Here is a 71,637-nt window from a genome sequence, read left to right on the forward strand (position 1 = left end):
TTAGATATTTGACTCCTCATGTAAAAAACAGTTCTCTCATTCCTTGATTGTATTTAAATTTAGGATAAATTACAATATTTCCCCCTCAACTCTATGGTGTGTGACGATTTACCCTCTAATATCTAAAATCATGCATCAGAGGACCTGAAATTCTACAATGTAACGATTAGCTCCTTTTGTTAACTTGTGTCGACTGTATTCATCACTTGGAAAATAAGTCATGGGTAATACTGTAATTTTACTTAATAATAAACATTAAATATGAAATAATAAGGATATAATAATGAAAGGTTATTAAAATATTAATACCCCTAAAAACTTGTTGTTCATTTTCTCAGAACAAAAAATCAACTCGAAACAAACGTGGAGATGAAATCTTCGCCGAAGAAGAAAACCAAAGGCCAGAAATCGAAGGCGAAGACGAAGCTTAAAACAGCGGTGAAGAAAAAAGATCCGAGCGCACGGTCTGAAGAGAATGAAAGGAGGAAAATCGATTATGATAAGTACTTATATGTAATAGTGGTCCCATGCTTATTGCTTTCCCGACTTTGTATTTTATAATAGTTTGTGATGGTCCCAAACTTTATGTTTCGTCTGGGTTTTGTCTGGTTTATATCGGGTCGTGGTTGTGGTCCCGAGTTAGGGTTTTTTTGGTGGTGGTGGTCCCCATTCATATTTATTGTCTTACTGTAACATTATATTTCTTATTCAATGGTTCTTAAATGATTCTTGGATACTATTAACTTTTAAAGTTCATCACTGTGACACTATGGCTACGAGGGAGTCAGAGATGGTATACGTTGATGGGGAAGTCTCGTACTTTGACTATTGTGACTTGGATATGATGTCAATAGTGATAATAAGTGGTATGTTGAAGAAGGACTTAGGATATGATGCTGGAGCATTCTATTTCTTACCTGCAGTAGGGGAAAAAAGATGGAGTACGTACGTTGACACAGATGAGGATCTTCTTGCAAGTCTTGGGGAGTTAATGGAAACAACAAGAGTAATTGACCTCTACTGCGAGCACCCGGTACATATACTTGTAGAAAAGGAACATGCTTAAGCAATACAAGGTGAAGAGCAGGTCAATGCTCAAGAAGACCGTGAAGAGCAAGTCAATGCTCAAGAAGATGATGATGAGCAAGTCAATGCTCAAGAAGACCGTGAAGAGCAAGTGAATGCTCAAGAAGATGGTGAAGAGCAAGTGAATTCTCAAGAAGATGATGAAGAACAGGTTGATGATGATGAAGAACGTGAGCAAGAAAGTGGATACGAACAGAGTGGTGATGATGATGTTGTAGATGAGCAAGCTGTTGACCTTGGCCTTGATGTATTGAAGTAGAAGAAAGGGAAGGCTATAGAAGTTGAGGGAGTTGAAGACAATGAGTATGAAGATGAGTTTGGGGAGCGTGATGTTTCATTAAGCGACGACGACATACATAATATGCCACGTGATTTTATCAAGAAGAAGTTGCCAAAATTTCCTAAATTTAGACCCGAAACTGGCATGCATAAACCAGAATTCAAGCTTGGTTTAGTGTTCCCTAACGGTAAAGTATTTAAGGAAACCATTAAAGAGTGTACTCAATTAGGGCTGGGAAAGAAGTGTTCTTAAAAAAGAATGACCTTAATATAGTACGTGCAGAGTGTAGGGACCCTAAATGTAAATGGATTTGTTTTGCATCAGTGGTTGGGAAGTCATCAACATGGATGATCAAGACGTACCAAGGTAAGCATACATGTGCCCGGACAAATAAGAACAAGTTCGCAAAAGCGCCTTGGTTGTCGAAGACATACTGTCAAGAATTTCAAGACAATGAATCCTGGTCAGCCACAAATTTCATGAGTCGCGTACAAAAAGATTTTGTATTGGAGTGTTCAAGAATGAAGGTGTATAGAACAAAAAAACCTATTGAGCTAGTTATTCAAGGTACTTACGAGCATCAATACGCTGTTCTGTGGGATTATGGCGCAGATATTAAAAGGTCAAACTCTGGGTCCACATTAGAGTTTGAGACTAAAGTTGACTCTGAAGTTAAATTTATGTTCAAGAGATTGTATACATGCAATGAGGCGTGCAAAGCTGGTTTTAGATCATGTAGACCTATCATTGGTCTGGATGGGTGCCACATCAAAGGGCATCATAGAGGATAACTATTGAGTGCAGTAAGGGGTTGATGCTAATAATGGCATGTTCCCAATTGCATTCGCAGTTGTGGAATCCGAAGGGAAGGCAACATGGAGTTGGTTTTTAAAGTGGCTAATGATTGACATGAGCATACAAAATGAGTAATACTGGGCTTTTATTACCGACAAGCAAAAAGGTCTAAAAGAGCCTTTGAATGGGATGTCGAAAGATGGTTCAATAATGGCAGAACATCGACATTGTGCCAGACATCTCCAAAGTAACTTCACCAAGGTATACTTTCATCTGATTTAATACAATTTAATACATTTTATTTTGTATTGTGTTTAAGTGATATATTATGTTTATCATGGCCAATATCTGAAGACAAAGATGATGGCAGCGGGTATGGCTTACTCAACAGACAGATTTAATGTCGAGATTGTTGGCATTGGTGCCCACAAGAAGAGTAATAGTCATGGCTTATATACATTTGATGTAATAAAGTCTTACGAAGACTCTTGCTTGTAACTGCTGAATAATTAATAAAAGTTGAAATGTTCATTCATTCTTCCTTGTCTGTTTGAAGCTTTATGTTAAACTATAGTCTTTAGCCCTTAAACAAACCGAACAACAAATGAAGAGTCAAATATAGATTTGCATAAACAAACTCTTCATTGTTTGCTTAAAACAGCATATTCACAATCTAAGGATCAAATGGCTATTGATCTCAGTATGATTGTTAGGAGAATCTATGATGTCTGGTTATGAGGCATAGAGAGTTGGAGACTCTACAGTTCATCCTAGGTATCTTCTGAAGGTACTTAATTGACCAGTGCACTTCTAGAGACATTGTAAGAACAAACCATTTAACCTCTTCTGTCTCAGAGTCACTATGTATGAATTGCATCATGTTTACCTCAATCCTGAAATGAGACATGTCATTTCATAGCTTACATATTCTCATTGAGAAAGTCAGAGTTCTAGATTCACTATGTGATATAGACAAGACCTATTGGTGAAATACTAAGTTATGAAGATGTCATGAACAACTTTGTGAAGATCTCATAGATATGGAATTCATGTACAAGATTGTTGAAATGCAATGTATATCACATCATGCTTTGTTCCTTGGAATGTGAATAAATGAACTGGCCAGTGTCCAAATTGAGTCATGAATCTTTTAGATGAATCAATGTGACTTATTAGCTCCTCGTCAATACATTATTTCTAACTTATTCACAAGCGACAAAGGAGTTGAGGAAATAACAACTAGAAGGGTAAAATGGTAATTTTGTAAATCCCATTTGAACCGAGAGATATCAGTGTCAACTATTTAGTGGAGTCAGTTGACATTAAGCTAGAACTTGGAAAAGTTTGTGAACTTTTGAGTCCAAGTATGCTAGCTCAAGCTTTGTTCATTTGGATCCATGAGGCCACTACCACAAGTCATTAGAGTAGGATTAGTTAAACATGAAAGCTAAGTCAAAAGAAGTTAAAATGTTGAACTAGACAAGTTTTACGAAAATTGTCTAAAAGGTAATTTTGTCTTTTTGGACATAGGATAGTATGAATGTCAATAAGTTTTTTTTACATTGTCATATGATGACAATGAATTTAAACCACACAGCCATACTTAAGAATTTGGGCCTTGAGGATTGAATTTCATTTCATGGAATTTTATGTGAAAATTCTAAATGGGCTTTTCTTATGTTGTCATGAACAAATAAAGGAACATATAGAAACTTGTTCTAGAAGCACCAAACCGTCCAACCAAGAGAGAAAAGAGAGTTTATTTTGTGCATTGATGTATGAAGATACTTGCCAAAAGAAAAAGAGGAAACAAATTTCTTCTAAGAGGAAAGCACATGGGCGGCCAAGGAGAGAGACAAAGCAAATGAGGAAACAAATCCAAGTGCCATGTAGGCATGTTGGACATGCAAGGGTAAGAAAAGAGGAAACAATGATTTGCTCATGAATATGTGATATTCAATGGAAAAGAGGAAACTACATTTTCAAGGCAAAACCTCTTCCTATAAATACCTCACCTCATTCACAATTCACAACACACATTTTTTAGAGACTGAGAGCTTCTCTCTCTAGACTTGTTAGTCGCTCACCTTCTCTCTCTCTCTCTCTCTCTCTCTCTCTCTCTCTATCTCTCTCTCTTCTTGTCCTTTTTGTTTTGGCACCTAGGTTCTCATTAGACCTAGCGTTTGTTTTAGCTCTTTGGCACAAAGACTTATTCTTGAGTCATAGTGTTTAAAAGGGCCCACACACTAAATCCAACCTAAACTCTAAAGACTCTAGTGGTAGACACTTTCGTGGTTGCTCACAGGTTCAAGAAGACTAGTGGGAGAGGCGAGCTGAGTGGGGAGACGAGCATTTCAACCTTCCTAAGGCTTCTCAACGTTCAAGCTCCAGTCAAGGTTGGTACTGAGTAAAAACTATAAGTAGTTTTAAAATTTTAAATTATACGCTCATGCACTTTGTCTAGGTTGTAAAAACGTTTTACGAGTTTTTAAATAAATTTTTTATATCCCGCCGCTTAATAGAAGCGATAAATCTTTTTTAATCCTAGATCTATTCCAACAAAGATGGAGTTCATAAAAGCCGAGTATGTCAAGGTGACTGGCTTGTTGATAAAAGTACAAGTCACTGGGTCAGAAGTGGTTTCAGAACAACACTTAAGTGCGACATGTTACTGAATAACATGTGTGAATGCTGCAATGGCACAAGGTCAGATTCAATTTATTGTCTTGAGTTACAGTTTATTTTTCTGAGTTTCTTTTATGAGTTACACTTTATTTTATGTGATTTAGGGTTATTTTGATTGCAAGACAAAAACCAATATTGTCAATGCTTGAAATCATTAGAATGTATCTACTCCAACGATTCACAAAGCAAAGACTAGCTGTGGCGAATTGGCATGTTGGTATAGGTCCCAGGATTTCTAAAATTTTGGAAAAAAAAAGATATTTCATCTTTAAACATTGCACAATGGTCCGGTGGACCTGACTATCAAGTTGAAAACATGTATAGTGGGATATACGCGGTTAACTTGAGAAATAAGACTTGTTCTTGTAAAAGGTGGGATCTATCAGGTATTTATTCATGTAGTTGACATAATCACGTATATGTTCATGTACTTGACATAATCACGTATTTGAATACATGTGTGTAATGTGTCATACAGGTATACCATGCGACCATGCAATTGCTTGCATATGGCGGAAGCATGAGGAACCTATTGACTACGTCACAAAATGGTACAAGAAGGAGACGTATGTGGCCACGTACAAGTACAAAATATTTTCAATGAATCCAATAGAGCAACGACCAAAGACAGGTAAAGCACCCTTTCAAGACCACCTGACAAAGCCGAGCCAGGAAGGCCCAAAAAGTTGAGACGTGTGGAACATGATGAGGTTATCCCATCCGGTGCAACTAGGATTTCCAAAAAATACGTGACAGCGACATGCTCTTAGTGCGGCAAGGGGGGGCATAATGTCAAGACTTGTTTCAGAAGAAAACAGGAAGAACTAGTGAGATTTATACTTTAAATGTTTAAAAAATGGATATAAGCTTGGTTTAATAATCCCTAATCCAAATACTTATTACAAGTTTTCACAAAGACGTCAAATGAGTCAACCAAACCACCCAAGCCAAAGTCAGAGTAAGGGGGTGCATAATGTCAAGACTTGTTTCAGAAGAAAATAGGAAGAACTAGTGAGATTTATACTTTAAATGTTTCAAAAATGGATATAAGCTTGGTTTAATAATCCCTAATCCAAATGCTTATTACCAGTTTTCACAAAGACGTCAAAGGAGTCAACCAAACCACCCAAGCCAAAGTCAGAGTCAACTAAACCACTGTTGATGTCGATTTCAACAATCTCAAATTATAATATAGTATCTATATTTGATTGATTATAATGGGGGTTTCAGAAGACGTCGTATAAGAAGCAAAAGAAATCTTGAAGAAAATGGACAGAAATGAATATGAATGCTCGAAGCTTTTATTGACAATTGAATGAATTACAAACCGGAGGGAGGCGAAGTGTCGAACTTGATAAGGACGAACTCAAAGAAATAAAGTAATGAATAATCGAAAGTAATCAATGGCTTGCGTGTGTGAAATTTAACATATCAGCTTCTATTTATAATCGAGGTTGGCCTGTAGAAGCGAACACGTGTTCGTCAGTTCGGCTCTGTCGCGTCGCTAGTCAAAGCTATCCCAGATCCGGTCTTTGCGGCGAGGTCTTCTATCTGATTGAGATCGCTTCTTCGTGCTAAGTCAACGCGGGCGGCTCTTGCTGTGGCGAACTGGGTTCTTTATTGGGCCTGGGCCGAGATCCATGAGTCGAGCTGGGTCCAGACACATGCCTGAGAGCCGAATTGGTCTGATGTTGGGCTTTGGTCGGCCCTAAGCCCAACTTAAATGTTTTGTTACTTTTATTTTTAGAAAATTGATTTTTGACCCCCACAATTAGCCCTCTAATATTTTGAAAAATATTTCGAATATTTTTTAGAATACTTGAGCGTATTTTTTGAAATCCCGAAATAAACTGGGGGAAAAGATTCAAACTTTTGGTTTTGGGCGCGCGCGGTACATATTTCCGGGGTTATTTTGACACGTGGCGCGATCTTAACCGCGCTTCATCAGCCGAACCCGAAAAGTTGCTTCGATCACTCTTTCTTTTGGCGCGTGGTGCGCACACCTAAGATTTCTGTGACGCGTTGCGCGATCTCAGTTGCACTACGTCAGTCGAAATCGAAGAGTCGGGTATTATCTCAGAATATTTGATTTGATTCGCAATCATTAGATATTCTCGGAATTCGGTTTTAAAATAAATGGTTATAAATAAGAGTGATTCGAAGGGACGTTTCACTTCATTTATATTCCGAGCGGCTTCAGCGAAAAGGTAACTTCTCATTTCTTTTACTTTTTTGAATTACTCTCCTCTCTTTTCTCTCAAACGCTTTTCGTTTTCTGCGACTTCGCCTTTAAAGTTCTTCATTTCGTCTTGCGAACTCAGGCTAAAGTTTATTTTCTGAGTGCTTCGTCCTTATTTTTGTTAGTGATCTTAGACGAAAAGTTCTCATCTTTGAACACTTCGCCCTTTTCTTCTTAGCTTAAACTTTCATTTGTTACGATGTCTGGGACTGAGATTCCGCAGTCGGGACCCAATCCTTTGGGTAATGAGGACATCCCCATGCCATCGGCTGTCAGAAGCTCTGACCTCATGAGCATTCGTAACAAATATCAAATAGCCCCCGGAGATCGGGCTTCTTTTACCTCTCCCTCTTGCTACAGCGGATACCGTAGTTGAAGGGTACTATTGTATGTATGAAGTCTGGTTGGAATCGTGTGGACTTTGGTTCCCGATCCATCATCTTCTTTTCGACTTCGTTGTGGCGCTGGGGTTAACCCTACCCCAAATGTGCCCTAACTTCGTCAGAATGGTCATGGGTCTCTTGGTCGTGGCCCACGAATAGAAAGTTGACCTCGTTTTGATGGACCTGATCCGTCTTTGCGTGGTCAAGGCGAACTCGAAGCACGACCCCAAGTGCTTTTATCTTTCGAAGGCCGCGGGCCGGGGAGTGATTTCCGGCCTCCCTTCAAAAGACAAGAACTGGGGACGGCGCTATTTTTACTTCGCCGTCAATGAACAATCCCTCGGGAACCGTTCTCGTAACTTCTCGGCGAAGTGGGCGAGCTCTCCTAGTATGCGGTCTTAAAAATTCGTATTGTTTATTTATGTATGTTTTTTATACAGGCGTCTGAACCGTGTATCATTATTTTTGCTATTCGCAGAAAAGATCAAGGCTCCTTCGATTGCGGAGTTCGCAATCAAGCTCGACCTACTTCGCGAAGGCATTAACGATTGGCCGAGCTTCACTCCGGAAAGGTTTATCTCAGCCGGACTTTGGCCTCCTTCTCCCAGAGTCGGTAAGCTCGGCGCCTTTATATGATTTTGCTAGACGAGTTTCTTATCGTTATTTACTTCATTTTTATTTCGTCCATATATATATATATATATATATATATTTTATAGTCACCGAGGAAACGATGAACGTGCCACTCAGCGCCCGGGACGCGAGACGTAGTAAGAAGACCGCGGCTGCATCCTCTTCGGCTGCTGCGCCCTCGGATCCTCCTCGAGATCCCGAGGTCGAGATCGTTGGAGAGCGCTCTCATGCCGATATCCCTGTCGTGGATGTCGAGGCTGAGGTCGCCCCTGTGGGGGCCGTAGAGGTTCAGGGCGATCAAGCCCCCGGGTCTGCTTCTGTCGCGCCTGCGGGGCGAGCGGATGGCCCGAATGGAGCCGCTGCGGAGCCCAGGAAGAGGAAAAATTCTGCCGGCCGGAGCGAGGGCCGAGATGTAGAAGAAGAAGAAGAGGTTCCTCTTCGGAGGAAAAGTAAGAAGAAGAACAAGGGTGACAGGAACAGGGACCCGGAGCCCGTAGTTGCCCCGGTTGAACCGGGGACAGCTCTTGAAGGCGGGGCGGCTCAAGGGGAGAGCACGCCGGCAGTTGGGAGCGACGAGGCGAGGGCCCGGGGCGGCCCTGAGAGGGCGCGAGGAGGTGATCTCGGTGCTTCTTCTTCAAGACAGAAGAAGATGCACTGCGTCAGCTTTCACTACAAGCAGGATCACCTTCTCTGTGACGATTTTATTCGTCTGCGGGGATGGTCAGGAAGATGACCATGGATGGTCACGAGCTGCCCAAGGTTCTTGAGCTGCCCAAGGTTCTTGAGCTGCTGGAGTCGGACTGGTATCGATGCATGGCGTCGACCATCACCGGGGTAAGTGTATTTGTAGTTTTTAGTCAGCCAGTTTCGCCGAAATGGCCGGACTGAAATACTTTAACTTTTCCAAAATGGTCGAACTGGACAACTTAGCACTTTTTTTTTTGTTGGCAGCTGTGTACCCAGTTCAACCGGGGAGTCCACCGGTATGAGAGGCATCTTCGAAAGGCGAAGGCCTCTCTCGAAGAGCTCGATACGGTGAAGAAGGGGACAGAGTCCCTTCAAGCCGAGCTAAAGGAGGTTGGCGGGAAGGTCACTTCCCTTGAGGAGGATGTCGCTGCCAAGGACGCGCTCTTGGCCAAGTACAAAGCCGCCCAAGCCGACCTGGTGGCAAAGGCCAAGGGCTTAGAGGCTGAGGTCGCGAGGAAGGAGGCCGCGATCGAGAAGTGGGGCGTCCACTCGACAGAGCTGAAAAAGAAGCTGGACGTATCCGAGGCCAAAGTGAGGAATAGGGATCGAGATCTGGCCGCTGCTCTGAGCGAGCTGGGGAAGATCAAAAGATCGGCAAACGTCGAGAAGGCTCGGGCGATCTTATCGGCACGGGAGGCGACCTCGATGCGCTATCGGGAGCAGATACTGAAGTATCGTGCTCAGAAGAAGAAGATGGACGAAGCCGTCGTTATCCTGAGGAAGCTCGAGCAATGCCGAGGCAATAGGGAGTTGATCTCGGAGGCTTTGAAGGGGGACATCTCGGACTGGTCGGGCGAACTGAAGGACATCGAAGATGACATCGCTCAGTACGAGGCAGATCTCGCCGCCGTCGTCGTTCCCGAAGTCGAGGACGTCCCTTTCACTCCCTATTCCGATCGATCTCCTCCTGAGGCCCAACCCGACTCCTGCTGGAATTGATCTAGGGTTTAAGAAAAAGTTTAACGCTTCGCAAAGCGGCGAAATTTTAAAATTTTCTTTTCAAGTAAAAACGGTTTTTACTAACTTAGACAAAGAGCAAGTACATATAAATAAAAACTATTATGAGCATAGAAGTTTACTAACCTTTCTTGAAGCTTGAACTTTGAGAAGCTTTTGGAAAGTTGCAACGCTCGTCTCCTCGCAGCACGTCTCTCTTTCTTTCCTCGGCACCTCGAGCAACCACGAAAGTTTCTATCACTAAATCACTCGAAATAAAAGGAATTAGTGAGTGGACACTTTTAAACACTACGACTTAAGAACGAGTCTTGAAGTCGCAGAGCTAAACACTAGGTCAAATGAGGACCTAGGTGCCAAAACAATAAAACGAAATTGACTAGAGAGAGAGAGGAGAGGGGCGGCCACAAGGTCTAGAGAGAGAGGCTCTCAATCTCTAACTTATGTGGAATGAGAAAAATGAGAAGAATGAGGCTCCTATTTATAGGAAAGGTCTCACCTTCAATATGGTAGTTTCCTATTCTATAGAATGAGTCAATTTCCTCTTTTTTTCTCTTGAGATGCTCGGCCAACATAGGCTTCATTAAGCCTTGGATTTGTTTCCTTTTTTGTTCCTTGCCTTGCCTTGTCTCTCTCTTGGCCGAATCCCTTATGCATCCATATGCAAATTTCTTTCCTCTTTTTCTTTTGGCAAGTATCTTGATACATTTATGCACAAAATAATCTCTCCTATTTCTCTATAGGGTAGGCGCCCATTTCAAGTCTAGAAGGAGCTTCTAGAAGCTTCTTCATTTGTTCATGACAACATGAAAAAGACCCATTAAGAATTTTCAATAAAATTCTTATGTAATGAAATTAATTCACAAGGCCCAATTATTCTAACTTGGCCGAGTGACATTAAGTCATCAAATGAACTTGTCAAAAAATTTATTGACACTCATTTCATCCTATGTCTCAAAAGACAAAAATACCCTTTTGACAATTTTCGTTCTTGTTTTGACTTAGCTTTCAGTTTAACTATTCCTACTCGATGTGATTCGTGACAGTGACCTCATGGATCCAAATGAACAAAGCTTGAGCTAAAATACTTGGACTCAAAAGTTCACAAACATTTTCCAAGTCTAGCTTAATGTCAACTGACTCCACTAAAGAGTTGACACTGAAAATCTCTCGGTTCAAATGAATTTATTTTCTACTCAAGAATTCAACCTAATTGTAATGAGTGGATCCACATAATATTATCAGTGTTTACCCTTCATGAATATCATCAGCTAGTCGGGATTTACAAAATTACCATTTTACCATTCTAGCTGTTATTTCCTCAACTCCTTTGTCGCTTGTGAATAAGTTAGAAACAATGTATTGAAGAGGAGCTAACAAGTCACATTGTTTCATCCAAAAGAGTCAAGACTCAATTTGGACACTGGCCAGTTCATTTATTCACACTCCAAGGAACAAAGCATGAGGTGATATACATTGCATTTCAGCAATCTTGTACATGAATTCCATATCTATGAGAACTTCACAAAGTTTACTCATGACATTCTCACAACTTAGTACTTCACCAATAGGTCTTGTTCGGAATCACATAGTGAGTTCGAACTCTGACTTTCTCAAATGAGAATACTAAGGTGTGAAATGACATGTCTCATTTCAGGATTAAGGTAAGCACGATGCAATTCATACGTAGTGACTTCGAGACATAAGAGGTTAAATGGTTTGTTCTTATCTTGTCTCTAGAAGTGCACTGGTCAATTCAGTACCTTCGGAAGATACCTAGAAGAACTATAGAGTCTCCAACTCTCAATGCCTCATAACCAGACATCATAGATTCTTCTAACAATCATACTGAGGTCAATAGTCCTTTGACCCTTAGATTGCGAATATATCGTTTTAAGCAAACTACGAAGAGTTTGTTCATGCAAATCTACATTTGTCTCTTCGTAAGTTGTTTAGTTTGTTTATGGACTAAAGACTAATGTTTTATCATAAAGCTTCAGACAAGGAAGATTGAATGAACGTTTCAACTTTTATTAATAAATAAGCAATTACAAGCAAGAGTCTTCATGAGACTTTATTACATCAAATGTACAATATAAGGATTACAACTCTTCTTGTGGGCACCATTGACAACAACTCCGTCCTTGATGCTTCCACCGAGGTTCCCGAGCCGGAGGTTCCTCCTTTTGATGAGCATGGCTCGATGATGGGCGTGGCAGACGAGGTCCTGAACCCGATCGCCGAGGTCGAGGAAGAGGCGCAGCAATCCAACCCGTCTCCCGAGCATCCCGAGACTTAAGCTCAGAGCGGCCTTCATCGCGGTCTCATTAATAAAAAAATTTTGCGATTTGTTGCTTTTATTCACTCATTTTGTTTTATTATTATTTTTTTTTATTTTCCTGGTTTGGGCCCGGTTGTTTTGGGCGAAACTTCGATTTATTTTGAGGCAATTATACGGGGCTTCGGTACCCCTATCTATTTTGGAATGCCTACTATCGTTTTTATTTACTTTATTTGAATGCAGCTTTTATTTCTTCAATATTTGCTCAGTCTTTGAGCTCGCTCAATTACTTCGAGAAAGTTTTGAATGTGTGCATATTGTCCAAGTCATTCAGGTCGCCTTTGCGTTCTGAGGGCCTTCGTAGAATGTTACCCGGCCGAAGTCTTGATCACTTCGGATTTTGTAAAATCTGTCAAGTCTTTTAGATCGGCGGGATCTAAAATTTTTCCCTTAAGATTTTAGGTCGAGGTCATATGGCGGTATTTTATAAGTGGCTAAGTCTTTTAGACCATTGCAGTGTCTAAAACATTTCCCCTAGGCCGGAGTCGCGGTGCCATACGTTTTCATAGTTGCTAAGTCTTTTAGATATTCCGGATCTAAAATGTTTCCATTAGGCTAGAGTGAACAAATGAATCCCGTCCGGGTGAGGTCCTCTCGGGCGAGATGCGTCCTCCGATTCAGATGCCACGTGAGATGGCGAGGTGAGATTTCGGATCTCGCCCCGATTGTGAGGTATTTACTCCGTGGTCCTAGGACGAGGTGCAGGCTTCGGACCCTTTCGTTATATATTTGCGGTTGTTACTCGACGGGCGAGTAAGATTGTTATATTTTTGGGACTGTGCCTTTGCAAGGAAAGGCTGCCTACGTACCCTTATGCGAAGATCAAGTTAGTCGTAGTTCGATTCTTGCGCTTAGCAGTAATATTTTTTGAGGTTGATCACGTTCCATGATCGCAAAACGGGATCACCGCCGAGCGTCTCGAGTTCGTAGACCCCGGGGTGTGCTAGTTTCGTGACCCTGTAAAGGCCATCCCAATCCGCACCAAGTTTTCCCGCGTTTGCTTCGGCAGTGTTTTGGAATATTTTTCGGAGAACCAAGTCTCCTACGTCGAATCTTCTTGCGTTGACTCCCTTATTGTAGAATCTGGCAATGGATTGCCTATAGAGGGACATTCGTGCCAGGGCCGCATCCCGCCTTTCTTCCACAAAGTCCAAGGAGTCGCATAATGATTCGTTGTTTTTCGACTAGTCCTCAGGTGCGTGTGTCACCCTAAGGGTTTGCACCTGGTGCTCGACCGGGATGACCAACTCGACCCCGTGAACTAAGGAGAACGGGGTTTCTCCTGTCGGTCGTCGGGGACTGGTTCGATATGCCCAGAGCACGCCGGGCAACTCTTCTGCCCATCGCCCTTTCTTGGCGTCGAGCCTCTTTCGTATTGAGTCTACTATAGTTTTGTTTGTTGCTTCCGCGTGTCCATTTCCTTGAGGATACCGAGGTGTCGACATCCTCAATTCTATGTTATTGCGGAAGCAGAAAGTTCTAAATTTTTTTGATATGAATTGTGACCCGTTGTCTGTTACGATCTCGTGGGGGGTTCCATGCCGACAGACTATATTCTTCCAGATGAATGCGGTTACGTCGACGTCCTTGACCAAGACGAAAGCGCCTGCTTCGACCCATTTTGAGAAATAATCTGTTAAGATCAGTAAAAATCTTAATCCGCCAGGAGCGGACGGCATTGGTCTCACGATGTCCATTGACCATTTCATGAATGAGTATGGAGACGAGATGGAAGACAACTCTTCGGCGGGTCTTTTTATGTTGGGAGCATGACGTTGGCATTGGTCGCAGCGGCGCGAATGTGCCTCGCAATCTGCCAGCATGGTCGGCCAAAAGTAGCCTTGCCTTTTTATTTTGAGGGCGAGTGCTCTACCCCCTGTGTGGCTTCCGCACTCTCCTTCGTGTACATCTTCCAGGATTCGTTTTGACTCGTCCGTGCTGACGCACTTAAGGTATGGTCCTGCGAAGCTTCTTTTATATAGATTTCTGTCTATTACGCATAATCTTGCGCTCCTTAGTATCAGCTTTCGTTTTGCCATCTTGCCGGACGGGACCGTACCAGTCGTGATGTAATGTATGATTTCATCTCTCCAATCCCCCCTTCTATAGTTATTACTGCCGTGACAGTGATGGCTATGGAAGGTTGTTTGATTGTCTCGACTGGTATTACCCTTTTGAGGTCCGAGTCCGAAGTAGATGCCAATGTAGCTAGTGCGTCTGCAGAGGTGTTTTCGCCCCTGGGGATTCGCGTTAAGGAAAATTGCTTGAATTGCGCCGCAAGGTCTTTCATGACCTTTGAATAGGCTTCCATCCGCTCATCCCTTGTTTCGTACTCGCCGGAGTATTGGTTTGCTACAAGCTGCGAGTCGCAGTAAGCCTGCACTTGCTTTGCTCCCACGGCTGTGACCAATCTTAGTCCGGCTATCAGCGCCTCGTATTCGGCTTCGTTATTGGATGCAACGAAGTCGAGTCTGAATGATTGTTCGATGACCTCGCCGTGGGGCGATATCAGGTGTATTCCTACCCCTGCCCCTTGCTTCGATGATGCGCCATCCACTTTCAGTGTCCAAGTGTCATCATCTTTGGTCACGGCTGGGTCATCTCTCGGGAGTTCGATGGGGAAATCCGCTAAAAGATTTAGCGCAGGTCCTGATTTGGTACTCAATGTCGTACTCGCTTAGTTCTACTGCCCATTTGGTCAATCTCCCTGACTGGTTGGGGCTGTGCAGAAAGCTTCTTAGCGGTTGGGTCGTCATCACTATTATGGAATGAGACTGGAAATACGGCCGAAGTTTTCGCGCTGCGGAAACTACGGCTAATGCCAATTTCTCCATTATAGGATATCGAGTTTCGGCGTCGACTAACGACTTGCTTACATAGAATATGGGTCGTTGGTCGCCTTGCTCTTCCCTAACGAGCACTCCATTAATCGCTGCCTGGGAGACGGCAACGTATAAGTAGAGAGGTTCCCCTGTCACAGGTTTCGCTAAAATCGGGGGTCCGCCATGTACGCTTTAAGTTCTTTGAATGCCTCCTCGCATTTTTCGTTCCACTCGAGTTTCTTATTTCCTTTCAGGAGTCGATAGAACGGGAGGCATTTATCGGTAGATCAAGAGATGAAGCGATTGAGGGCGGCAATGCGGCCTGTTAGTCGCTGCACTTCTCGCCTATTACGGGGTGAGGGTATTTCCCTCAGGGCATTTAGCTGGTCTGGATTTGCCTCGATTCCACGTTGGGTGACCAGATACCCAAGGAATTTCCCAGACGATACCCTGAAGGAACACTTGGCGGGGTTTAACTTCATTTGGTATTCGTTCAATACCTCGAAGCATTCCTGCAAGTGCCCTACGTGATCACAATCTCTTAGGGACTTGACGAGCATGTCATCAATGTACACCTCCATTGTTTTTCCTATTTTTTCTTTGAACATTTCGTTAACTAGCCTTTGATAGGTTGCGCCGGCGTTTTTTAGTCCAAATGGCATGACCTTGTAGCAATAGGTGCCTCGGTTAGTTATGAAAGCCGTTTTCTCTTGATCGTCCGGGTGCATTAGGATCTGGTTGTATCCAGAGAATGCGTCCATGAACGAAAGCATTTTGTGTCCCGCGGTTGCCTCTACCAGCTGGTCGATGCGTGGCAAGGGGAAGCTGTCTTTGGGGCATGCTTTATTCAAATCAGTGAAGTCGATGCACACCCTTCATTTTCCATTTTTCTTTTTCACGGCGACGGTATTTGCCAACCAGTCCGGGTATTTGACTTCGCGGATTGAGTTAGCCTTCAGGAGTCTTTCGACTTCGTCGTTAACTATTGATGCTCTGTCGGGACCAAGTTTACGCCTTTTTCTGCTTTACTGGCTTGAAGCTTGGGTCTACCACTACTACAAAATACCCTTTTAGAGTCGCTCAAAAAGCGACGCGTTATATTTTGGGCGTCACTTTTTGAGCGACGCATATGCTAGTGACGCCCAAAGGTTTGCGCGTCGCTTATGATCGAGCGACGCTCCACGTAAGCGCCACGTTAGATTGGCGTGTTGTTTTTAATTGGGCGTCGCTCTTTTTATTGGTGTCGCTTAATAACCTGGAGTCGCTCAATTTTTTAGCGACTCCAGCCAGTTTGGAGTCGCTCAAAAATTGAGCGACTCCAAATTTTTTTTTTTTAATATTAAAAAATACGTTTACCCACTATAATTTTCCCAATAATTATGAAAATAATCTCAGAATCTCTATATCATATTCAAAATTAAGAACCCCCAATTTCAAACATTCATAAACCCTAAATTTAAAATCTTGTCCAAAATTCATGAGAAACTCAAACAAATGCTTTCAATTCACAATTCCGAGCGCAAATCAATACTATTCGGTTACTAATCCATATCAAATCCACTTCAATTTTACAAATCTCAACCAGAAATCAAAATTCCCAATCTAAGAGCAAAACCCTAGATTTCCAAAAATCCAACTCGGGTTTGATTTTCTCACCAAATCTCTGTGAGATTCCGACTCCCCGGTGTGTGTTCTCTCTCTCCCGGTGATTCTTTCTCGAGCCGGCACCTTGATGGCTCGCGGCGTTCTTGCTTCTCGGAATAGCATGATGAAGAAGATCAAAATGGACGGCGGTAAATAACAACAAATGTACATCCTTCACACCGAAATCAATAAAAAAAAACCTAGGGATCTTTACTCATAACATCATGAAATAAAAAAAAAATAAAAACAAAAAAACCTAAAAAAAAACCCTAAAACTAATCTCTTACCCGTGCGTCACGACTGAAAACATTCACCAAAACCACGACGCCGAGCGGAGTAAAGTGCTAAAGATGTGTAATGGTGGTGGACGTGGTCGGTGGAGATGTGTAATGGTGGTGGACGTGGATTTCAATGGAGGATTTTGGGGTTTTTGGAGAGAAAATGTCGAAGAAGAAGATGAAGTGATAACTGTTGTGCGAAATCTCGAGACTTATGCATTTTTTTTTAAAAAAGGGGGGGGGGGGGGGGGGGGGGGGGGTGTCGCTCAAAAAGCGAGCGACGCCCCATGCCACGTGGCCTGGCGTATTTTTTAAATATTAAAAAAAAAATTCTGGAGTCGCTCAATTTTTGAGCGACTCCAGGTTTTTTTTTTAATATTTAAAAAATACGCCAGGCCACGTAGCATGGGGCGTCGCTTGCTTTTTGAGCGACGCCACGTCACGTGTATCTGGCGTCGCTTAGATACCTGGCGTCGCTCAAAAAGCGAGCGACGCCCCACGTCGCTTGCTTTTTGAGCGACGCCAGGCCACGTGGCCCAATCAAATTAAAATGCATTAATTTCAATCTTTTCCACGTCAAACGAGCTCCAAAAAATAAGGTTATGCGTCGCTCAAAAATGTACCCGACGCAAATATAGCGACTTCTAATAGGTATTTTGTAGTAGTGTACGTTAAGTTGATGGGACGCAACGTCGATACTAATCCCTGGCATATCTTCCGTGGTCCAAGCAAAGGTAGATTTGTTCCGTTTTAGGAAACAAATCAGTTCTCGTCGTATCCCCCCCTTTTAGCTCGGCTCCGATTCCCACGCACTTGGAGGGGTCGAGACCGTCGAGCTGTATTTGTACCGTCATTTCAGTACTCGGGGAGTCCAGCTCTTCTAGTTTAGAACCTTCATTTTTTGTTGGCTCTAAGTTCGTTAATTGCTATTGCTTCTCACTAGTTTCTTTAATTTTTTGCTTGTGGTTAGTGAGGTAGCAGCTTCGGGAGGTCGCCTGATTACCTCTTATCTCGCCTACCCCTTCAGGTGTGGGGAACCGGATACACTGACGAAAGGTAGAGGGAACGGCCCACATCCGATGTATCCACGGTCGCTCTAAGATAATATTGTAAGGGGAGAGGCATTCCAGGACCTGGAATTCGACTATCTTATTTATACCATTGGTTTTAACGGGCAGCTTGATGGTTCCTATTGAGGGAGTGGTCGACCCGTAGAAGCTTGTTAATTGGGTCTGCTCTATCTCGATCTCTGATTCTTCGATCCCCATCCTCTTAAGGGTATCTTTGAAGATTAGATCTACGGAGCTTCCTCCATCGATTAGGACTCGGGCAACTTCACAGTTGGACACGTCGATTGTTATTACGAGCGCATCGTCATGCTGGTCCGCTGTCCCGGCGGCTTCTCTCTCGGAGAATGAGATTTGGACATCTTGGTCTTCTTCGATCTTGACGGTCCTGTTCATTAGCTGACGCTGATGAGCCTTGATTGAGTTGACCGAGCTTTTGCAAAACTTCGATCCACCCATTATGAAGTCGACTCGGTGTTTTGCCGCGGTCGGTGGGGATTCTGGCTCCCCTTCTTCGATGGGCCTAGATCTTTTTGGCGAGGGATTGCCTCTGCCGCGGTTATTAAAAACCTACTTTTTGGGCGGGGGACCCAGGTCGACGTTTTTCAGTTCCCCTTTTGCATACTTTTCGGCCAGTACTTTGCGCATAGTTTCGCAATTTATTGTGGCATGGCCGGTGGCTTGGTGGAATTTGCAGAGCGCGTTCGGATCCCTGGTCCATTTTTTTGCTTAGGGACCTCCCTCCTTGCTTTCTTCTCCTATATTGAAAGCGAAACCTGGAGGGGCGTGCTGCTTCCTGGTTTGCGGTCCGACCTCTTGAGGACTGGGCCTGCGGAGATTGTTCCCAGCGCTTACGGGGCGTACCCATGTGTTAGCGTGAGGTTTCTTTTCAGCCACACGTTGTTTTGCCAAGAAGGCGAACTCCTCCTCGGCTTTGGCGTAGTTCGCGGCTTTGTGGATTGCGTCTTCTAGTGACAGGGGCCGGTTCACAGTCATTTCTAACTTGAACCTCGATTCATACCATAGTCCATTCCTCAGGGAGGTTATGGCTGATTCGGGGTCGACATTGGAAATTTTCGAGAGGACATCCTTATAGCGGATCATATAATCCTTTAAGGATTCATTTTCCTTCTGTTGAACCCCTCATAGGTCAGCTATCGTGAGTTCGTCTTCAACGAACATCGAATAATGTTTTAGGAAGGTTGCCGACAGTTTGGCGAAGCTATCGATGGAGTTCGGCTAGAGTCTGGAGAACCATTCCAAGGCAGCTCCAAACAAGCTTTCAGGGAACAGCTGGCAGTACCCTACCTCTTGTTCTTTCTCTGTTAGCATGGCTCGTCCCATCGCAATCCTGAAACACAGGATGTAAGCTTTCGGGTTCGAGGTCCCGTTATACCGCGGGAGCCGAACTTTCCCGGCATCCCCAATAAAGACGTCGGTTATATTTTTTGCGAAAGGGGTTCTTCCCGTTTCGGCGACAAGTCGGTCTATCTCTGGGGCCGAGCTGGTCGCACTGTGGAATTTTGAGCGAACAGCCTTTAGCTCGGCTGTTACTGACTCTTTGAATTTTTCGAAGTCGGTCGTGCTGGGTTCGCCTTCTGGAAAATGGCGAAGTCCCGTGCGCACTGGTGTGACCATAGTGACTTCGCCCCGGTTAGTGTGCGTCTGGTTCTGCCCGCCAAAATATTGGGGGGTGAACATCTGGAAAGTCGTTGCAGGGCGAGGTCCGAAATCAGTCGGGAAAGATCCTTGAGGTGCACCCGCTGGCGGGGGTGGGGGCAGTCCTTCCAGATCGATCGCGGCTTCTGTAGGGACCTCTTCCGTTCCCCCTCTGGGCTGTGAACTCGAATCCGGTGGTAGGTCCGTGCCCTGAGGAACTTGGATCCCGGAGAAGTCCAGACGGATTCCGGGAGGAAGAGTCCGGCTTGTTTGCGCAGCTGACGCCGCGTTGCGAGCGGAATCTAAGGCAGTCACTTCGCCGGGTCCCGGCTGTTGACCCGGAGTATTTTGAGGGGTCAAGAGGGAGTCCAGCCGGGCGTTGAGGCTCCGGTTGGTTTCCTTTTGACTTTCAATTTTTTTTGTTCAGCATATCCAGGATTGCCTTGATCCCCGGAGGGATTTCCTCTCCCGATTCATAGTGAGTTGGGGTGGAAGACATGATTTTGTTTTTCTGGCGAATCTACTTCTTTCGAGGTTAGTCTCTCTGGTCTTCCCACAGACGGCGCCAAATTGTTGATGTCGATTTCAACAATCTCAAATTATAATATAGTATCTATATTTGATTTATTATAATTGGGGTTTCAGAAGACGTCGTATAAGAAGCAAAAGAAATCTTGAAGAAAATGGACAGAAATGAATATGAATGTTCGAAGCTTTTATTGACAATTGAATGAATTACAAACCGGAGGGAGGCGAAGTGCCGAACTTGATAAGGACGAACTCAAAGAAATAAAGTAATGAATAATCGAAAGTAATCAATGGCTTGCGTGTGTGAAATTTAACATATCAGCTTCTATTTATAATCGAGGTTGGCCTGTAGAACCGGACAGTGTGTTCGTCAGTTCGGCTCTGTCGCGTCGCTAGTCAAAGCTATCCCAGATCCGGTCTTTGCGGCGAGGTCTTCTATCTGATTGAGATCGCTTCTTAGTGCTGAGTCAACATGGGCGGCTCTTGCTGTGGCGAACTGGGTTCTTTATTGGGCCTGGGCCGAGATCCATGAGTCGAGCTGGATCCAGACACATCCCTGAGAGCCGAATTGGTCTGATGTTTGGCTTTGGTCGGCCCTAAGCCCAACTTAAATGTTTTGTTACTTTTATTTTTAGAAAATTGATTTTTGACCCCCACAACCACCCAAGCCAAAGTCAGAGTCAACCCACACATGCTCCGAGTCAGGGTCAACTCACACAGGCTCCAAGCCAACCGAGTCAGCCCTCCCAAACCCTTAGGGTAAGTTGACATTAACTGTTTTTGGACAATGTTATTATGTGTTGATTCGTGTACATTGTGTTTGTGCAGAGGAGCCCGAGATTGCACACGAGAAGGGGGCCAAGAAACGGATCAAGACTAGTGCCAAGAGTCTTGTTCTAGAAGGCTGTTTTGTTGTGTTATTTTGATGACTATTTTGTGGTCTAGTACACTTTTGATGAATATGTCTTATATATTTTGATGATTAATAGATCTCTTATATATTTTGGCCAAGAAACATATCTCTTATGTATGTAAACTTAATGTTGATTTTGGTACAATGAATGTTGATCTTGTAATTGCCATTTCAATATATTTTATAAACAGATCTCTTACTTGCCATTTCAGTATAGTTTTCCAAGATACAGATCACTTATGTATGTAAACAGACCTCTTACTTGCCATTTCAACAAAGTTTTGCTTCAAATTGCCATTTCTGATTCATTTAGTACCAAAAAAAACCCATACAATACAAATCAGTAGTACAAATCTTATTCACAACATAACCTTACTTATAGAGAATGACATAAAACAATAGTGAACTATGATGATTAACATAACTTTCATGCTCTTGACTTCGGCTTCGATTTTGCCCAATTTCGCCATTGATTCGCCCACATTCTGAACTCCATCAGCAAGATCAAATTCTTTTCCATGCCCGAGTTCCTGCTCAAATTTGTTTCTCTTCCGCAGTAATCCAGGTATAACTTGAACCGATCTCTTACACATCCGGGGATCGATCCACTCTAAAAACTCATAGCCATTACATATCATTTTCTGCGAAATTAAAACACTCAAAAGACCAGTCCTCGAATTGAGAAGAGAAACACATTCATTCAAAACAAACAACATACCTTATATCGAGAACACCCAACAAATCGACGACCATGATTCTCATCGGTCCATGAAGTGCGTTGGATGCTTGGCAATTTGCACTGACAACTAGGTCGTCGACGATCTTCGCCAGATGACTGAGCTTCATCGTTTGTACCGGGTCGAGAACGATTCAACGTTTCGCTGCTCCAAGACTGACTCCCATCCATTTTCCTCGGCTGAAATCGCTAGAATCATGCCTCTCGTTTGCTCGATTTTGGGACTAACACAAGATTGATGGTTTCGAATTTATTTATTCTTTTATCTTTTTGTTTCCCCAATTTTATCTAAATGATTCGAATAAGGGTATTGTAAAAATTTCACCCATCGTGTGCTTAAAACGTGATAAAGGTAACGAATACCGTCGATACAAGTTAACAGAAGGAGCTAATAGTTATACTGTAGGATTTCAGGTCATCTGATGCACGATTTCAGATATTAGGGGGTGAATTGTTACACATCATATAGTTGAGGGGACAATATTATAATTTATCCTTATATTTAATACATTTAATACATGAGCGATATTTTTCACAAGAATATTTTTATTATTTTTTTAAAGGAGAATATTTTTATTATTGTTATTATTTTTTTGAAAGACAACATAAAATTACAAGTTATACTTATACACACTGTTCCATTCTTTAAAAAAAAAAAATACACACTGTTCCATTTGAAAATGGGAATATCGAACCAATTACCAATGCCATGTCCGGCTTACTATAAATTATAAATTACAACTTTACCTTGTCTTTCTACAATCTTCTTGATATCGGTAATTCAAAATTCAAAATTCAAAATCAAGTAGTTGAAGGACTTTGTTTGAAGAGAAGAGAAATCAAAGAATGTCATCGAACCAGCAGAATCAGATGAAGTCGTTCTACAGGCAAAAGAAGAAGAGCGACGCCGTAAAAGCAAAGTCATCTTCTCATTCCTCTTCCTCGAAGAAATCCGACTCTGCCTCAGCCACTCTCGGCTCCGACGTAACTCAGGCTCTCTCTCTCCCTTACGCCGCCTCCACCAACATCCAAGGTTTATTCCCTCTCTCTCTCTCTCTCTCTCAATTTCATTATTACAGTCAGCGCTCGTGATTTCTCTATTGAGCGAAGAATCGAATTATTATTAGGGGCGTAAATTAGGGTTCTGGAATTGAAATCTATGCGTGTGTGTGTCTGTGGGATAGTTGATAAATATGAGGACAAGGAAGAGGAAGTGTTGAGGCAGTTTGACATGAACATGGCGTACGGGCCGTGCCTGGGGATGAGCAGGCTTGACCGGTGGGACCGTGCTTGTCGTCTCGGATTGAATCCTCCCAAAGATGTTCGCACGCTTCTTGATCTCGGCTCCGATGCTCGCTCCCAGTGCTTGTGGGACGGTCGTGTTTAGACATTGCTTCTCGACTACCTGCATTTTGTTGTAAAACTTAGTTATCACCGCGATGACTCTACTTTTATATATTTAATCGTCATGTACTTGAATTTTGAATCTTGGATTGTTTTTGGGGTTTCTAGTTGGAATTGGTAGTATAATGCATATCTGTTACCTTTGGATTCCCTTGTTTCTTTCACATTTGAGTAACATAATCGTTGAATCCGCTACTATTTATATGCATAAGCAAAGACAATGTATAAAGGAGATCGCTAATTATTCCTGGACGGCTTTAAGGTCTTGGATGAAGAAAAAGTTAAGAGTGATATTCATGGCGGAGAGGTGATTGTTCGGATTTGTGGATTTGGACGGGTACTCGTTCGTATTGGCTCTGAGGCGCTGATAGATTTGGCGATGAGTGCGAAACTTCCAAGCAGATATGGAAATCCCAGATGTAACAGCGCATGAAGGTGCTCGGCTTTTTCAGTGTGGCTGCTAAGTGATGCCAAGGTGGTGGTTGATGTAACAGCGCATATATATATATGTGTGTGTGTTTGTGTTATTAGTATGATTCTCTTAACTCTATAACTTACCAAGAATTTGTGTTCGGAATTCGTATGGCGTTCATCCGATTCATCGATGAGAATTCTGCAATTCATCGTGGCATTATTCGATCAATTATAATTCGCAAGTTTCGACCATGAGAACTTCGTCTCTATCCAAACCTTTTGCTAGACGGTACGCTCAAAATTGAACGTCGACGAATTCCTCCGACGAGTTCAAGTTGTATCATAACTTAGTTCTATCAAAGTTTAATTTTCATTCTAATTTTTAGTTTATTTATTTAGTTTCTACTTTTTGATTTCTTCTTCTTTTGTATCAACATTTACAACTCCAATAAAAACATAAAAAAAAAAAGAGAAACTAAAAAAATAATAATAATATGTCTCCAAAATACTTTTCCTCCGAACAATTTTTTCACCATAATATTTTTCCTCAAAAATACTATCCCCCATTAACTATTTTTTTCTTTCTCTAGGTTTTTTTTCTCTAGAATATTTATTGAAATTTTTTTTCTCAAGATAGAAATAACAACGAATGACTGATAAATTTTGATTTGCTCCAAAGTTTAATAGACCCAACCGAAACAAAAAGAGAGGGACTAACCCTCCCGGTCGACTCCTCGAACAGGGGCAGGGCAGGGACTGATCCCTCGGACACGGCCCTTCTGGTCGGCCCCCGGAGGAGACCATGGTCGGCTCCCGGAGGAGGCCTAGACCAACCGTCCTAGTCGGCCGTCGGATAGGGAGAGGCTATCCCTCCTTGCTGGCCCTTGGAGAATATGGGATGGACCAAACTATGCTAGCTATTTTGGGCTTGAGTTTGTCACTCTTGTGTAAAACTGCTTACACGACACTATAGCAAGTGTGTTATTAAAATAATTACAATTCCCCGAAAATAGTTTTATCCCAAAAGTAATTTTTTTTAAAGTGATAAATTGCTTACAATAATTATCAAAAAATTTAATTTTGGCAGTCAAATTTTTTTTGAAAACGTAAATTTGGCTACTTTGCTGAAAAGTTAAAACTTTGGCTATTTTACTAATCAATAAGTTTCGAATGACTATTTTGTACGAGTTTTTCATAATATAATTAGTTTCTTTTATCAAAATTACTTGTAAATATGTTTGATGTTGTTTAGTGTTAAATTTCATATATAAAAAAAAAAAATCTTTCCAAATGGACAAAAAAATACTACAAAACCATTTCAATTATAGTTTTTTTTTTTTAATTATGATAAAAATACCACGAACACTAATGAACTACTTTGCCCTCAAGTCCATCTTACACCAAAGCTTCGTTTTAACCTAAGACGCAGCAAACGTCGTTTCTGTGTGCTGTAAACGACAACGTTGTGATTAGGAGCCGCTCGCGACACTTCCGAGGATAGAGAGAGGAGGTGGAGTAGGAGAGAAGAAGTAGAAAAATACAGACGATTTGCGAAGAAGACGAGAGAGTTTGAGAATCGAAAGAAATGATGGAAGAAGCCAAGGCTATGGCTCAACAACAACAACAGCAATTGTTATTTCAACAACAACAACAATCTCATCAACAACAACAGCAACAACATCAACACCAACAACAGTTCATGCTTCTTCAGCAACAGCTTCAAAAGCAGCACCAATTACAGTCCTCAGCCATGTCTCGCTTCCCTTCCAACATCGACGCCCACCTTCGTCCACTCCGTCCTCCTTCCTCTGCTCCGTCGTCCTCCATCAACGTCAATGTCCCTAACCCTAACCCCAACCCTAGCCCTAATCCCATTCCCCAAAATCAACAACTGCAGAATCAGAATCAGAATCAGAATCTGCAGCAGAGAGCGATCCGAGGATCCAACCACGTGGAGGTGCAGATGGCCTACCAGGATGCGTGGCGCGTTTCTCATCCCGACTTCAAACGCCCGTTTTCCTCTCTCCACGACGCCTGCGACAGGTAATTCCACTCTCGTTTCGATCTCATCCTTCCATAGTTAAATTGCTTTCTTTTATGATTCTCAACTTTCTTTTGTTTTTGTTTTTCCCATGACACGAGCAAGAAGATTGCTAGAATTTGAAATGAAATCATTTACACAATCTTTGTCACAATAGGACCCAAAACCCAAACCCCAGTCAATGAACGATGTTTCTTTTATGTTAAAAGCCTGTTTATCTTTATGAATGGCACAAAATGATCGGGTGCAGGCTGTTGGCGTACCACGTGGTGGCGGACTACGAGGCGGAAGAAGACGACCGGATCCTGGACTCGGACACGACGGGGCAGATGCCGTCGCGGTCGCAGCAGTGGGACCACAACATATCGGCGAAGGTGGCGGAGTTCACGGCCACGTTCGAGAAGCAGGCGCTGGCCTTCAACATCATATCGCGAAAGCGGGCGGTGGGGGAGTTCCGGTCGGAGGAGCGCATGATGATCGAGCAGGCCATGTGCCAGGAGGAGAAGCGCGCCTACCTCGACCTCAAGGCCGAGATCGAGTCCCGCGAGAAGGCCAAGATGCGGATGGCCGAGCACGCCCGCGCCGAGCTCATGTCCCGCGGCCCCATCCGCGCCAACGCCCTCGGGGCCCACGGCACCGACCTCCCCCCTGCCGGCGCCGCCGCCGACGACATCCCCAACGGCTGGGGGGCCAACCCCCTGCACAGGGACGACAAAGAGCCCTCCGAGGATTTCTTGAACGACGAGGAGACCGACAACGGGGACACCAGCACCCACGACCACACCTGGCGCGACACCGCCGAGTTCGACTTGAACTCCAGATGACAATATGTGTTGTTTTTGTCGGGAATCCTATTTGTGTTTTTTTTTTTAACATTTGTTGCGAATGCGTTTGCAAATTCATCTAGATCGCAGTCGTATTACTTTTTAGTCAAATTAGCCTGTTTGCGGAATCAATTTCCCTCTGCCAGTTCATCTTGTCTGAACCCTAGTGTTAGTTCACATTCTCAATCCCGCATCTATGTTGGATATGCCTATTATTCTGAGTGACCATGTCTACTTTGAAAAATACATCTCAGTCTCGTGTTGGTTCTCTTTTCATGGATGTTACAGATTATACAAAGTAAAAGCCTTGTTGTTTCTTGTCTAGTGTACATTCAGAATAATACAGATCAACCATTCAAAAAATAATAAAAAGGGGAAAAAAATTATGTGGGTTTATATATATCTTTGAAGCCGTGTCTGTATAAACTCAAGCCTTGCCAATGAACTCTACATCAAAGAGGAGAACTGAATCTGGAGGAATAATACAAGAACCTGTGTTTCGTTTGCAGTAACAAAATCAGAAAAAGAGTGAATTTAACGTCCACTTCATTTGAGTTAGTGTCGTGATGAAAAAAAATCAAACAAAATAAAAAAAAAATCAAAATAAAAGAAAAACAAGTTTAAGAAACAAGAGTTTTACCTCCTTTACACCCAGCGCCTCTAACGCCATACCCTAGTTCCGGAGGAATCTTTAAGGTTCTCTTGCCACCTGAAACAATGTGGAAAATCTTCAGTTCTACGAGCCAATGATAAAGGTCTCGAAGGAAAACAAATTCTTGAAAATTCAATCTTTTACCAGCAAGCATAGGAGGAATTCCCTCACTACCTACGATGCCCTGGTCCCAGCCCTTGATGACCTGTAGCCAAGTTAGGAAGTTGAATTTCACTAGTATCAGAAAACATCTTTTTCATAGTAGTCATATCGGCGATATCAGTGGAACTAGTCATTTTTGAACAGCATGACAATGGAAACTTAATATGTAGGCCCCTTATAATTTGAGCAACATAAACTATCATCTCTGAACTTTACTGACATGATATCGAAATCGAAATCGGCGAAAAAAAGTTAGAGAAGAGAATTCAAATTACCTCACCAACACCGACGCGGAATGTAAGTGGCTTCCCACGGTTGTAGCTGCTGTCAAATACTTTACCGTTTTCTAATTTCCCCACATAGTGTGCCTGTTGTGTGTATCTTGTGTTAAAGATAGCCCTTTCAAAAGTGATGATAATCAAGCAACAAAATCCATGATTCACATTCATAGTCCATTTAGTATCTATCACTTAATAATCCAAGTAAAAAAGCTCTTCTGGGTTTCTCTAGGAATGATAATGATAATAATTATTTTGCATTACCTTGATGAGCTGTCCTTGGACAGCCTGAGGACCAGAACCCGGGACTTTGTCGCAGAAAGCTAGTCCAGAAGGAGCCACGGTGAACTCACACGGACCATTTCCTTCAGCGGAAGCGCTGAGGTCACGGCTCAGCTCAAAGAGCGTTTCCAAAACCCCGAAAGAAATCCCGAGCCCGATCGCTTCTCTTCTCCGGAGCAAACCACTCGCCTCTGGCTTCGGTTTCTGCCGAGCATTGCTGGTTTGTTGTTTGTGGACAGGAACGAGTTGACTGGTGAGTCTGAGACGACTCGACGGTGACGAGGCGTGAGATAGGAGATTGCGCGTAGAAGAAACTGAGAATGGTAACGAACTCATTGCATCTGCCACTAATTAACCGACTAACCAACAAAACCAACACCCAAACAGATAAGTAAAACACAGAAGTGGCCTAGTCTGATTTTGTGGAACACTGCTTATTTGCTCACGGGGAATCATATCCAATCCCACGTGCGGTCCTATAAGGGCTAGGCGGGCCACAATTGGGCTGTATGGCCCGACCAACCGTCGTGGGGAAAAACTGTGGAAATTATTTGATTTATCTCATTTTCAAAACTTTTGTCTTACAATACACCGATCCTAAATCTTATTCTGAGAATAACTCACTCCCTATGTGTATTTTGTATATGCCCTCTCTTCCTCTTCGCCTTAACAAACGCATTCTTTTTTCGTACTTTCCAGCAACGATTGATGAAAGATGATATCTGCGAAACAAAGCAGAGTTTATATTTATGCAGTAGATCTTAGTATAGTTTTAAGGACACTTTTGTACAGATATATAGCTCATGAAGTATTCTAAGCATGATTTCAAATGCGAGGGATATAGAAAATTTTGTGACCATTTTAAGATATTTATGTAATTTTTAGGAATTAAGTTCAGTATAATTGCAATATATTTTTTTAGATTTGCTGCATAAATATTCTAGGGCCTAATCATGAACCACGAGACATACATGGGTTTAACATTTTGAGAGCATCTGATGATACGGTTTGAGAGCATCTTCAGCGTGGATACAACATCTCAGTTTGACCTAGGTGCGGATGAGTGCGTTACTGTGCTTGGAGCTAAGGTCAATTTTTTAATCCCTAGTGTTGGATTATTATTTTTAATAAAAAACGGGCCCAAGCCGAGCCCACGCTCGAACATAGCGGCTGCGCCCGCGGCGCAGAAGAAGGCGGGCGGCGCGTAGGGGCCTTGGCGTGGCACGCCATCCCTGAGTACTCCGCGTTGGTGCGACAAGGAATTCTCCTCGCGTGCCTACATTCTAAAACACACTATTACGATCTAGGACTCCATGTTGGGCATCAAACATAATAAAAAAACAGGTAACAGCCCACATCTAAAAAATTGTTGAATTCATCACGTTAGTCCTCTGTTCTATTCATCCGTTTGATCGACTGTGAATTGAAGACACGAGTTCAGCCCCGTGAAACTTTCAACGAAATGCCACAACAAGATAATGAGTACATCTATGACTATTTTTTTTAATATCATTTTAATACACAAGTTGTCTAATACTAGTTCTTAACCAGCGGCGATTGTGGTATGTTTGTGATAAAGGCTATTGGGTTTATGACCCACGGGTTTGATATTTCTCAGTCAAACAAGAAGACATGTCCATGTACCGACAAAAACTCACCATCGAACTATACCGACATGGGGTAGTGAAAATAGCGATTGATATGGGATCATACATAGAGATTGATGATGTTTGAAAATTTGGAAACTTTTAATAGAAGATGTAATATTTAAGTACTATTTTGGTGTGTTAAACTTGTATTAAAACTTGATTATGTACATACTCTTTTGTGTTTATTTTGGTTTGCTAAACTTGATTATGTACGTACTATTTTCTGTGTATTTTGGTGTGTTAAACTTGATTATGTACGTATTCTTTTGTGTGTATTTTAGTGTGTTAAACTTGATTATGTGCGTACTCTTTTTGTGCGTATTTTGGTGAGTTAAACTTGTATTTCTTTTATTAAAAGCTTTTTTTTAAAACAAAAACTGCATTTGTTGACATAGTTGTCAACAAATAATTGTTGTTGACATAGATTACTGTCATTTGTTGAACAACTATGTCAACAATTACTGTCATTTGCTGACACCTATGTCAACAATTACTATCTTTGGTTGACATCTATGTCCATAATTGTATCTTTTGTTGACATCTATAAATTGTGAAATCACAAATAATCATACACAATAAAGTCTGAAATCACAAATAAAATATGAAATCAACAATAGTCATACACAATAAAGTCTGAAATCACAAATAAAGTATGAAATCAACAATAGTCATACACAATAAAGTTTGAAATTAACAATAAAGTATGAAATTAATGAAAGTAGAAATAGGAAGAAAAGTCAATTTTGTTGTTGGAACAAATGAGTAGCACTATTGCAAGTTTGACGATTGTGACCAATTTTTCCGCAACGCGTACACTTACGCCTAATAACATCCTCCGCTTGAAGGTATTCTTCTATTCTTTCGCCTACCGGCAGCACGTGCTTTGTGTTGAGGCAGAAGAACTACGGTGTTCTCCACCTATGGGGGAATCAGCCAAGTCGAAATGTCGCCATGAGGATGACGTACATCTGTGTAGCTTGCCTGCTAAAACTCCGTATTATAGAAATTTGAAACAAAGCTCTCAACTGGAAGGTTGCGAATTTGACAAGCCACAATTGCGTGTAGACAAATAAAATTATCAGCATGAAATCGCCAACATGAACATGTTCTATCATTTAAATTAACAGCAAATACAATATGCTCTTTGTCTACTACCTCAAACTCGTTGACTGAAGATGGCGCCTCACGTAGTATAAAAAAAAAATCTCATTAACATATTTTACAAATCGTGACATATATGTCAACAATTGATATGCAGGAATATTAATAAATTATAATTAACACTTACAATCATGAGAATAACGTGTCCCAGGTACTTGTCTACTTTGCCTTGATATTTTTTTTTGGTAAGAATCATCTGTGTTTTTGCCATAGCTTCCCGTTATTCATAAAACCATTTCATATTTCTCTCCCTCAGCCAATCCATCAACTTTGAAATTGGATACTCTCTCACATTTATGTTTAATGCATTCAATGCATCTGCGTTGTTGTTCGTCATGATTGAGTACATTTTTCCCCTGAACATACACCGTGCCCACTTTTGGTGTCCGACATCATTGGCCAAATATCGACGTATTTCAAAAATTTTCAGCGTCCAGCATGACCATGTAACTTTCCCATTCCTGCCGAGTATATGGCTTTGCAACACTATAAAATTTCAACTTCACCTCCTTGGTCAGACCCTTGAAAGCAGTCTTCAAATTACCATGGAGATGGTACATGCAAAAACCATGTTCACAATTTGGAAATACCATCTTGATGCTATTGATTATTCTAGCGTCCCTATCAGATACAAATTATGTATGCTCTCGTTCCTCAATTGCGTCCTTTAGTTTGGCAAAGATGTAAATTCAAGTCTCGTTAGGTTCTTATAGTAGGCTAGTGGAAAAGTTTTCTTGTTTTCGTTCATCCCACACGTTGTATACAACGTTCTTTTTAGTAGTTCTTCAAATAAGTCTCATTGATGATAATCACAGGTCCAAGGTACTAACATCCCCTTCTACATGGGCTGAGTGACATGAAAAAACTAATAAATAAAACATCTTCGCTAGTGCCATGGATGTCAACTAATGAGGTCAATGGTTGAAATGGATGTCAACAAATGATGTCAGTTGTTGACATCTATGTAAAAAAATGATAGCATTTGTTGACATAAATGTCAATAAATAAATAACAGATTACCATAATTCAATTTACTACATAATTTGACAAAAACAGTTCACCTTCTAATTAGAAATATTGGCGTTTTAGCATTTCTCACAGCTCGAACAGCCCAATTACAGTGCTATCCCGGACAAACTACATGCATGGATTCTTTGGACGAATTATTTGTCTTAAATGTGAAGTTGTTTTTTTATGGCAAACATCAAGTTTTTCTGTAAAGCCTTTTTTTTTATTTGCGTATAGTGCATGAAGCTCAATATATACAGGAGAATGAACATCCAAAACATTAGTGTAATCCAAGTTTGCGCCTTTCCTGGTAGATGAACTTGGGACACCAGATGTCAAAAAATGCCATCATTTATTGACATTAAACTTTACAAAGTTCATTAGTTGTTGACAATAGTTGTCAACAAATGATGGCATTTGTTGGCATCATTGTCACACAAATAATGAACTTTGTTCATAAAACCTTTAAACATATCTAGTATATGCCACGACCTTTTTCCAATCTAGATGAACTTTTAAAAATGACAGATAATTTTTCCCTAAAAATAAAGAGAGAGAGAGAGAGAGAGAGAGAGAGAGAGAGAGAGAGAGAGAGAGAGAGAGAGGGAGGTATTTGAAGATATTAAAACACTGAAAAATTCAAAAGTAAAGAAAACACAGAACCTTGAGCTTCAGCTTGAGAGAGAAAATGCAGATCTGGTCGTCGGAACTGAGCTTCAGCTTGGGTGAAGCAATGGCTTGAGCTTGAGCGAAGCAATGGCAACATAGAGCTGTTATAACTGAGAGAGAAATTTCGGAGAATAGGACTAAGATTTCAGAGAGTGAAACTTGAGAGAGCGCGAGGATTTCAGAGAGAAATATCTAAGTTGCGACTTTCAAAGGGGAGAGAGAGAGAGAGAGAGAGAGAGAGAGAGAGAGAGAGAGAGAAGTTGGGGACTATTAATTGCCCAGCTGAATTTATACTCTTTACTGAATGCTCATTAAAGAAGTTGGAAGGGGATTTTCAGAAGATATTTTCAAGAAGATAAAAATAGTTACAAAATAATCTCTCTCCAAAACTTACTAATAGATTTATTCAAATTAGTATTTGGATAAATTACAAGATTGCCCCTTCAACTCATACCGCGATAACAATGTGCACCATCAACTCAAATTTATTACAGAAATTACTCTTAACTCTTGTTTTGTTGCAGTGGTGGTTCTTCCGTCCAAAAAATTCCATTACCATCCAATATTTGAGCATGTGACTCTCACATGATTAATATTTAGAGGACAAACTAGTAATCTTTCTAAAATAAATAATAAAAAATATTATAAAACAAATAGACTTAAAAATTAAGAAAAATAAAAAAAGAAAATTATTACACAAATTTACACGAACCAAGTGAACATTTTTTTTTCAATTGAATGTCTATATTTTCTTTCCGACCAAAAAAATCAAAAATGAAAAATAAATTGTTATTGGAAGAAGCTTTACTGTGTTCTTGGGGCTAAATAATAGTCTCAAAAGTCCCGACAAAGCCTTGACCTTGCTCTTCCTCGACTTGACGATCAGTCTCGCCGAAGATATTGCCACGGCCCGACTGCTGTTCTTCAAGCCTCTCTTCGTATCTCCTTCTTCTCCGGCCCCACCCAACGACATTTAACCGACCCATATCGATTCATCTCTCTCTGTGCTTTCTCTTCTATGGCAGGAAACAATCTAAACATAAAAAAATGACAAAAAAGTGAGCGAAAAATAATGCTCCCATATGCCCCAAACCCCAAAAATCAAAATCAATGACAGGTTCGGGTCCTTTTGTTTTTTGACCTTAAAATGGATTTTTTTTTAATCAATGACTCTTTCTTAACAAAATTTAAGTCCATAACCTCCTCTTTAAATAAAAGTTATAATATCACACAAATGCCAATTTCTTTTGTAAATAGTTTATAATATTTTATTTTAAAAAATCATGATAAAAAAAAACGCAGCCCTATTCCCCAAGCTCCAACGTCGCCGTCGCCATCTCCGGCGACCTTTACCGTCAACTTCTTCAGCAACCTCCATCGTAATCGATTCCGGCGACCTCCGCCGCCAACATCTCCTGTAAGAAATTTATGGTAATGTTAAAGATGCTTACACTACAAAATATTTAAAATAGTAACATTACTCTCTATATCCATAATCAATAATAAATTAGAAATTATGAAAATTTTCAAGTTTTCATGATTTTCGCGATTCCTAAGTTATGAACACGAACAGTAGTCAACTGGTCTAACTGGGTCGATTAGAGCTAGTTCAGTTGGACCAGTCGGACCGGTCGGGCCAGTTGGACCGGTCTGTGATGCCATTAACCCATAAAAATTTATCATTTTAAATTTTTTTAGTAACCAATAATTTTATCACAGTTTTTTGATAGGTGAATGTGTCAGTTATCTTATCATGACATAAATCAATTATTTTAGTATTTGAATTTATATTATGAATCTAATGTTATTTTTTTTTATATGATGCAATTCCTCTTTTATAACTCGTCCCATTTTTATAGGTATGATGGTTGAGGTTGTTATTTATTTTTTATACGACGGAGAGTGGAAAAAGAAAGATGAAGGCTCATATGAATGGTTCTCAAAGAATGGAGATATTAAGAGCATAATACTAGACGATGAAAAGTGTGCGACAATTTCATATCTACTCGATAGGGTATCCGAAAGACTTCATATTGATAAAGAAGTTACGGACTTGAAATTGAGTTACAAGTGTCCAATGTCAGAAAAGATAGCGCTTAAATTTATTTTGGATGACATTGATGTCAAATGTTATCTTGTTGATCGACGTGACATGTCCCAATGCAAAATGATGCTGCATGTTGAGCTAATTACGAAATACCAAGACAAAGGTTAGACAAAATATCATACTTATAAGTCTTGAATTCACTTTAAATACGATACTCACACTCATACTCATTCTCGTGAACTTGCAGGTTGCAATCAAAACGAAGATATAATTCAAGATGAACATTTTGATGTTGACTTAGAGCCCTTGAGCCCTTACGGCGCTGCCTCTACACCAAGTTGTGCGCATGACTCTATTTCATCTCCGGATCAACAAGATGTGTTTCAAGCTGAGGATATTCTTCTTGATGAACATGAGGATAGTCGCGATGATCATTGTGAGACGTTAGAAATTGAAGAAAATTGTTCATCTTTTACCTTCGAAGATGGTATGGATATTTCAATGGGTCAAGAATACGTGAGCAAAAATGAGGTAAAAAATTTGGTGCTCAATGCGTCGTTGAAAGCTTGTTTTGATTATCATATAGTCAGTCGACACCGGAGCTTTACGTGGTAAAGTATATAGTTTCAGATTGCAAATGGTCATTGCGAGCAGTAAAAGTAAAAGGTTCAAGTCGTTTCTCCCTCCGATCGTACAACAAAACTCATACTTGTTCTTCTAGTGTAGTAGACAAGAGGAATCGACAAGCAATCTCAAGGTTCGTTGCTGATATGCTAGCAAATGAGTACCTAGGTCACCTTGACACTCCTGTCCCGGGACAAATAATGCTAAAGATGAAAAATCACGGCGTGACAGTGAGCTACTATAAAGCTTGGAAGGGCAAACAGATTGCTGCCGATGATATTAGAGGAGCCCCTAAGAAAAGTTTTCTGAACCTTTCTCGATACTTGTATATGTTTAAGATGGTTAATCCTCGCACAATCACACATCTAGAGGTTGACGAAAATCAGAAGTTCAAGTATCTCTTTGTAGCATTGGGAGCTTGCATTGACGGATTTAAAGCAATGCGAAAAGTAATTGTTGTTGACGGAACATTTCTGAAAACAAAATACAAAGGTACATTGCTCATCGCTACTACACAAGACAGAAACCACCATCAATATCCACTTGCATGGGGAGTAGTTGATTCCAAGAATGATGACTCGTGGAATTGGTTTATGACCAAACTTGAAGAGCTTATACCGGATAGTGAGGAGCTGGTCATCCTTTCAGATAGACACCAAAGTATAATCAATGCCGTTCGTTAGGTCTACAGGGAAGCTGAGCATGGATATTGCGCGTGGCACCTGTCTCAAAATATTAAATCACGAGTCAACGTTAACAATGAGAACGATAATGGCAAGGGAAAGAGAAAAGGGAATGAAAATGGAAAAGGCAAGGAAAACAGAAGTGATAAAGGCAAGGGTAAGCAAAAGGATCATGTTGTGAAAAAGTTCATGAAAGTTGCTGGAGCGTATACGGATGTTGAGTTTTATGAGCTTTACTCATAATTGAAGAGTAGGTATGATAAAATTATGGTTATTCATTTATTTTATTTTAAATTATCTTCTAAATCTGTTTTTTTTATTATTATCATCTATTAGCTACCCACATATTGGTGAGTATCTTAAGCAAAAAGTAGATGTAAAGAAATGGGCAAGGTGCTTCTTTCAATGCAACCGCTACAATGTCTTAACCACGAATGGTGTTGAGTCAATCAATGTCGTGCTGAGAAAGTCGAGAACGTACCCGTTGATTTCTTTGATGGATGCAATCATTGACAAGATCTCGGAATGGTTTAACAAGCATCAAAAGGAATCGGCATCCGGATCTTCTTCACAATTCTTGACTCCTAAAGCATAAAAAAGTATTGCATGAAAGGTACCAGCTATCCACGTTTTACTCTGTGAAAGAGTGAAACAGGAGCACACTTGAGTATTACATTACAGGAACAAAGGGTTGTTTCTTGGTCGATCTGCATAGGAAAACTTGCACTTGCAAAGTATTAAGATTCCGTTCTCACATGCGTTGGCAGCCGTTATTGATGGAACACATAAATTTCACACATTGCGTTCAAAATACTATTTGAAGGAGTTGTGGTCTTTGGCGTATGTGGAAAATATATACCCCGTGCCTTCTTTATCTGAATGGATGATTCCCGATGATGTAGAAGTGATAAGCGTATCACCTCCAGATTATAAGAGAAAGCGCGGAAGAATCCAACAAACAAGATTTCCATCCGCTGGAGAGCGACGAGGACGTAAACCCATTCGTGCATGCCAAGCTAAATTCACCGACGGGAGTTTGTAGAATGGTCTATTTCTTTATTTGAAATATTTTTCGTTGTTATTTTTGTTGTTATTAGACTATTATTTTATTTTGAATTTGATGAACCGGGAACTTCGAAAAAAAATTGGTCAATTTTTTGTTGTTATTTTTAACAGGTTCAACTGGTCCAACTGTCTATCCAACTGGTCAGACCGATCCTACTGTTGTGCTTAACCATGTCAAACTGGTCCTACTGATGTGCTTTACCATCTCCAACCGGTCCGACTGGTCATACTAGTCTGACTAGTCCAAATTATGTTATTTTCCATATCCGACTGGTCAGACCGGTCCTACTGTTGTGCTTTACCATGTCAAACTGGTTCTACTAATGTGCTTTACCATGTCCAACCGATCCGACAGGTCATACTAGTATGACTAGTCCATGCAAATTATGTTATTTGCCATATCCGACTGGTCAGACCGGTCATACTGTTGTGCTTTACCATGTCAAACCGGTCCTACTGATGTGCTTTACCATGTCCAACCGGTCCGACTGGTCATAATAGTCTGACTAGTCCAAATAATGTTATTTGCCATATCCGGCTGGTCAGACCGGTCCTACTTGCGAACTTTATCATGTCGAACTGGTTACACTAGTTCGATTTATGTGATCAACTTAATAAAATACTTGATTCATACATTGTATAATTATTTAGAGTTCTTAAAAACATAAAACTTTAGCACAATAAAAAAAAAACATGCACTAATAATGCAATTAATAGCAATGACATTCTTCTTAGTCAAATGATATATTTATACAATATTAATAATATACAAAACAAAACTTTAGAATATATTTATACAATATTAATAATATGTTTATCTTCAATATGTTATTCTCATAGGAATATTTAATTTATATAGTATTCAACTATTTCATATCATCTACTAATATGATTGACTAGTCTTACTAGTTTAATTTGTAGATATTCAACGAGCTTAAGTCAAATATGTAAACATCCAAATGGTCCTACAAGTATTGTTAACATGTTTGAATCGTCCAAATGATTATAATTTTTAAATACCCGACTGGTCCTACTGCTATAGTTAACATGTCCAACTGTTTATAATTTATAAAATATCAAATCCTCTCAAGTGTGATATAACATGTCCAACCAGTCCTACTGCTACTTCCAACTGATCCAACTGAATATAATTTATAGATATTCAATGAGCCTAAGTCAAATATGTAAACATCCAAATGGTCCTACAAGTATTGTTAACAAGTTCGACTCGTCCTACTAAGTAAAATTTATGAACATCCAAATGGTTCTAAGTCTAATATATTCAACCGTTTCTACTGCTATCGTTAGCATGTCTGACTGGTCTAAATGATTATAATTTTCAAATATCCGACTGGTCCTACTGCTATAGTTAGCAGGTCCAACTGTTTATAATTTATAAAATATCAAATCATCTCAAGTGTGATATAACATGTCCAACCAGTCCCACTGCTACTTCCAATTGATCAAACTGAATAAGTTATATATATTCAACGAGCTTAAGTCAAATATGTAAACATCCAAATGGTCCTACAAGTATTGTTAACATGTTCGACTAGTCCAAATGATTATAATTTTTAAATACCCGACTGGTCCTACTGCTATAGTTAACGTGTCCTACTGTTTATAATTTATAAAATATCAAATCCTCTCAAGTGTGATATAACATGTCCAACCAGTCCTACTGCTACTTCCAACTGATCCAACTGAATATAATTTATAGATATTCAATGAGTCTAAGTCAAATATGTAAACATCCAAATGGTCCTACAAGTATTGTTAACATGTTCGACTCATCCTACTAAGTAAAATTTATGAACATCCAAATGGTTCTAAGTCTAATATATCTAACCGTTTCTACTGCTATCGTTAGCATGTTCGACTGGTCTAAATGATTATAATTTTTAAATATCCGACTGGTCCTACTGCTATAGTTAGCAGGTCCAACTATCTATAATTTATAAAATATCAAATCATCTCAAGTGTGATATAACATGTCCAACCAGTCCCACTGCTACTTCCAATTGATCAAACTGAATAAGTTATATATATTCAACGAGCTTAAGTCAAATATGTAAACATCCAAATGGTCCTACAAGTATTGTTAACATGTTCGACTAGTCCAAATGATTATAATTTTTAAATACCCGACTGGTCCTACTGCTATAGTTAACATGTCCAACTGTTTATAATTTATAAAATATCAAATCATCTCAAGTGTGATATAACATGTCCAACCAGTCCTACTGCTTCTTCCAACTGATCCAACTGAATATAATTTATAGATATTCAATGAGCTTAAGTCAAATATGTAAACATCCAAATGGTCCTACAAGTATTGTTAACATGTTCGACTCGTCCTACTAAGTAAATTCAAGTAAGTTAAATTCGAGTACAATTAAAATAATCACATAGCATAATTATGGTAGCCAATCATCATGATAGATCTCGATTGCCATCGTCTTCCGATAGGTAGCCATCATTGAATCATCAATCGCGTGAAACTCAAGTCCTTGCATATCAAACTCGATGTACTTGATAGCAAATATACCACAATCTCCGCTGTTTAAAAGCAATACTTATGTAAAACATCAAAAAGATTAAAAAAAAAAAACTAACAACAAACATTTAAATGAAAAATTACTTACGAAGAACTTTGTAGAATGTTACGTGACCTTCTGTATTGCCAAGTAGTCTCGTTGTACTCGCTAATATGGTTGAAGTATCCATATTCTCGAAGCAATATAGAATCATCTTCTGAAATTGTACCATATGATCATCCATTTTCTTTTCAGAATTCGATGCGTACAATCATAAACAACCAATTCTAGATTAATCAAATCCACTTTAATCGTAATCCAATGGTTGTCCCCGATGTTCGATATAAGTAGAGTGCATTTGCACCTTTCCACGATTTTTCCATTTTTGGACTTTTTCCATTAACATATGCCATCAATGCAACATTTATGATCTCCCGATTTTTCTCATTGTAGTTTCCGCGTAGTAGTTGCCAAAAGATTTCATCTAAAACAACATCTTGCTTAATCAAGTCAGGATACTTTTGTTGTCTCTTCCTGATACCGTACATAGCCTCATCCAAGTACTACAAAGAGAGCATTGAAACATAAATAATATGTATTAATAGAAATAACATGCAAGTTGTAATGATGCAAGTAAAAACTTACCTCACTGTGAAGTCAAGTATTCGATTTCATGATCTTCTAAAAAAATTCACAATTTCGCACCCGAAGCCCGCAATGATGATCAATATTCTTATAAACATTGAAATATTCAAGAAACGAGGATTCTATGTCTTTGGAAACACGCAATGGATCGAAGTGAGGCAACGAGCCTTTCAAAATCTTTATCTTCTTCCTGCGCGGCTCTGTAAATGGAGTTCTTATATATTTTATTTCTTTTGTACTCTTATCGACTTCCTTGGTTGAACAGAATTAACGTCAACAATATCCATCTGAGTATGAATCTCTTCATTGCTTGAGCAAGCTGGAGTAGAATAATACAAATCAACACAAGTTGGAGTAGAGTCACTAGTTTGGTCATTAATTTCACCATTTTCCCCATTCAAGTCACCAATTCCGGGAACTTGATCAACACATTGTTGGAATAGATCTAGGGTTAAGAAAAATTTTATCGCTTATAGCAAGCGGCGGAATATGAAAAATTTCTTTAAAACATGTAAAAGTTTTTACAACCTAGACAAAGTGCATGAACATATAATTTAAAATTTTAAAACTACATTTAGTTTTTACTCAGTACCAACCTCGAATGGAGCTTGAACGTTGAGAAGCCTTAGAAAGGTTGAAATGTTCATCTCCCCACGCAGCTCGCCTCTCCCACTAGTTTCTTGAACCTGTTGAGAAACCACAAAAGTTTCTACCACAAGAGTCTTAAGAGAATGGTTGAATTTAGTGTGTGGGCAATTTTAAACACGATGACTCAAGAACAAGTCTTAGAGCCAAAGAGCTAAAATAAATGCTAGGTCTAATGAAGACCTAGGTGCCAAAACAAAGAACAAGAAGGGTTAGAGAGAGAGAGAGAGAGAGCGATATGGGCGGCCAAATTCTAGAGAGAGAAGCTCTAAATCTCTAAAATTGTGTGTCGTGAATTGTGAATGAGGTGGAGAATTTATAGGAGGATGATTACCTTCAAAAGTAGTTTCCTCTTTTCTATAGAATATCATATATTCATGAGCAAATCTTCATTTCCTCTTCCTTACCTCATGGACGTCCAAGCTTGCTTCTAGAAGCCTTGGATTTGTTTCCTCATTTGTCTTGCCTCTCTCTTGCCGCCCATATGGTTTCCTTCTAGAGGAAATTTGTTTCATCTTTTTCTTTTGGCAAGTATCTTCATACATCAATGCACAAAATAATCTCTCTTTCTTCTATGATGGTGCACGAAATTGAGCTTCTAGAAGGAGTTTCTAGATGTTTCTTCATTTGTTCATGACAACATAAGAAAAGCCCATTAATAATTTTCATATAAAATTCCATGAAATGAAATTAATCCTCAAGGCATAATTACACTAATATGGCCGTGTGACATATTTCATTTGTCATCATATGACAATGTTAAAAAAACTTATTTATTGACATTCATTCCATCATGTTTCCAAAAAGACAAAATTACCCTTTGGACAATTTTCGTAAAACTTGTCTAGTTCTTGTTTTGACTTAGCTTCTAGTTTAACTAATCCTCTCTAATGACTTGTCGTAGTGACCTCATGGATCCAAATGAACAAAGCTTGAGCTAGCATACTTGGACTCAAAAGTTCACCAACCTTTTCCAAGTTCTAGCTTAATGTCAACTGACTCCACTAAAGAGTTGACACTGAAATATCTCCGTTCAAATGAATAAATTTTCTACTAAAAAATTCTACTTAATTGTAATGGGTGGATCCATTGAATATTATCTATGTTTACCCTTCATGAATATCATAACCTAGATGAGATTTACAAAATTACCATTGATAACACACATTCCTCGTTTCCACATTCCTCGTTTCCACAGTCCTCGTTTATTACATCAAATGTACATAAATAAAGACTACTACTCTTCTTGTAGGCACTATTGATAACACACATTCCTCGTTTCCACCCAAATTGTTTCCATGTGCATTACTACCATCTTTGGGAGAATCATGTTGCATTCGTTGGCTTTTGTGACCATTTTCGCCGTTCAAGTCAATATCACCAATTTCGGGGACTTTATCAACACCTTCCTTGTTTTCACCCAAATTGTTTCCATGTGCATTACTATCAAATCCGCGAGAATCAGAATGCTCCATGCCTTGGTTTTGATAAGATCCATCAATGAATCTACCTTGGCTTCTAATCGAGAAAAGTCATATTTGTTCTTCGTCATAACTTCTACATGACGACACATGTTCTCCGCCCTTAATTCTTCTACTTTCTTATCAACATAAGCCATAAGCTCAGGCAAGAAATGTGATTCTTGTTAGGAATTCTTGCCCATGAGAAGATACTTATGTAAATTCTCGTTGAAATTATTAATAAAATAAAGTTTGACATTTATTATCTATTTGAATTGAAAGCGTTATTTATTACTTAATGAGATTTATTAAACATTCATTATTCCATAGCCTCCGTATCTAATTGAGTCACGTGCTGGGCACCTGAGTTCGGGCGGTGGCTAAAACATGGTCGATGACTGATATACGCCTGGAAAACTATATCTAAAGTCATATATGTGGAACACATGGGTGAAGGTTGATCACTATGAGGCAGCATTCTACACTTGTGGTAAGTGTACGACCTGGACAGGTCTTGGTGTAGATGTGTCGTTTAAGGACCGTTACGACACACTAACCGAGGCCACTATGATGGTCACAATGAGACTTGATCTAAATCCTGAAGTGATCATGGACACTGGATTATGTTACTGAATTCTTTGACTCATTCGCTAAAAGGCTATTCATGCTAATCACAGCTTATGTCTTGGGAGTTTTCTCAGAGCTGTATCGACTCAAAATTTAAGCTTAATGTCGTAAATTAAGTTAATCAAAGGACGAGAAAATTATGTAAATTAATTTTCTAAGAAGTATTTCCATTATTTTTGGATTTGAAATATATTAAGGTAAGGAGAAATCTCGGAATAAAATAAAGGATTTATCGAGTTCGACGCGAATAATAAATTATTTTCCGATGAGATATTCCGGAATTTGATTTAAGAAAATAAATTCTCAAGGACGAGAATTATTTCCGAGAAACCTTGAATATATTTGAGTTAATCGAGAATGGACGAGAAAATTCTCGGTTTGAATCATTTGATTAAATGTTCGTTTGGTTATGGTTCAAGTCACAAAATTTTGTGACAAGGACGTGGTTGTCATGATTTTCTGGGCTCAGTGAAATAAAAAGTTAAGTTCAGGGTCGGTTTGTTTGAGGTGGAAGTGAGGAAGGATTTATTTGCAAAATTGGAAGAACTTTCTACATTCTTCTCTTCCTTCTCTTTTCTTCTTCTTCGATTCACTTCCTCTTCTCTTCTCCATTTCTCTCGAGCGGTTCCTGCAAAGAAAAAAAAAACAAAACCACGCAACCACAACGAAGAACTCCGGCCGATCCTCACCACTCCAACCTCTTCCTCATCTTCTTCTTCTTTCTTCTTCTTCAGCACCTCGCGCTCGGCCACCAGTTCCAGCCGAGACAACGCGCGCCCGCTGAGGCCGAGAGAAGAACGCCGCGAGCTCGCCGTGGCCGCCACCCGAGAAAGAACCACCGGGAGAGAGAGAACACACCCCGGAGAGTCCAAATCCACGAAAGAATTGGGTAAGAAATCAAAACCCAGGATTGATTTCGTGAATTCTAGGGTTTGAAGTGGATTTTGGGGCTTTTTGGATTTCGGGTTGTTTGGGTAAAATTGATTGACTCTGATTGATTGTTTAAGCTTGGTTGTGATGTTGTTACTCGGATTCATGGATTAAGATTATTGTTTGGATTTTCTCTTGATTATTTTTGGCCGAAAATCAGAGTATGTTCATTAGAAATTGGGGGTTTTGATAATCTTGAGAATTGTTGATATTGTGAGTCGATTTTGTGTTTGGAATTATGCTTGGGATTGTTGATTTGGGCTGTTTTCGAATTTTGGATGAATTTACCATGGATTTGCTGATTTTTGGCCGTGTATATTGTTTTTTGGCCGTGTGTAACAGTTGTTATGGATTTAGTTTGGCTGAGTTTGAGTTTCAGATTTGTTGTGTTGGTTTGATGAATTGTTTGGTCTTGGTTTGAGTTTTGTTATCGAGGGTCTACACTCGATTAGGGCGGGCTACGCAGAGCCCAAAACAGCGAGTTCGGGATGACGAGGACGCGGTCCGAGACATGACGGAGCTATCGAGCGAGTGTCGACGAGGCGAGACCGAGACCGGGTGAATGACGGCATTTCGGTTTAGGCTCGGAGACTCGCGGAACGCCCGTTTTAAAAATTTAACGAGTCATCTAATTATTATTACCTTGTAATTATAAAGTTTAAGGTTTTTGTAAGAATTCTTCCGAGCTAGTACGTTAGCACGTTTAATTTGTTTTAAAGCCCGCTTCGATGTAGATTGGAAAAAAGAATAGGTTATACGTTATTGTTATTAAGCTCGTTTATGGATTTTAAGAGTTAAAGACTCGATCGTGAGTTAAGGTTGGATTTCTCGGTTACTCGAGCTTAGTAATAATAAAATTTGATATTTTTTTTGGAATCCGGAAAAAGAAAAGGAACGATATTCGTTTGTTGGAATTATTTTCTAGTTTCATTATGGAGAAACGAGATTAGATTCGTTCAAAGGAGAACGAACTTACTTATTAGAATTACTTTCTCGGTTTTGAGATTGAGCGTAGTTTTTCGTTCGAGTTTACACTTTCTCGTATCGTTTGAAGTTTTGTTCTGAGAACTTGGATTCCTTATAGTGGATATGCCTTTGGGTCTTACGATTTGTAAATCGTACGTTTGAGTTTGAGTATTGTGGATTACTCATAGAATTCTGATTCAGGATCGGTTTGATTTACCGTGATAGGACTCAAGACTGAAAGTCGTTTAGAGGGTTCACGGAGTAAGTGAACATCTGGATTCTCGGTATTGGTGAACGTTCAGGTTCACAAGACGAGCGAATGTCTCGTGGAAGAGCGACATAGACGTTTACTCTAGAGGTAGGTTATTATAACCCTTCTCTCCTGATTTTATGGTTTGGCCTCAAGTATATATTATTTTCGAAATGAAAATGTTTGTGACCGTGCCACGTAACCTAGAACCGTTTTTAGAAAATGTGGCGGAACTTCAATTCGGTATATCCGATTATGAAGTTGAGAATATTTTCGATATTATACATATATCCCGTATTTACGAAAGGAAATGTTTCGTATATCCTTGACAAGCCGGTTTCACACACACATGTATACGGTGCGGAGAGTGCACCTTGCTATGATCAGAGGACTGCCACGGGTTAAGTTGGCAGGCGGCTCAGGAGATAGTACACGTTTTAGAAGTATCTAGGGACACATTTAAATTTCTGTCATTTATATTTCTGCAATTTACATTTCTGCAAGGTATACTTGTACGTGTATGGTGATTTACACGTGACAAGAATATTATTATTATACGGTAAGTATTATTTTCGAATTTTTTTTTAAAAATCAAACCATTACTATAGCACCTACTGAGCCTCAGGCTCACCCCTATTTCCTCAAATTTTTCTTATAATCAGGATGTAAGAAGGAGAAGGGTTAGGAAGACCTCGGGATTAAGTGTGGTCGAGAGTTTGAAGGTTTCCGCTGGATAGTCTATCAAGTGTCGAAGGTTGGTTTTATTTTCGTTTTCTTTCTTTTATCTTTGGACTTGTAAAGTAAATAACTGGGTATGCACCGTGGGTTAGTTATGTAAAGTTTATTAGTGTTTCATTTTATACAATAATCACACCCCACTTTTCCCGGGGCGTGACAAGAGCATAACTCGAGTGGGAAATGATTTACAGATACGGAATCCAGCCTTCCTGAAAGAAGGTTAATGTTCTCTCACCTAAGGGTTGATTCCAGAACCGATAGATTGCGCGCACTTTCGAAGTAAGTAACGTTCGAAAGAATCTTTCGCTAGGAAAGCAACAATGCTTAGGGCTGATATGTATCAAGAGAAGTATAACGGAAAAATTGACTTCTCTTGACACGGGTTGAACCTGGAGGATCTTGATCACGAACTGACTATATCAGTAGACACTCGTCACGATGAGTAAATATAATTCTAGTATAAAGGAGAGTTCAGTCTTGGCTTACAAGGTGGAGTATTTGACCAAGATTAAACGAATCGATGGAAAAGAGAAATGACTATTTCGTCTTTTTCCTCGGATTTGTTAAGTTTCTATTACTAGGTCCATAGTCCCCGATTCGGCTCTGATAAATGCGGATAAGAACTTTCGTATAATAATGTTTATCATTATTAATCTCACTTGCTGTAATTGTGATTGACAACATTAATTCTGGAAATGGGTATTCGCAGAATTAAATAAATATTTATGGTAGAATTGTTTATTTATTGTTTGATCAAGTAAGAAAACAATTATTAATTATTTGTTTATTGGTGGACCAAGTAAATAAATGATTAATTGGGTTTTAAGCAATTGGGCCTTGCACAAAATATGAAAATCGGATTTGGGAATTTCGGCATAGGAGTTGCGCAAATCCCCCTTGGCCGTGTGCCTAAAATTCGACTTTTTTCAATATTGGTATTTACCAATATTTTCTCTTTAGTTGTTTAAATAAAGGAGAGAGAATAATATAAGATATTGTCATATATTTTCTCCTTATTTAAAGGAAAGTATTTAGGAGAATATATGAGAATATATTTAAAGGGAAATAATATATTCCCCTTTATTCTCTCACTAAATAAAATATTCTCTATTTAAATAGAGAATAATATCCCATAGATATTGATCTGATGGATGAGAGAAAAAGTAGGATTCACTTGTTGAGATCCAATGGCCTAGATTTAATCCACTAGTGTGAACACAATAAAAGGAAATAAAATATTTTGGAAGATTCCATGAATATCTTCTTTTACTACTATAAATAGGGGTTCATGAGAAGGCAAAAATAAGCAATTATTTGGTGAAAAATTTCGTGCATCCTAGCCTCTCCTTGGCCGTGCATCTGTCTCTCCATCCCCTCGGAAATTCGTTTCCATTCTTAGTAAAATAAGAGAGAGATCTCGAAACACCTAGTTTCGTGATCTAGTGAGATAAAGACTGTGCCCACTCATCTTTCTTATTCTTCTCGGAGATTACGTTTCGGAAGACTAAGGTGTCATCACATCGAGTCCTTGAAGTAGAGTCCCTTATTTGATCGTGTGGAGGCTTTTACGTTCAAGACGAAGACGGATTGTGAAAGCTTTCAGTTCGTGAACCGAAAATCAATGTAAGTACTCGTTTACTCTTATTTCGTTTGCTTGACATATATGCTCTCGTATAATTTTTAATTAACGTAAATCTAGATCTTGTCATATAATCATTGAATTAATTAACTCATTATTAGCGCAATTAATCACGTTTCCGCATTAATATGGTTATATGGGGGAATCATCCCCGACAAGTGGTATCAGAGCTAGTCGATTTACGTAATTAATTGATTCGTTCATGTGATTAAATTTAACATGGTTTGAATGAATTTATATTTTGATATGAAGTTCATGCAATTCAATATATGATTATGTGAATTGTGATTTGTGGTTGATCGTAGAATTTTTGATTCTCGCTTTTCTAGTTTTTTGTACACCCGAAATTCAAAGGGTATATGATTTTTTGTAAATCTTTTATTATTACTATTATTGTTGTAATCCGACGAGCGACGTTCATGATCACGACGATCGGCGAGAGATGAGACGGACAAACAACGAAGAAGCATGACGGATGAAGAAAGCCTCAACGACTACGCCACAAGAAAACTTGTCACAAAATTTTGTGACAAGTTTCGAAAACCCTAGTGGGCCCACTCATTAAAAAAAAAAATTTACCGAAAAAAAAATTATGTTTTTTAAATGTTTTATTTAATTAATTGTATGGGTTGAGCCATAATGATTTTTATTTAAAACATTACAAAATAAATGATTATGATATCGATTTATTTTAAATGGGACATTGGAATGAGCCCTTACTTAATTAATTTTTTCGATAAAAATTAGAAAAATTAAATAATTTGATATTGATTTATTTTTCTAAGGGACATAAGAATGGGCCCAATTGAATCCATGGGCCAATATGATTGGGCTCATCATGATTTACTTTATAAGAGTCAATTATGATACGATCAACACGAATCAAACCATGCTTGCTATGCTTGTTTATTTAATTGCTTTGTCATGCTTGTATGCTATAACTTAGATCATGTATCGTATGTTTATGGCTGTCATGGGCTTTCATTCATTAAAATTTTCTAATTGGATTAGGATATTAATTAATGAATGAGTTGAACGGATCGGAGAGCTTTGTCACCAAGCCGATAAGAGGCTAAGCTGAGAGGTACTTAATAAGACCTTGTGTCTCACCTTCTCTACTGGGAGCTTTACCGTGAAGGAATACTATTAGGATAATCAAGACTAGAATGTCACAATTTTTCATAATCACTAAGCTATATCGAAACTTATTGTTTTTAAGGGTAGCTTAGAATCGCTCGTGCTTTTAATATGATTTAGTAAACACGAGTGTATCACATAGATTAAAGTTAATGCTAGAAAATTAAAATACTAAAAGTATATTGAGTCTTAGGCCTCCAACATTGACACAACACCGTGAGGATGAAAGATCCCCTCGTGACCGGCGGTTTTCTAAACATGGTGGTCAGTTCCATTCGGAAGGGCTTTTCTGATTCCAATACCAAGGTTGTGTCTCTGACGATAGGTGGGAGGGTTGATCTCTGCGTGTACTAGTTACGCTAGTGCGTATGGGCTAGATTTCTTTCACTGAAATGTTGGGTCGACTCATGCATGAACCAACCGGTGGTTGCTCATGTGGCCAACGATTCCTATTAAAATGGTAGTTAGTGAGCATAGTTATGAAAGTACATGTACTGTGATTGTTCACTAATCTGAGATGGTTCTCATTTTCACTAGGTGCACTCCGTTACGTCACCAGAGTGAAACGGACTGTGACTATTAGTCGAATTACCTTGGAATATAAAAAACTGGGTCTTTTAAATCTTTAGTATTTTTCCCCGTGCTTATGCATTATGTTTTTTATTTCCTAAATTTATATGATGAATGTTTTTCTTTTCAATAGTAATTTATGTACTTGTATTTTATTAATTTCAGCATCACTTCGAATTATGATCTCTTGAAGTATATTATGGATAACAAAATGAAGTATGGTGAATGCGTAGTTCTCTATATGAGAAACATGACGGATTGGATGAATCTAGCCGCCTTTCGGGGCACAAAGATTGATGAGGTAACTCGGGTTGAAATCATTCTGAATTCACTCGCCGAGGAATACGCCGACTTTGTCATTTACTTTCTTTGAGTTTAGAGAGATGACGAAGTTTGGAGTTTTGGCCCGGATTATAAGATGACGAAGTTTCAAAGCGAACTTCTTTCTTGGAGTGATGGTTTGATAGAGTATGTGTTGAAGTTTAGAGAGAGAGAGAGAGAGAGAGTCGAATCTGGAGAGAAGATAAAGAAAGAGAGAATCAGAGAAGAGAGAGAGTGTTCCGAGACTTTGAATATTTCTTATATTTAATATTAATTTGTATCACCTATTTATACATATGGTGGGTACAAGAGAGAGTGTAATAAATACATGTGTAATAACTACTTCTAGGAAAAAGAGAATAATAAATATACACAGAGAGCAAGACATCGGAAATAACGTGAGAAATAAATGCGACAATTTCCCATGAGGAATGAGTTCCAAGGAGAGGACTTACGACGCAAGCTCGACGCGGAAGGGCGAGCTGATGAGCTCGACGCGGAAGGGCGAGCTGATGAGCTCGACGCGGAAGGGCGAGCTGACGAGCTCGATTTCAACACTCCCCCTCAAGCTTGACTGTATATGTTGAGGAGGTCAAGCTTGCTACATAGCTCGGAAAAGGTTGCTCGCGGAAGGGCTTTGGTGAGAATGTCGGCGAGCTGATGACCTGACGGAATGTATTCCATATTGATTATTTTTTCTTCAATCTTTTCACTGATGAAGTATCAGTCGATCTCGATATGTTTTGTTCTGTCATGATGGACTGGATTTTTGGCTATGCTGAGAGCAGCTTGATTATCGCAAAAGAGCTTGATTGGACCTTCGATGATTATCTTGAGGTCGTCGAGAACTCTCTTCAGCCAGATGCCTTCACATACTCCACTTGCTAAGGACCTGAGCTCGGCTTCAACACTACTTCTTGAGACAACGGACTGCTTCTTGCTTCTCCAGGTAACAAGATTTCCCCAGACGTATGTGCACATGCCTGATGTTGATCGTCTGTCTGGAACATATCCGGCCTAGTCTGCATCTGTGAATACTTCGACAACTCGACTTCGTCTTTTCTTGAAGGAGAGACCAGTCCCTGGGGCAGATTTGAGGTATTGGAGAATCCTCATGACTGCGTCCATGTGAGTTTCTGAGGGATTACTCATGAATCGACTTACCATACTCAATGCGAATCCAATATCTGGTCTCGTGTGAGTTAGGTAGATGAGTTTTCCTACGAGCTGCTGAAATCTTTCTTTGTCGGTGGCGGCCTCGTTGGTGCGAGCTAGAAGTTTCACATTGGCATCCATCGGAGTGTCAACTAGTTTGCAGCCAAGCATGCCAGTTTCTTTGAGGAGATCCAACGTGTACTCGCGCTGGGAAACAGAGATGCCCTTTTCTGATCGAGCTACCTCCATGTCGAGGAAGTATCGTAGGCTGCCGAGGTCCTTGACTTGGAACTCAGATGACAAAGTTTGCTTCAGCCTCCTGATCTCTTCCAGGTCGTCTCCGGTGATGACTATATCGTCCACATACACACTAAGAATGGTGTGCTTGCCTTGTGTGGAGATTTTTGAGAAGAGTGTTAGATCTGCTTGACTCTGCTCGTAGTCACAACGTTTGAGCACGTTGGTGAATTTTCCGAACCATGCTCGAGGGGACTGTTTTAGTCCATATAGTGACTTCTTGAGTTTGCAAACTTTATTGGCTCCTTGATCTTTGTCAAATCCTGGTGGGAGTTGCATGTAGACTTCCTCTTCCAGTTCGCCGTTTAGAAAAGCATTCTTTACATCGAGCTGGATGAGAGGCCAATCTAAGTTGGCTGCTAGTGAAAGGAGGATTCTGATGGTATTGAACTTTGCAACTGGAGCGAATGTTTCTTGATAGTCAATGCCATACGCCTGCGTGTACCCTTTTGCGACAAGTCGGGCTTTGTATCTCTCCACTGTCCCATCTGGATTGTGTTTGATGGTGAAGAGCCATCTACATCCAACAGTTCGCTTGCCTGGTGGTAGCTCGACGATATCCCACGTATCATTCTTTTCGAGGGCTTGGATCTCAGCATGACTTGCGTCTCGCAACTCGGAACTTTGAAGGGCTTCCTCGATGGAGTTCGGCACTTTTCCTTCATCTAACTTCGCCACAGAGGCTTGGTAGCTTGTAGATAAATTTCCATAGTACACGTAATCCGCCATCCTGTATTGAGCACACGACCGAGGAGGTTTTCTCAATGCAATGGGTAAGTCTGGAGATTCGATGTTACCTTGTTCAATAGTATCGTGGTTCAAGTTCGGAGAGACATCTTGGTCGCGAGCTTGTACCGGACTCTGGGTGATATTCAGTTCGCATGGAGAGGGTTCAGAGGCTTGCGAGCTGGGAATTTCTTGAACAGGTGAGGTCGGCGAGCTTGGAATTTCTGGAACAGGTGAGGTCGGATTTTGAGGCGAGCTGGGCGAGCTGGGAATTTCTGAGACAGGTGAGGTCGGATTTTGAGGCGAGCTGAATTCTGGGTTTATAATGAGCCAATTTGGGAAGTCATTTTCGTCATTCTCCCCCTGACGAGCTGAATTGGCGAAGTAAGGACTGAACTCATGAAAAGATACATCCATTGAGACTATGAATTTTCGTGATCGGGGTTCATAGCATTTGTAGCCTTTCTGGGTTGCTGAATAGCCAAGGAAGATGCATTTGAGCGATTTTGGTTCAAGTTTACTTTGGCCATAAGAATGGGTGAAGACTGAACAGCCGAACACTTTCGCAGGTAGGGTTGAGATGAGTCGACAGTGAGGGTATGTCTCTAGAAGGACTTGAGATGGGATTTTATAGCCAAGGACACGAGATGGCATTCTATTTATGAGGTAGGTGGCTGTGAGGACAGCTTCTCCCCAAAAATGAGATGAGACGTTTGAGGAGAACATGATGGCTCGGGCGACCTCGAGAATGTGTCGATTTTTCCGCCCGGCTACCCCATTTTGTTGCGGGGTATGAACGCACGAGCTGGAGTGAATTATGCCATGTGTTTTGAAGAAATCGCCGAGCTCAGAATTAAAGTAATCTCGAGCGTTGTCAGTGTGGACAATTTGAATGGATGTGTCGAACTGTGTTTGGATCATTTTGGGAAAGGTTTTGAATAGATTGGATGTTTCAGATTTTTGTTTCATCATGTATATCCAACTGAGTCTAGTGTGGTCGTCAACAAAGAGAAGGAACCATCGAACTCCAGTGATCTTGGGAACTTTTGAGGGCCCCCATATATCACTGTGAATTGTGGCAAAAGGACGATATGGTTTGTACGAGGTAGGGTGATACGAGCTTCGAGAATGTTTGGCGAACTCACACATGTCACACTGAATGGAATTGATATTTTTATTGATAAACAAAGAAGGAAACATTCTTTTGAGATACATGAAATTTGGATGCCCTAGTCTAAGGTGATTGAGCATGATCTCTTTGTACTGGGGTGAATGTTGGGCGAGCTGACACATGGCGGGCTGATCTGGCTTGATGACATAGAGTCCGGTACTCAGCTCGGCATTACCAATTTGTCTCCTCGTGGCCTGTTCCTGAAACACGCATGAACTTCCATCAAAAACAGTTCGGCACTTAGAGTCTTGGTTGATCTTATGCACAGATAAGAGATTGCATTGTAGTTTAGGCACAAAGAACACCGAGTCTAGCCTCATGGACTTCATCAAGACAACGGTGCCAATACCAGTGACTTGAGTTTTGGCTCCGTTGGCGATGGTGACTGATATGCTTTTATTACAAGCGGAGTAAGTTGTGAATAGATTTCGATTACCAGTCATGTGATCAGTGGCACCGGAGTCGACAATCCATGCTGTGGGATTCTCTGAGCTTACATTGAGGGCTCTAGGAGAGTTACCTAGAGGGCCAATGCCCGAGTGTTCTCCACTGAGTTGGACTTGTTGAAGAAGCTTCTGGAGAATAGCGAGCTGGTCGTTGCTGAAGGGAGAGGAGTCTGAGGTCGAGGTCGAGGCAGCGGACGAGGTGGATACTAAGTTTCCGACTGAGTTAGGATCCTTAGTATCTTGGGTAGACTTCGAGCTTGGTGGTTTCCCATGCAGTTTCCAGCAGGTTTCTCGGAGGTGTCCAGGTCGTCTGTAATGATCGCAGTAGGGGCGAGGTTTGCGAGGTTTCTCTGTTGAGACGCGGGCTGCAAGAACTTCGTGTCCATGCGTGGTGAGGGCGGACGAGTCTGAGGATGAGCCCGAAAGTGATCTCGATTTGATAACTCCCAGCATGAGTTTCCTCCTGCTTTCCTCGTGTCTGACCGCGGAGAAGGCTTCACGGAGAGATGGTAGTGGTTTTGTACTAAGTATCCGACCTCTGACCTCATCAAGGTCTTGGTTGAGGCCGGATAGTAGTTTAAACACATGTTTGGTCTCCACTATCCTGCGGTAGATTTTTGAGTCTTCGGAGCTGGTCCACTGGTGCTGTTCGTAGAGGTCGATCTTCTGCCATAGGTGTGTGAGCGAGCTGAAGAACTGAGTAACAAACATCTCTCCTTGACGTAGGTCGTGGAGAGTGTTCTCAGTTTCAAACAGCTCGGACATATCTTCTGAGTTGGAGAAGATTTCTCTAGCTGCTTGCCAGATTTCTGCTGCCGTTCGGTAAAGGAGGAAGGTTTCTCCGATTTCGGGGAACATAGAGTTTATGAGCTAGGACATCACCATGCTGTTTTCGGCCTTCCAACTCTTGAACGTCGGATCTTCGATCACAGGAGATGTGGCCACGCCTGTGAGGTAGTCATCTTTACCTCGTCCCGATATGAACATGAGCACAGATTGGGACCACTGTAGGAAGTTGTGGCCATTGAGTTTGTGACTCGTGATATGTTGGGAGAAGGATTCAGATTGCGACTGAGTGGGCGTGGTTTGAGTGGTGTTCATGGTGGTTGATTTTCCCTGCTCTAATACCATGTTGAAGTTTAGAGAGAGAGAGTCGAATCTGGAGAGAAGATAAAGAAAGAGAGAATCAGAGAAGAGAGAGAGTGTTCCGAGACTTTGAATATTTCTTATATTTAATATTAATTTGTATCACCTATTTATACATATGGTGGGTACAAGAGAGAGTGTAATAAATATATGTGTAATAACTACTTCTAGGAAAAAGAGAATAATAAATATACACAGAGAGCAAGACATCGGAAATAACATGAGAAATAAATGCGACAATTTCCCATGAGGAATGAGTTCCAAGGAGAGGACTTCCGAGGCAAGCTCGACGCGGAAGGGCTAGCTGACGAGCTCGACGCGGAAGGGCGAGCTGACGAGCTCGATTTCAACAGTATGCTTACCATCAGGTGCAACCGAGTTTGGCACCACAGCCTCGTCCACCTTCACCATAAGATTTAGCATTAGAGAATGTTCTCGTAATGGAAAGGCCATCACTTATAGTGATTCCTGATGATGATGACATCAGCCCTAAGTCGTGTGAAGGTAATGTACCGTTCACTCACTTACATGTATTAGAAGCATTATATAGTGGAGATTCTCTCTCGTCCTGGATAATTGATTCGGGGACAACTAATCATGTTTGTACAACCTTACAGGTGTTTGACTCGTGGGAGGAACTGAAAGGAGACGAATTACAGCTTAGAGTGGGGAACAGAGAGTCCGTCACGGCTAAAGCTTTAGGAATAGTTCAACTCCGATTCGGAAATAAATATTTGATATTAGATTCAGTTTATTTTATTCCTGGGTTCTGTAGAAACCTAATTTCAGTTTCTGAATTACTTAAACAAAAATTTTCTTTATCTGTGAATCAGAAAACTATGAATGTTTCTTTAGATGGAAGATTAATATGTGATGCCTTATTATATAATGGTTTATATGTATTAACTCCTGAAAATAAATGTTCATTTAATGCTGAAATGTTTAAAGTAGCTAAACCCACATCTAATAAGAAAATTAAACTGTCTAGTGATGAACAAACCTATTTATGGCACTTAAGACTTGGTCATATAAATATAAAGAGGCTAGAGATGCTTTCAAGGCTTGGGCCGTTGAAACACCTTCAAGTGGGAACTCTGCCTGTTTGTGAATCCTGTATTGAAGGAAAAATGACCAAGCGATCTTTTGCTGGAAAAGGATTAAGAGCCACCGAACCTCTGCAACTTGTTCACTCTGACGTATGTGGACCAATGAGTGAAGCTGCGAGAGGCGGTTATGAATACTTCGTCACATTTACTGACGACTATTCTAGATATGGTTTCATTTACCTAATGCAACAAAAATATGAAACTTTTAGTAAGTTCAAAGAATTTCGTGCTTGTGTTGAAAACCAATTGGGTAAGACTATTAAGACCTTTCGATCGGATCAGGGAGGCAAGTTCTTAGACACTGAGTTCACCGATTACTTGCTTGAGCATTGGATTGAGTCGCAATTATCGGCTCCTGGTAACCCTCAACAAAATGGGGTTGCTGAAAGGAGAAATAGAACTTTATTAGACATGGTAAGATCAATGATTAGCTACTCTTCACTTTCAACATCTTTCTGGGGTTATGCATTGAAGACTGCCATGTATATCTTAAATAAAGTTCCTTCAAAATCTGTATCCGAAACACCCAAAGTACTATGGAATGGAGCACCTGAAGGTTTGCATCACTTCCGTATTTTGGGTTGTCCCGCTCATGTCTTGAAAAAGAAATCGAGCAAGCTGGAACCAAGAACAAACGTTTGTTTCTTTGTTGGTTATTCAGAAGGGACAAAAGGAGGTATATTTTATGATCCTATTGATAGGAAAACATTCGTTTCAACTCATGCTACTTTTCTTGAAGATGATTATGTTAAAAGTCATAAACCTCGAAGTAAAATTATACTCGAGGAAACTATTAGACCAACCCCGAAGACTAACGTCCAAGGGAATCCATCTCCACCTACAAGTGCTGTGAGAGTGGGAGATGAAGAAGAAAACACGAACGTTGGTCCAAGTGCTACAGTGCCTCGTCGTAGTGGGAGGGTCTCTAGAGAGCCCGACCGATATCTTGGTTTTGAAGCAAACGTCATTGCCTTGGATGCGAACGACGACAACCCCGTGTCATTTAATGACGCCATGGTCGACTTGGACAAGGAAAAATGGCTAGAAGCCATGAATCTAGAGATAGAGTCTATGCACTCGAACTCAGTCTGGACTCTTGTAGATGCACCCGAACATATTAGACCGATTGGGTGCAAGTGGATCTATAAGAGGAAGAAAGGAGCTGATGGACAAGTCGAAACCTTTAAGGCTAGACTTGTGGCTAAGGATTTTACCCAAAGAGAAGGAATCGACTACGACGAAACCTTCTCTCCTGTAGCCATGTTTAAATCCATCAGAATTCTTCTGGCCATTCCCGCTCATTACGATTATGAGATTTGGCAAATGGACGTAAAGACGGCATTCTTGAATGGCTATCTGGAAGAAGAAATCTATATGGCTCAACCAGATGGATTCATAGAAAAGGGTCAAGAGCACAAGGTTTGCAAATTATTGAAGTCCATTTATGGACTCAAGCAAGCGTCTAGATCCTAGAACCAAAGGTTTGATGAGGTGATCAAGACCTATGGTTTCGAACAAAACCTTTCTGAGCCTTGTGTTTACAAGTACTCGAAGAAAGTAGTTGTTTTCTTAGTCCTTTATGTAGACGATATCCTCCTTATAGGAAGCGATATTAGAGAAATGTCTGACATAAAGGAGTGGCTGGCAAAGCAATTCCAAATGAATGATTTGGGGAATGCTGCCTTTGTTCTAGGAATCCAAATCATTCGTGATAGGAAGAACAAACTACTAGCTCTGTCTCAAGGTACTTATATAGATAAGGTACTTTCTCGCTTCTCGATGCAAAATGCCCATGGGGTGTTGTTGCCAATTCGTTTAGGAAAGTTCCTGTAGAAAGAGCAGTGTCCTAAGACACCGCAAGAAGTGGAGGATATGAGTCGAGTTCCATATGCCTCAGCAGTTGGGAGTCTGATGTATGCCATGTTGTGTACTAGACTCGACATATGCTATGCAGTGGGAGTTGTTAGTAGATACCAGTCAAACCCTGGTCAAGAACATTGGGTAGCTGTTAAGCATATCCTAAAATATCTTAAGAGAACTAGAGACATGATGCTTGTATACACAAGTAATGACTTGGTGATACAAGGATACACTGATTCTGATTTTCAGGCAGACCGTGACATGTTGAAGTCAACGTCTGGATCAGTGTTCACTTTCAATGGAGGAGCGATTGTCTGGAGAAGCGTTAAGCAATCTAGTATCGCAAACTCTACTATGGAAGCTGAATATATTGCAGCTTCTGAGGCAGCCAAAGAGGCTGTTTGGCTTAAGAATTTCTTAGCCGAACTGGAGGTAGTTCCTAACATGAACGAGCCTGTGCAACTCCACTGTGATAACACTGGATCCATCGCAAACTCGAAGGAACCTCGCAACCATAAGAGAGGAAAGCATATAGAGCGAACATACCACCTTATAAGAGAAATAGTTCGAAGAGGAGACGTGGTAGTCATGAAGATCTCGACGTTGGACAACATTGCGGATCCAATGACAAAGGGACTATCTGAACATGTGTTCGTGAAACACGTGGAAGGAATGGGCCTTAGATACATGCCATATCTTCTCTAGGTCAAAGTGGGAGATTGTTAGGAATTCTTGCCCACGAGAAGATACTTATGTAAATTCTCGTTGAAATTATTAATAAAATAAAGTTTGACATTTATTATCTATTTGAATTGAAAGCGTTATTTCTTATTTAATGAGATTTATTAAACATTCATTATTCCATAGCCTACGTATCTAACTGAGTCACGTGCTGGGCACCTGGGTTCGGGCGGTGTGCTAAAACATGGTCGATGACTGATATACGCCTGGAAAACTATATCTAAAGTCATATATGTGGAACACATGAGTGAAGGTTGATCACTATGTGGGAGCATTCTACACTTGTGGTAAGTGTACGACCTGGACAGGTCTTGGTGTAGATGTGTCGTTTAAGGACCGTTACGACACACTAACCGAGGCCACTATGATGGTCACAGTGAGACTTGATCTAAATCCTGATGTGATCATGGACACTGGATTATGTTACTGAGCTCTTTGACTCATTCGCTAAAAGGCTATTCATGCTAATCACAGCTTATGTCTTGGGAGTTTTCTCAGAGCATAACTCGAGTGGGAAATGATTTACAGATACAGAATCCAGCCTTCCTGAAAGAAGGTTAATGTTCTCTCACCTAAGGGTTGATTCCAGAACCGATAGATTGCGCGCACTTTCGAAGTAAGTAACGTTCGAAAGAATCTTTCGCTAGGGAAGCAACAATGCTTAGGGTTGATATGTATCAAGAGAAGTATAACGGAAAAATTGACTTCTCTTGACACGGGTTGAACCTGGAGGATCTTGATCACGAACTGACTATATCAGTGGACACTCGTCACGATGAGTAAATATAATTCTAGTATAAAGGAGAGTTCAGTCTTGGCTTACAAGGTGGAGTATTTGACCAAGATTAAACGAATCGATGGAAAAGAGAAAGGACTATTTCGTCTTTTTCATCGGATTTGTTAAGCTTCTATTACTAGGTCCATAGTCCCCGATTCGGCTCTGATAAAGGCGGATAAGAACTTTCGTATAATAATGTTTATCATTATTAATCTCACTTGCTGTAATTGTGATTGACAGCATTAATTCTGGAAAATGGGTATTCGCAGAATTAAATAAATATTTATGGTAGAATTGTTTATTTATTGTTTGATCAAGTAAATAAACAATTATTAATTATTTTTTTATTGTTGGACCAAGTAAATAAATGATTAATTGAGTTTTAAGCAATTGGGCCTTGCACAAAATATGAAAATCGAATTTGGGAATTTCGGCATAGGAGTTGCGCAAATCCCCCTTGGCCGTGTGCCTAAAATTCGACTTTTTTCAATACTGGTATTTACCAATATTTTATCTTTAGTTGTTTAAATAAAGGAGAGAGAATAATATAAGATATTGTCCTATATTTTCTCCTTATTTAAAGGAAAGTATTTAGGAGAATATATGAAAATATATTTAAAGGGAAATAATATATTCCCCTTTATTCTCTCACTAAATAATATATTCTCTATTTAAATAGAGAATAATATCCCATAGATATTGTCTGATGGATGAGAGAAAAAATAGGATTCACTTGTTGAGATCCAATGACCTAGATTTAATCCACTAGTGTGAACACAATAAAATAAAATAAAATATTCTTGAAGATTCCATGAATATTTCATTTTACTACTATAAATATGAGTTCATGAGAAGGCAAAATAAGCAATTATTTGGTGAAAAATTTCGTGCATCCTAGCCTCTCCTTGGCCGTGCATCTGCCTCTCCCTCCCCTCGGAAATTCGTTTCCATTCTTAGTAAAATAAGAGAGAGATCTCGAAACACCTAGTTTCGTGATCCAGTGAGATAAAGACTGTGCCCACTCATCTTTCTTATTCGTCTCGGAGATTACGTTTCGGAAGACTAAGGTGTCATCACATCGAGTCATTGAAGTAGAGTCCCTTATTTGATCGTGTGGAGGGTTGTACGTTCAAGACGAAGACGGATTGTGAAAGCTTTCAGTTCGTGAACCGAAAATCAATGTAAGTACTCGTTTACTCTTATTTCGGTTGCTTGACATATATGCTCTCGTATAATTTTTAATTAACGTAAATCTAGATCTTGTCATATAATCATTGAATTAATTAGCTCATGATTAGCGTAATTAATCACTTTTCCGCATTAATATGGTTATATGGGGGAATCATCCCCGACAATTCTTCCAATCGAGGTCTTGCCGTCGATGAAGTTGGTGGATCACCGTGGCTTTCATTTGCGTCGATGACATTACGTGGCTCATTGCATTTTTCCTCTGTCAATAAAAATGTTTTCCGCCCTTTAATATCATCGTGCATAATATCTTCCCAATACACTTTCGCTCCGCCTTCTAGTATTGAAATCTATTGATCAACTATGGGATCAATTTCATCTTGAAATGGAGTGAATCCCTCCATGTATTCAGCCCGCTCCTCTTCTGACGTCGGGCTCAATAAACTCTTTATATCCTGAAAATCAATTATTTCGTAAAAATCTATTTTTTTTTTCAACAACAATCAAGTTATTCACTCAAAACATTGAAGACTTAGACAAACCTTTGATTCACCAAGTGCTTCAAAAATAGAAGATAGTTGAGGGGGCTGTTTCTTTTTAAATTCTGTTTCCCATCGACAGATTCTTGACGAGCCATCACTCGCATCGATTCTACGATCAACAATGTGTGGTAAAAACTTCGATATGCACTCAAACGGTAGCAACTGCACATAAATGTCAAGTAAATACAAAATATTAGACAATTGCTATATTCAACAATTAATTAATATTTACCATCTAAACAAACAAAACTTACCATCAAAGGTAGAACAAACCCACAAAAACTCCATGTAGCACAATCTGCCCCTTTGTCATGAACAAGTGATGACCTATTCACTATATCAGATTTTCTAATATTCGTCATGAGATAATCGAAAGAATTTCTTCCCCAAGGGAGGTTGCGGCACGCCTCCAAGTCATCAACGATTCTCAACTCCACATCTCCTACATGAGTCGTATTCTTATCTCGGTGAAGCAATACCGAGGACAAAAAAAAATAGCACCGCCATCTTCAATTTATTCGTTTTCATTTTTTCATTGAGAATAATGTTTTTTTTTACTTCTCTTTTGACCTCCTTGACAATCGATCTTCATTCGCAACAGCTTGTCTTTGATATCCACCAAAACGAAATTTTTCATACTTGGAAAGTAAAATTCTCTAAAGGCTTCGCTTCCAAAATCTTTCCAACCATCGGGATAATCTGAACATTTCAAGCCGGATATTAAAGCGTACTCCACCAAAGAGAAACGGATAGGTATGCCATTTACAACAAACCAACTCTCATGTTCTTTTTTTGTTTCCACCTCTCGACATAACATCATCCACATCGCCGCCAAATTGGTTTCCAAATGATCCGGGACATCGAACAAGTGGCCGAATTGAGAATCCTTAAACCATTGCAAACCTTCAGGATAGTCTTTCAACACTTCTGTTAGGAAATCCACAATTTCGGCCAATCGACATTTTACTCTAACTTTACATTTGAAGTTTCTTCTATCGACATCCAATTTGAATATTGGACGAGCGGCATCCGGAACTTGTAATTTATATACTTTTATTTGAGTATTTATTCATACTATATGAAGCAAGGAAAAAGTATAAAAAAGTTGTACCTGCTCGACATTATTATATAAATTTGGTGGCGTTGAACCTATTATTTCCGAGTCGTCTTCAAATTCTGGTATCGACATATTTTTTTTGTGATCTACATTCAAATAGACGAAATTTCAATGCTTATGAGATTTAAATAAAGAGTTAGAGGAAAAATGTAAAACTGGAGCTGCTAGTCCTACTGTTATATTGCAAACACTGATAATTATGCTTTTCTTTCACCCAAATTCATCCACTAATTTGGAATTCAACTACATGGAAACCTTTAAATTACCAATAGTTACGGCATAATCAAGAGACTGTGGCTTTTTAGAGTTTGTATTGTTCAGCTCCAATAAAAGCAAAATCGTGTAAAAAAACAAAGAGAGCAAAACATCACTTGTTCACTCAATATTCATTTGGCTTGTTGTGAGAAGCCAAAAACCATAAACATTGAGAGCCATATCCAATCCCATCATTAGATAAGAAAAAATAAAATCCAATCCCATCAATATGCAAAAATTCAAAACCTTAAAGCAGAGGAGATATAGGTTTAAGATCATCAATTGTCAAACATCATGTTCCAATCCAAAAGTATATACTCACTTGTTGGTGGTAGAGATGCCGTATTTTTCCTGGAGCTTGGCGAGGTCTTCTTAGAGGGCTGTTAGTAGAAGACGATGAGGTAGCGGTTGGCGACGTTGAAGCCGGAAAGGTGGTCGACGGTGGCCTTGGCGTCCTCAGGGATGTGGTTTTGGACCCTGTGGTTTCACAGGTGTTTTTGGGGGTTTTTGGGGTTTTGGTTTTGGGGGGGTTTGGTTCGTTCAAAGGATTCGTTCAAATGGTTCAAATGACGTAATAAGAACCTAATTTTCAGAGGGCATTTTCGTAAATTCGAAAAAACAAATAAGAAAAATAAAAAAATATTACGCTAAGAGAGGAGGTCATGAATTAAAAACTGACCTTTCTGAAGGTTACCAGCTTAAAAAATCTGACAGGTTCATCGATAATGGAGAATTTTATTCCAGGGCATGATGGAGAACATGATCAAAGGGCTTCGTCTGAGTCTGGTCAGCGAGCCCGCCTTCATCTCGAAAGCCATTAACGAGATCTGGCATGAGATCAAGTCCACAGACAGTGGGGATGATGAATTAGTCACTGAAATCGTCGACAATAGAGTCGGTCTGGGCATCGACGAAGAGGACACCATGCCCTCGGTATTGCAGTCGATCTCGACACTGGAAGACGAAGACTCGGCCCAACAACTCTGTTGCAAAAAAAAATTAAGAATGCGATGGCTATCCGAAAGATGTCATGGCCGTGGTCAAAACTGATTCACGAAGTCAAAGCCATATTAATTTAGGTTATTTATTTATTTATTTTATAATTTATGGGAATGAATTCCTCCACCATCGATTAAGCTTCAACAACAATTCCTCCAAATCCCACCGTCGGCGAGGTCGAGATCAGCGTCTTTAGCACCGACCGAAGGTGAGATTCTCGAGGCAGTGCCGACGAAGATAACGATGACGACACAGCCTCTGTCGCCATCATCGTGGATTGAAGCTTTTTCTCGTCTAGATAACCTTTTTTTAAAGTAATATTTGGAACCTTTATCAAATGTATTTATTAAACTTATTAATGATATTGCTAAAGGATAGAAAGATAATATACCACAAAATCATTTTCACGTGAGAAAAACGTGTTGAGATAAAAGAGAAATATTGATGGAAAGGGTAACAATACAATAAAATAAGAGTTCATGGTAATTTTTGCAATAAATTCGAGTTGAGAGTACACATTATTATTGTTATCGTGGTGCGAGTTGATGGGAGAATCATGTAATTTATTGTTAGTATTTTGGTTGAGAATGAGAATGATGTTATTAAACTAATAGATGCTTCAATTTCTCAAAAAAAAAAAAGAAAAAGAAAAAAAAAAGAGTAAATTGTTTTACAATAAGTTGGGTTGGTCTCTCTCGCAGCCCATGCGAAGACTAGTCGACAACAGTTTTAGTCGGAGACCGGTTTAATTCCTTCTATCCCGGCGTGTACCGATTGCTTCCTCCACCCTCTCTAAAACCATGCCCAAAGGTTTGCCCATCTTCTTCACTTATTTTCCGTTTCGGAAACTCTCTCTCTCTCGCTCGCTCATGATGTGGTGGGACTGTTAATGTGCTTTCAGATCTTCCAGGGTTTTACTACGATGCGGAGAAGAACAGGTACTTCCCAATCAAGGGCCGAATACCTGGCTCTTCTTCTTCTTCCTCCAAACCCCACATAGCCGAACCACCTAAGGTGATGAAAAACATATGAGTGGAGTTTCTTTCGCATTCCTCTCTCTCTGCTTTGATAGCTGCTCTAATCATTCTTCTTATTCATAGCCCCTCGTTCATTTTTTTGAACGGAAAACATGTGCCCTAATATCAGAGAATGCGTTTTCACTTAGCGAGAATTTGTGCAAAGCAATAGTTAATGCGAATTGGTGACTTATGTGGTTTTTTGTTTTTCCCAGTGTGTGTACGTTATATGATAAGTTATGTGAGATTAGGTGTCTATTTTATTTTATAAAATTTCTTACTAGTTGTGATAAGTGACATTCCAGCTTTCAAATTCTTCACATCATCATCCAAACATGTTTAAATTGATAATTACTATTGGCGTGGTGGGAATTGAAGCTCCATTGAAGCTCACTTTGATAGTTACTCTTCTAGTTGTATCTTTTGAGAATATTCATCCCTAGTGTTTGTAATTTTTTCAAGCCTCTTCCCAAACTCTACTAAATTGACGAGAACCAATTTTCATATGGTGAGTTAAGCCCATAAGCTTTGGTACACTGTTAATGAGGATTATCCTTAGACTGAAGGATAACGAGCCGTTTAAATCTTGAAGTTATTATTGGCTGCTTTGTTTGTATAAATGTTTTTATTTGTGTTTCATTGTATTTTTTGTCTCCTGTTTTTTCTACTTAATAGATGTTCGTATTCTCATACATGCAAATCCATTTCTCGTTGTTTTTTCAGGCTGTACAGTCGTGTAGTAATTCTAGAGTAAGAACATCGAAGCTGCTTCAAATTAGGGAGTTATATGGTAATGTTATTTCATCAAGTAAAGGGAAGTACAACTTCGCCGAAGAATTTCAAAAGAGACAAGCATCCCATCCAAAGGTATGACAGATTTAAGATATATTCATTCATTGTCCTGGATTTTCCGGCTTTGCCGCGGTTTTAATAGTCAGCTGTTTCTTTTAAAAAAAAAGATATATTCATTCATTGATAGTTTTCTTTTTTGTCTTGCAAACATTTAAATCTGGGAAAATTACCATTCACTCCCTTGTGTCCTCTGTTTATGAACCTATATGTAATTCGTGCTTACAGAACCAATTGTTTCATATGCTAGAACTTTATTATTATTATTATTATTATTATTTTTTATCAAAGAATTACCTTTTTTTTACAGCAAAGAAGAACTGCCTTTAGTATATAAAATTGCGTACTTGATTCAAAACCAAATTTGGAGATTTGAGGTGTGCTTGCTATTTCAGAAGTTATGCAACCTACTTCTCGCAATGAATGCGTGTATACTGTCTAATTGTTTTAAATTTCTGAAATTTCTATTTTTTCAGGAAGATCGATACTTTAAAGAAACGTTGACTTGATTTCTATGTTTTGAGCTCCAATGTTTTTAAAAAGAGTATATAGAAGCCTTGGACAAAATTAATACTGTGATTTTACTGGCTCTATTGCAAATGCTTTTTTCAGGCCTTTGTAATTTTATTTTCATGAACAAAGAGAAATAAGGAGTAATATAACTCCGAAGAATCGTTCCTGTGACATCTGCCAAAGTTTAAGAGCCTTTTATGTCTTATAATTGAGTAATATTTCAGTAATTTTAGTTGGCCCTTTTCTTTAGGAAAACAAACATTTTAATATGGCGATTTTAAGCTTATAATTTTAACAAGAAACAAAAACTGAATATTATATAAATATTCATGTGTATACAGATTTGGAGATACCATGAAACAAGAATGGATGGTGAAACTGCGTTGGAACGAATACCCGCTAATGTGCAGATGGAAGAGGGTGTCACGAATACAGAGGCTCTGTTAACAGGCGGAAAGCTCGGACTTCTTAGGTATAAATATGTCAATCAATTTGTTTATTAGTCTGTCATATCAATTGTAATTTTTTTTTGTCAATGGAAATAAAAGAGTTGGATACCGGAGTAGAAAGAAGGAAAACAAAAATTTATAGGAAAACAAAACTATAGAGATGACCACATTTCTCACACAATATACGTTGACCATTTGCTGTAAATAATTCTGGAAACAATAGATGTGAGAACAGAACAGTCTATGTCAAGAGTGAGGCCATATGAATAGGAAGTATGGTCTATGAATAGGAAGGGTTAAGGTAAATGAGGGAGCATCATGCTTGATTAGAAAAGTTGTCAAGTCAATTAGTGTATTAATTTTTTTTTATTTAATTTTCTTTTAATCTCAGAAATTAGTGTGTTCCTCAGTAGGTAAAGTATTGTATCCGAGAGATTGGTTCAACTCTTCTCTCGAATTGTGAACTGAGTTCTTAAAGATTATCATCCATTGTGTTTTGGATTTTGTCATCATCTTTTATCAACAACCATATTCTCTTTTGCACACACATTTGTTGCTAACGAATTTCATCATTTTAAGATTATTAATTTGGGTATTTAGCAAGCAGTGGACTGAAGGTCATAACATATATTTGCATCTTCGTATATTCTTTTTTTATTTTCATTAAACTTCCAAGAACTTTTCTCTCTCGACATCATAATATATTCTTCTTTCTGCTTATTTATTTGTTTCTTCTTTTGAAGTTTGTACTGTTTGCAGTATAACTGCAGTTGGAAAAAATCCGCAAGACGTGGATAATGGAGCACAGTGCTTGCAACCAGCTTGTGTATGGCCCGTAGCCGATAAAGAAAATCCAACCAGATGTAGCACTTCTTCAGGATTTTTAAGGAGAAAAAAGATAGCTTCAATAGGTCTGCCATCTCGTATTTCTTGTATAAAAAGGTTTCGGACGAGCTCTGCTTCTACAGCGGGAACTGAGGACAATAGTCAACATGCATTGTATCCTTTTTATTGGGTTTGGAGTTTCGATTTGATTACCCTATTTTCTTATGTGCTTTTTAGACCGACATACTTGCATTGCTTGTTCACTAGGCCATAAAATATGGTGCATTTAAATCCTTGACAGAAATTTAACAGGATAACTACATTGGGATCAGAGAACAATGGGGGATCAATTTATGTTCTTGATCTCAAGGAATCCATTATGGATTCTCATGATCCACCCAACTATTTTGCAACACACAGGATAAAGAGAGTTGCATCGCTAGACTGTACCCTTTGGACTGGAGATTGTGGACCTAACAGGAATAAAGCAGTTATAGGCAAGTTTATTTAATCTTGAGCTCTCATTCACAAAAACTATTAATTATTTTTCCTCTACATTAGATTAATCTATTTTCAATTGACTTTTTTTAAATGGTAGATGAACTGTCCAGAAAGAGTTTTGAGTCACATAGTGTATCTTTCTATCAACTTGAATTCTGGTTTTCTTCACTGGAAACATAGAGTTCAGTGCTGCTAGTTTTCAAATATCTGGTAGAACAGCCCGAGCTTTTTATGTTGCCAATTTATTTTAGCTTCTATATTTAATGGAAAAGTAAAAGACGGTGGACCATCTGCTGTTTTAATTTCCATACATCTGGTTAGAGGACTCAGATTAATCACTCTTTATTGCCAATGTATTGCAGGAACTAATCTTGGTGCTGCTTTGGTGGATTTGGAGACTGGAACACAAACATGGGTGTTGCGCAGTGGAAGTGATGTTTTGGCACAACAATTTGTTTGCTCGGTGAGTTTGGCTTTTGTTTAGTTGTAAGCTTCCATGTAGGGTGAGATGAATTAATTTGAATGGAAAACACTTTTATTTAATTTTATATAATAAAGCTAATTTCAAATGGTAGATATGGTACAAACCATCCTCATAGGAAACAAGAAGGTAACCAGTCTCTAGCCACATCAGCAAATGATTTTCTTATTTCATTGGTATAGTAAAATGCTAGTAACCCGAATGACTGTAAAGGAAACATAATTGGATTCCCTATATTATCAGCATAGTTCTAGAAAGTCAGGCTGTTACATTACTTCCTAAGTCCGTCTGATGAAACCTTTTTGTTTTTTATTTTCTTATGAACCAATATGAAGAGAGGCTTTTTATGCTTATCAGGATGCGTCTCCGTCCTCCATTTTCTCTTATAACAAAATTTTATGGAAACATATAATATATCTTTTTGGACTTTCAATTGAACTTTTTAATTACAATAATCTGAAGAATTTTTTTAGGAATGAAGACTACAATGCTCACATTAGAATCCATAGATAATCAGAATGCATTGGTGTCATCCCTCTAATTGCTGAAAAGAGACATAAGATCCAACTGGAAAATCCAGACTGATAAAAGTTATGTGATCTTCTCTTGTGTTTGGAAAATCTACTAAACAAACAATTTATGATCGCTACAAGGCACCGATGGACATGCTTGTGCCAAATTTAAGTGCGCTATAATTTGGCTCAATAGACCTAATGACTAATCTTTTGTGTCATTTCAATCATTATTCGACAATTTTCCTGCCACTCTCCCCTCCACGAGAGAGAAATGATATATATATATATATATATATACATATATATATATATATATATATTTTCTTTATTTGGTTCGAAGCTGATGCTGTTTTTTCCCAGGGCAATGCTATTATATGTGGACTTAGAAATGGGGCGATTGTTACGGTTGATCCTCGTGAGAAGACAGATCCAAGCATTCGTAGCAGACACACGAGACTTGCTAGACATAAGATATCATATTCGCCTATCAATAAAGCAAGCAAACCCTGGTTTAAGGTACTCGGTTATTCAGGGAAATGCAAGTGAAAAAGTCGTTAAGAGGAGAACAAAAACTCAGTCAGGACTTGGATTGAAAAAAAATTGTTCAATATTTTTATACTTGGAATCCGTCAGGCTGGTTCTCAGAAAAGCACAACACAGTTTGCCTGTGGCTCTGTTCAGTATTTTCGTTCTACTTGGTACTAATGATTTGGATACCTTTCTGAACAGCTTTCTGGAGATATTCAGTCTTCGCGTACTATTACTTTTCCGTCCTCCATCTCTAGGTTAGTTCAGCTTTGTATTTCTTTCAGAGCCTCTTTACATCTTCCGGTTATGTAACCATTTTTGGGTTGCTCTCAACAGTTTGGCTGCCCTTCAGTTTGATGATCAATACTTCTTGGCAAGTTCCATGGATGGCTCGGTTGGTATTTTCTTCATTTTTTCGTATGCAGATTGACTATTTCGCTGACCGTCTTTGATTTATCATATGAAAATGTTATTATAGAATGTATAATTAAAAAATGCTTCACTTATTTTCTTAACTAATCTAGGTCTTCTTTTTTATGCTCTGTTTGTCCGGGTCTTTAGTGTCTGTCTTTCTTTTTATGTTTGCTTCTATGGGGTATTGGCATATTTTCTCTAACTGGATATTTGAGAAATTTCATAAGAGATAGTCACAGCAATAAAGCTTGATTGGAATTAAATCACGTGTCTTTGATCTCATTTGTATCAGGTAAAGCTTTATGACCATCGGCTAATTAAAAGAGGCCATGTACAATCCTATGATGGCCATGTGAATTCCCATTCCCACATACAGCTTGGAATTGACCCATCTGAGAAATTAGTCATGTCAGGTATAGGAACATTAATTGTAACTCGACTCCAGTGGAAGATTTCTATATAAAAAAATTCTCATAATTTTCTCTTTTAGGAGGAGAGGACTCTTACTTGCGGATTTGGAGTATCAAGTCCGGCGAATTGATTTTTCAAGAAAAATTCGCCGACACTGTTTTCTCAACTGTGTCCTGGCGGGGAGAAAGAAGTTGGTTCCGAGGCTCTTATTTTTTTTTTATTTTCTTTTTATTTTATCATTATAATTCTTCTTTCCGTTGATTTGTTTCTTCCATTTTCATTTAATTGAACACCTGGTCTTTTTATTTGTTTAATTTTTATTTTATTTTTTATTACAGGGGAGTACTCTGGTGAGGACAGTTGTGGAAACGGGGCATGGCTTGGATCAGAGGCTGGACTATTTTACACGCAATTCTCGTAATCGAACACAAGTGGAAAAATCTCAGTAAAGCAAAAGCCTATGAAACAGGTTGGGTTAAGCCAAGTTGTAGACTATTTTTTAACCTAGCCTTAGGAGGAAATTAAAAAAAAAAACCAGGTTCGGATCAAATTTTGTTGTAGGATCAATTTATTAGTGCCAAAAAAATAGAAAACATCTGAACCACAAGTAGATCGTTCAATTAATAATTTATACATAGATGATAGCAGTAGAAAATAGAGTAGAAGTTTTGACTACAAGTAGGTCGTGCCTAGATCTCTTCTACTATCTTCTGTGGTTTTAATGGCGCATAGCCTACTTAGAAAAGGGGTAATTTGTTTCTCGGATAAGAGCGGCTTGAGGCAAATATGTAAGCTTATGCTACCATGAACATGCTTTGGACAAGAATATTTATAGTTTGGAAGATATTTAATTTTTTTTTTACCAAAATTAACCAAAAATATAATCAAACAAAACTATGTCCCAAGTTTCATTAGGGTTACGAAGCCTTATCTTTCCGATACTATCTTCATTCTCTCTCTCCCCCTCTTTCACGCTTTCAATATCAGAATCCAAATTAGGGCGAAGAAGAAAAACCTCCTTTTCCGATTATGTCTTCCACGAGTTTCTCTTCATGCGTCGATTTTATTTGTGATGCGAGCTCGTGGAGCCTCTCACCTCGTTTTCCTCGTCGCCTGGTTCTTCCTATCCTTCTTCCCCGATGAACAAATTGTTCTCTTCTAGTATTCAATTAAATGTGCTTCTTGCGGTTCCAGAAGTGGTTGCGAGTTGTTTGCGATCTAAAAATTTGGGATGTGTATTTTGTTCAATCTTTGAGTTTAATTCTTACATTTATTTCTTACTAGTTTAAAAATGTCGGTATAAATGTAGTGGCAAGTAAGTAGGGCAATTTTCTAATCTCGAAATTTGGAACTAAAACATGAAATTTAGGTAAACTATGTACAAAAAGTCTCGATGACAGATAAATTTGATGACATACATATCAACAAATTTAGAATTTGATGACATGTATATCACCAAATTGTAGATTTGTTGACATGTATATCAACAAATGAATAGTAACAAATCGCGGATTTGTTGATATATATACACATCATATCGTGGATTTGATGACATGCATATCAACAAATTAAAGATTTGTTGACGCGTATATCCAGAATAAATCGTGGATTTGATGACATGTATGTTGATAAATTTAGTATTTGTTGTTGACTCGTATCAACAAAATTAATGTTAAAAAACTCGTATTATTTCTTTCAATAATATTCATATCGTATACGTAGACAAGTGGAATTGAGACATTACAATAATACATCTACAAAACTTACATGTACCATACAACAATAAAGAACACAATACACAGTATTATGACAACAAACCTCAACCATGAAGCTTGGATAGTAAGTGTTTTAATGTTGTTCTCCAAGACATTCATTCGTCTAAGAAATCTAGGAATTATCTGTTTTGTTGTTTCGCATATTTCATGGCAATTCAGTGAAAATAGTTGCATCTGCCTCGAACTTGTAAAACCTGCCAAGTTAAGAACTTGAACCCAAGATTAAGATTGGTCCATGAGGTCCTCTAAACTCATGGTAAGCCACAACTGCAACAATAAAGACTTATTTTATTTAGGGGTGTAATCGGGTTGGGTTAGTCGGTTTTTTCATGTTCTACCAACTCGAACCGTTACAACTAATTTTTTAATTTTAAAATCCAAACCAACCCGATTGAAAGGTAAAACGAAACCAAACCAACCCGAAAATAATCGGGTTGGTTTGGGTTGGTTTTTTCGGATCATAATTCTCGACAAATGACTTTATAACTCGAATGAAAATCATATACATATATTATATCTAGAACGTGTTGTCAAATAAAATTAAAATTTTACTTATCTTTAAAAAAATTACGTATTAAAATAAAAATCACGCAAATCTTTAATTACCAAGTTTTC

The 71,637-nt window shown here is 39.5% G+C and overlaps 4 protein-coding genes, 1 long non-coding RNA gene and 1 pseudogene across 5 annotated transcripts; 5 read left to right on the top strand and 1 right to left on the bottom strand.

Moving 5' to 3' along the window:
* The first annotated feature begins 22,535 nt into the window (after positions 1-22,535).
* POLD4 (polymerase delta 4) lies at positions 22,536-23,341 on the top strand. Its single transcript, XM_089626725.1, has 2 exons — positions 22,536-22,823; positions 22,975-23,341. Exons 1-2 carry the CDS (start codon positions 22,637-22,639, stop codon positions 23,175-23,177), a joined length of 390 nt encoding a protein of 129 aa, XP_089482851.1. The 5' UTR covers positions 22,536-22,636; the 3' UTR covers positions 23,178-23,341.
* Positions 23,342-24,994: 1,653 nt separating this feature from the next.
* Positions 24,995-26,753, top strand: LOC149385167 (mediator of RNA polymerase II transcription subunit-like protein). The gene is made up of 2 exons (XM_089625998.1): positions 24,995-25,651; positions 25,900-26,753. Exons 1-2 carry the CDS (start codon positions 25,194-25,196, stop codon positions 26,471-26,473), a joined length of 1,032 nt encoding a protein of 343 aa, XP_089482124.1. The 5' UTR covers positions 24,995-25,193; the 3' UTR covers positions 26,474-26,753.
* On the bottom strand, positions 26,709-28,260 carry FKBP13 (FK506-binding protein 13). Its single transcript, XM_089625999.1, has 5 exons — positions 27,830-28,260; positions 27,563-27,655; positions 27,270-27,330; positions 27,114-27,182; positions 26,709-26,965 (listed from the first exon to the last, which is right to left on the bottom strand). Exons 1-5 carry the CDS (start codon positions 28,181-28,183, stop codon positions 26,901-26,903), a joined length of 642 nt encoding a protein of 213 aa, XP_089482125.1. The 5' UTR covers positions 28,184-28,260; the 3' UTR covers positions 26,709-26,900.
* A 14,999-nt stretch (positions 28,261-43,259) lies between these two features.
* On the top strand, positions 43,260-44,585 carry LOC149385169 (uncharacterized). Its single transcript, XR_016301382.1, has 2 exons — positions 43,260-43,556; positions 44,020-44,585. It is a non-coding gene; the product is annotated as an uncharacterized LOC149385169 (long non-coding RNA).
* Positions 44,586-57,044: 12,459 nt separating this feature from the next.
* Positions 57,045-57,830, top strand: LOC149385170 (secreted RxLR effector protein 161 pseudogene; annotated as a pseudogene).
* A 5,403-nt stretch (positions 57,831-63,233) lies between these two features.
* Positions 63,234-70,161, top strand: LOC149385171 (Transducin/WD40 repeat-like superfamily protein). Its single transcript, XM_089624873.1, has 13 exons — positions 63,234-63,555; positions 63,647-63,759; positions 64,485-64,628; positions 65,465-65,595; positions 66,332-66,571; positions 66,710-66,894; positions 67,261-67,361; positions 68,255-68,410; positions 68,624-68,679; positions 68,759-68,816; positions 69,129-69,249; positions 69,327-69,437; positions 69,586-70,161. Exons 1-13 carry the CDS (start codon positions 63,546-63,548, stop codon positions 69,666-69,668), a joined length of 1,509 nt encoding a protein of 502 aa, XP_089480999.1. The 5' UTR covers positions 63,234-63,545; the 3' UTR covers positions 69,669-70,161.
* Positions 70,162-71,637: the final 1,476 nt, after the last annotated feature.

Source organism: Urtica dioica, chromosome 9 (genome assembly GCF_054948205.1).
Source record: "Urtica dioica subsp. dioica isolate 48M chromosome 9, U.dioica_male_clone48M_v1_H2, whole genome shotgun sequence".
Classification (NCBI taxonomy): Eukaryota; Viridiplantae; Streptophyta; class Magnoliopsida; order Rosales; family Urticaceae; genus Urtica; species Urtica dioica.

What these genes read in the sequence shown, in the direction of transcription:
- POLD4 (XM_089626725.1), top strand. Translation starts at nt 22,637, where the DNA reads ATGTCATCGAACCAGCAGAATCAGATGAAGTCGTTCTACAGGCAAAAG. An exon ending in CGCCTCCACCAACATCCAAG is followed by an intron (nt 22,824 to 22,974) that starts GTTTATTCCCTC and finishes TCTGTGGGATAG; the next exon opens with TTGATAAATATGAGGACAAG.
- LOC149385167 (XM_089625998.1), top strand. Translation starts at nt 25,194, where the DNA reads ATGATGGAAGAAGCCAAGGCTATGGCTCAACAACAACAACAGCAATTG. An exon ending in CTCCACGACGCCTGCGACAG is followed by an intron (nt 25,652 to 25,899) that starts GTAATTCCACTC and finishes GATCGGGTGCAG; the next exon opens with GCTGTTGGCGTACCACGTGG.
- FKBP13 (XM_089625999.1), bottom strand. Translation starts at nt 28,183, where the DNA reads ATGAGTTCGTTACCATTCTCAGTTTCTTCTACGCGCAATCTCCTATCT. An exon ending in TCCGCGTCGGTGTTGGTGAG is followed by an intron (nt 27,331 to 27,562) that starts GTAATTTGAATT and finishes ACTTGGCTACAG; the next exon opens with GTCATCAAGGGCTGGGACCA. An exon ending in AATTCCTCCTATGCTTGCTG is followed by an intron (nt 27,183 to 27,269) that starts GTAAAAGATTGA and finishes ACATTGTTTCAG; the next exon opens with GTGGCAAGAGAACCTTAAAG.
- LOC149385171 (XM_089624873.1), top strand. An exon ending in CACAACAATTTGTTTGCTCG is followed by an intron (nt 67,362 to 68,254) that starts GTGAGTTTGGCT and finishes GTTTTTTCCCAG; the next exon opens with GGCAATGCTATTATATGTGG. An exon ending in TGAGAAATTAGTCATGTCAG is followed by an intron (nt 69,250 to 69,326) that starts GTATAGGAACAT and finishes TTTCTCTTTTAG; the next exon opens with GAGGAGAGGACTCTTACTTG.